The sequence below is a fragment of the Ixodes scapularis genome, unplaced genomic scaffold, assembly GCF_016920785.2.
Source record: "Ixodes scapularis isolate PalLabHiFi unplaced genomic scaffold, ASM1692078v2 PGA_scaffold12__126_contigs__length_90152505, whole genome shotgun sequence".
Classification (NCBI taxonomy): Eukaryota; Metazoa; Arthropoda; class Arachnida; order Ixodida; family Ixodidae; genus Ixodes; species Ixodes scapularis.
The window spans coordinates 7,282,962-7,355,050 of NW_024609838.1; the positions used below are offsets into that span (position 1 = coordinate 7,282,962).

Sequence of the window (72,089 nt, forward strand, 5' to 3'; positions counted from 1 at the left end):
TTCTATTTTTTAGCTGCTTGCTCGACTGGCAAGCTTGCCTCCCACTGACGTCACGGCACTGAAAAGTGCGCGTATATTTGAATGTTGGTTTTTGCATCATTTTCATTTGCCGATTTCACAATACCTATTATGAATTTCGCGATTCTAAATAGCATACCGGAGAGAGTAAAGGCCGGGGAGTCAGAATATATAGTTAGTTGAGGTAGCTCAAAAAAGCGGTGGAGTACCCCTTTAAGCGAGCTGACGTCATCAGGTTGAAGCCCGAAAACGGCACCTAGTTTCCTTCGGTTCCATTGGCTGGCGCGCGTCGACGGGGCTCTCATTGGCCGCTGCGCTCGCCAGTTTCCACGACCGCTCACCCCATGGCGCTGCGTGTCCATCAGCGCCAGAGCCCCAAGGTCACCGTGCCTAGGGGTGCACACGCGCTGACAGACGACAAAAAGTACGCAGCAGACGACAAAGGGAGCGCGGACGAGCGGCTTGCATGCTTTCGCATTCACAACTCATAGGGAATGCTTAGGTGTACCTCGACCTTGTTTTTTCGTGTGTGTGTGTGGGGGGGGGGGGGGGGGGGGGGGGGGTTGAAGTGGCTGTGATGTTTATGATTTGGGGTGCGAAGGGGGGTAGGTGGGTCAAAATGCATGTCTTGGGCCACCATCACCTTGTGCAGTTGGGGCGCGCTTGGGCGTGTCGTAACCCGATTATGACTTGCTAAAGCGTCGTAATCGGCTTATGACGCGCACAAGCGCACCCAATGAGTAAAAGGCGGCGCCCTGAGACTTTGGGGTCGGGGGAGGGAAAGAGGACATTTACAGAATGCAGGACATTTATTAGAATGTCCTGTATTCCTATAAAAAACGCCATTACTCCAGACTATTCACTACTAAACCTCATGTTCAAGGTGTCCCGCTTCCTCTCTACATCTGCCCGTTAGTCCCTGTAACGTATCCTGAATATCTGCCATAAGTACTAGGTCGTCTGCATACATTAGTACTGGTATTACCTGTGTTACCTTTCTCCCTCCTTCCATATAACTCACATCAAAACCTGAGTTGCTCTGCTCTAATTTCTTTTCCATTTCACTGAGATATATCACGAAGCAAAGAAGGAGAAACGACAGCCAGATTGAGTTAAAAGCATTTGGTATGTCTAGGGATATCAAAATACATTTTTTAGTTTCTCGTTGGTAGCAAAGTATTTTTTTCTTTGGGATTATATAAAGCTGTAATTGAAAACTTTTTCATGTGCGAAACTGTAATTGTAGTGAATGGTGTAAATTAGTGCGCTATAAAAATTGATAGACTATTTTTTACCAGTTTTTCGAGAATTTTCCCAAATATAGATGAAATACATATAGGCCTCATTTTTTGTGTATTAATATGACTCTTGATGTTTTCCAAATATCTGGATAATAGCTAAATCTTAAACATGCATTGAGTATATTTAAAACTAGTATCATGATTATTATCTATTGCTTTGGCAACATTTGTAGTGAGTTTATCTGCACCTGATGAAGTTCGGGAAGCGAACTGTGTTCTTGTAATGTTAAGTTCTGTTTCAGTAAAAGGTAGGTCATCTTCTGTGTTATTTCTCACATTTAATTGAGACAAGGTAGTTTTCTGATGTTCTGAAGATGTTTCTGTCTTATACTCTGGGAAGTGAGAGTTTAAGATGAATTGGCTGGATGCTTCTAGTGTTTGTGTTTCAATTCCGTTAGAGTCAGTGATAGGAGGAAATAATATTGGATGTTTTATTTTCGTAGTATCGATCTTGTATAGTATACTAAATATATTTATATTTGAGACCTCTTTGCAGAAATTATGCCAAGATGCTTTTGCTTCATTTATGTTTTTTTTTATAATCATCTAATGCAGTGTTGTATCTTTTCTCTTGCATATGTCGTGTATTACTTGTACATCTTTGATCTTTTCCGCTCTATTTCTAAATCGGCATTCCACCATAGTAATCTCTTGAAAAATTGTTTCACTATTTTGGAGAGTTTATTTACGTATATGTGATTCTTTACATTTCATTGATCTAATATATATATTTATATATATTTGTTTTTGTTTTTTAGTTGTAATACTCTGCTATTTTAGTCCTAACATCCATCTATCGTTTTTGATGTCTTCTAGTATTGTTTTTTCGCTTTTTTTTTGTAAGCCGTTTTGCTAACATCATGTGTTTGGCGAAATATGTTGTGAGAATGTATTTATGATCACTTTAACTATGAATGTTCATCATGATCATTAGCTAAGGTTAGTAAATCATTAGCTAAGCTTAGATAAATATAACTATTGCCAGTGGTTGAAGTATAAGTTGGACCTTGATCACTGTTATTTAAAATGAAAAGTGAATGATTTATTGCAAATGGGGCAAGGACATCTCCTGAACTGTCTGAAAATCTTCCCCCCATGCCTGGTGTTTAGCATTAAAACCCCCCAAAATGGCTGTTGGTAGATTCTCACGTGTTGTGAGGATCTCTTCCATTGTGTGTATTATGTTTGCAATATCTTCTCTTGGAGATTTATATGCACTAATGACTCTTGTTTTTGTTGTTTTTGTTGTTATTGCGAGCGAAATTTCATCTCGGGTTATTGTTTCGGAAAAAAGATCCAATCCATTGTCCCGTACAATCATTGCCGCGCGTAGTTGTTCAGTATATTGTATAATAGGATCGGTTAAAGAAAATACAATTATTTTATTTTTAAAACAATATTGGTCTTGAATTGCAATTACGTCAAATCGAATTATGTCTATGGTAATTTTTAGATGTTCTGTAGCTGAAGTTGTATGATTAGTGTTGATTTGTAAACTGTTTAACGGTTGCAGCAACATTTGTATAGTAAACATGTCTCCTCCTTTTTTTTTGTTTTTTTAGTGGTATGTGATTTTTGTTTGCAACCTCTCCACTTGAGCAAGGTATCTTGTACGCTGTTGTCAGAGTGCCGATGTGTGAGGTTTCCTTTTGCAAAAGCGGCATGATTTGTACAACTTATGCACCTTTCTATTTGTTCTTGACAGTTTTCCCCCTCTGCTACAATTGTGGCATCGAGGAGATGCCGTGCATCATGCCATCAAGTGCCCGAACCGGCAGCACGTTCTGCAAAATGTGATATAGAGGTTTTCCTCAAAACGACACCAGGTCCGGTCCAGGAAGACCCTCCCTTTCTCCTGCAGCTCTCTAAACATCCTCGGGCTGAGCTCGAAGATGACTGTGGCCAGCCCGTTACGGTTCGCAAAGGTCCGCACAGTCTGTATCTCCTCAGTGGTTCCTGCCAGTTTATTTTGATTTATTCCTTTTTCCATTAGTTGTTCAGGATCAGTTGTCATGATCCCCTTAACCCTAACTTGCAAATTTTTCATCTGAAAGTTTTTTTTTTTTAAATTTTTTTTATATACTTTTAGTTCTTCTTGTAGTTGTGGTATTTTGTTAATTGCTTTTTCCAGGTTGGAGAGTCCTTCATTGGAAGTACTCAAAATCAGCCCGAAACTCGGGTGTGGTAAGGGCCAACTCTTTGGAAAGGATCGCCAATCTCAGAGATAGTATTACTCGCATTTGCTCCTTCCCCTTTTGCGGTGTTTTTGGGAATACCAGAAGTGCTGCCATTTCTGGCTCGCACCTCTTGTTTTCAGGTGTTGTTGGTGTCGTCTGTCTTGTTTGATTGTCAGTTTGTCCTTTGTTGGTGTTTTTGGTCACATCAGCATAGCTGCGAGGCGGCTGGAGTGCCCGCTCCATCCAGCCTCCCCTGCAAGTTTGCATGACGCTCGGTTAGATCGATAGCGATATTAGTTAAGTTTTGAACACTCAGTGCCAGAGCATCGATCTGTTCTTTAGTCATTAGCGCTGCAAGTGGGGTAACTCCCTTTATGTACTCCTTCTGTGCCGTCCCCAGTCTGTCTCGGAACGACCCCGAAAGGTCGCCCGCGGGTGCACCCCCGAGGGCACCCTCAGCGCCCCCCCCCCCCCCCCCCCACTTCCCCCCAAGCATCTTAGATGGGGACGGCTCAGGTTGTGTTGTTCATCTGTTTCATTTGTTGTGTCATTATTGTTTTTCTTTTCCAGCTCATCTTCTTGCACTTTTTTTTTTTTTTTTTTTGGGGGGGGGGGGGGGGGGGCATTTGCCTTCGCCGTTTTCTTCTTCTCCTGTTTCGTTTTCCGTTGCTGACTCTCCATGGAGTCTGCTGTGTGTTCGGAAGAGCTGATTTCTTCTTTTTTGTCTGGTCGTCTTATTGGGGATCTCGAGTTAGGTCTGAAGTTTGTCATTTCGAAGGTCAAGCGGTTAGCGCATCGACTAATTTCGAAAGGAATTCAAATGCTTGCGCCTAAATACAATCACTGCAACGTATTTGTATGCCCCCCCCCCCCCCCCCCCCCCCCGGATCTTATGGGTGTTTTTACCCCTTGTTAGTAGTTTGCGAGTCGATCAATACAATTTCGTCGGTGTCTACCCGCGCGTGGTTTGAAGCGTCCAAGCTCTTCTAGTAGCCAGAAGAACACTCGCTGTCAATTTCCGGTTAGTCAGTAAGGAATCTAATAAATGGGCAAGTAACCCACTATACGCTATGAGCGATAGTGGGTTAGATAGTTCAAATTATAATACTGCTAACCCATTAGAGTTTGATGTTATAGATTTCTAAAAGTGGTGATTGGAGCGAGCGACCAAATCGTGTTCAAAGCTAGCTTCGAACCAGGAGTATAGTTAGTTCCGCGCCACCGCGGGGGGCGCTGCGGTATGAGGTCCTTCCTCGGCGGTAACGGTGTCGGCGGCGTAGCGAGCTCGCCTTTTACGCGGTGTGGTGGTGGTATGCGGCCAGTGGCTGGCTTCTTGTTTTGCTTTGGTACTGTGTCGATCACAAGTGCCACCATCGTTCACGAAGGTGAGCCTTAACCCGAAGAAGAAGGAAGAAAACACAGATTTACGGACTCTGGCGACTTGGAGGTGGTGGTGAGGTACAACTAGAAGGCGGTGAGCGAGGGAGTACGGGACCACCACTGGGAGAAACAACCGGAGCGGTCGGTTGGTAGGTACCCTATACTTGGGCGCCATCTATGCCCGTGCGAGTGAAGCGCTCGGTGCACCGAACATAATGTAGCCGCAGCGTAAGACAGAGAGTCATGACCTAAATCTGTTTCTTCCACCGTGCATGCTCATACGCGGATGGCCGTATTTTTGGAGAAAAAAAAGACGCGATCAAGCGAGGACTCTGACGTCACGATCCTCCTGAAACAGTTTAAAATGAGAGGAAGCGGCCTCGCTTCTCTCCTCCTCGCTTCGGTTCAGCAGCTTGATGGGAAGAGGCAAGGAGGAGAGGGAATGAGAATCGTGACGTCATATGTCTCGTCGACAGGGCTGTCAACATGGAAAGTCAAAATTTCCCTAGCGAACGCCTGAAATTTCCCTTGCTTGCCCAAAAATTACATAATACTAAATATTCGTGTTTTTTTTGTTTACTTTTGCATCACTTCCGTTTTTACGATGAGAGATATATTATGTAGCCGTTACGGCTCGCGTACGTTTCACAAAGGTATCGGGCCAAAACTTGCGGCCAAAGCAAATCTGGCGAGAGGAAGCGTTACCGCGGGAGATTCGAACTGACGAATGAAACCCTTTCTTCGCCTCAGATGTTATGCACCCCATCAGAACATGGTACTGCTTAATAACTTGAGCAACTTTTTTTTCTATAAACGTCAGTTCAATACAAAAGGTGTAAACAAGCGCGAGTTCTCAAACTCAAGCACACGGAACAGGACACACAGTAACTAACATTTCGTGCTCGGCCCTTCACAAAATGTTATTATAACATTTCGTGAAGTGCCGATGTTCAGACTTACCATGACATATAGTCATGGCAAGCCTGTACCTCCAGACATCGTTGTATTTCTTATTGTACTCAAACCTTCTTTTTCGAAAAGGCGCAGTAGCGCTCTCGGAAGCTTCCACTTGGCTAATATCTTCCTCCATAGTTTTCACGGGGGCGACGAAAACGTATGAAAACTGATTTTGCCTAAAACAAAGTTGTTCGAGTGCTCCTCAGTGTTTCCAGATGGTCGCACAACAAGCCGCCAAACGGCTGGAGGGAATACCCTAAATGTTGACAAAGCCGCTAAAATTCGATGTTATCTCGACATGCAATCATACTTGGCCAATGAAATTCCAGATGTATATGGCGCCCAAAACTTCTTTCAAACTAGCAAGATTTTTCTTATTACCTCAAAGACCTGAAAATCACCTTAACCTGGGAAATTTACCTTGCGTTGGCAGCCCTGCTCGCGTCCTCCCTTTACCACTGTTGATAGATACCCCCGCAACTTACGGGAGACTTGAAAGGGGCACTGAAGTCGATTTTGAGATGGTCCTTTTGTGCTGAAAACTCAATCTAGACGCCATCCCAACAAACCCGAAACCACAAGTTTATTTTCCTCGTTAAAAGCGTGTTCTAAGATCGGGACACGCCCTTTTCGGGAAGGATTTTCTTCCGAGTGAAGTGGTCGACGAAGGGCGCTTGTTGGCGAGTTGCAAGCGATGGCTTCGTCCGCGGTGAAAAAGATGAGTCTTATCCGAATGTGTACCTATCAGACTTTCTTCGGAACAAGTTATAATAAAATCATTCGGAATCTCCGCGCATTGTGGGACGTTCATTGGTTCACACAATGTAGTCTGCGAAAAAAAAGAGTCCACATGTTGTTTTTATTTTAAGTTTTTTTATTGCCTTTAGATGAATAGGCGGTTTTGTAATATAGGACTTGGTACGTTGGGCGCGTTCGTTTTGCCGCTAGGCTTTCTAGTTGTTCGCCTGAGTGTCAAGTTTCGTTATTTTTATACGCAACACACGACGATGCGGCTGTTTTCTATATATAATAATAAAACAAAACAAAAAAAAACATAAAAAACTAGGTGCCGACCTTAGAAGAAATGCTTTGCTGCTTCTTTTGCGTTTCTTCCAGCCTCGCCAGCATTCTGAGGTGACCGGCACCAGCGATGTCTGCCTCATTGTCCCGCAGTCCCCAAGATGGCAGACTGTTCCCTCTAGAGTTCTATATGAGCTCTATGCTTAGTACAAACTGCGAGAACTCCACGGCTCGGCCTAACAAGCTGGGCGACTTCGCCCTCCAGGGTTGCTACACCTTACACACCGCTGCAAGACGGCGTGGCTACCTTTGGAGGAGACCGGCTCGTAGCTGCGAGCACGACGCCCCGACTGGTGCCCCATGCCTGCAGGCAGGTGCAGCGTGCACCAGGGCGTAGCTTTGGCAGGCTTGTCATTGCACGTGCTTGCCCACCCAAGCAGAGCCTTAGCCAACAGTACCCTTGGCGGAATTTTTTTTTTTCTGAGAAAAAAAAAAAAAAAAAAAAAAGGAAAGAAGGGGTGGGGGGGGGGGGGGGGGCGCCATGTTGAATTTTGATGTAATTGCGTTGGGGAAAAATACGAAATCACTTTATTTGCCGGTTGGAATTTGGGTAGAATTCAAGTGGTTTGTGGCACTGGTTCTATTTTGTTCCCGGCTATACTTCTAATGCTTTAGCGTTAGCGCCTCGGTACGTGCGCTGACCTTCGAGTGGTCTGGAGCACACGTATTCAAAGTTCACAACGTTGGGCGCCACAGCGCCCTTTCTGGTTGCGGAAACTGGCTAGGAAACACCTTCTGCATGTGCCGACAGGTAGCGGCGGGGTTCATAATTAGCGTGTGGGTATGTTTATACAGCCTGAGCTTAGCGTGCCTCAACGGGCGATTTGTATTTCAGCTGTAAATGAGAAATTTAGCCAATGCAGCACAACCGCTAGGCTAAGGGGCTCTTTAAAGTGCACCACGAAGTAGTGATACACGACCGCACGCCGGCTCTCAGGGGCGGATATAGAGGGGGGGTCCGGATGTCCTGACCCCCCTCTTGATTTCTGCATGTGTAAAATTTAGGGCGTGAAACGAGGGTGAAAGGGAGGGGTTTCCTGAACATACGGTACGCTGACCAACGCCTGACCCCCCCCCCCCCCCCCCCCTCCCCCCTCAGGAAATTCCTGCATCCGCCCCTGCCGGCACCATGCTCATCTAGATTGAAACGGGTAGGGGGGCATTGAAGCCAGGATTTCTGGGTTCTGCAGCGCGGGCAATCACTCCACGTGTTGTGAGTTGGTGTTCAATAGCCCACTCGGCCACCGATTCCTCCTATATTTGAATACGCTATGTGATAGGATTCATAGCAACGGAGGTTGCACTGGATTTTCTGGTTATAGGGAGCGACGCTGCGACGTAACACCTAGCAACCGAAGATCCTCCGGCGATGACCCCTTCGCCATTTTCGGCGCCGCAGTCTACGGGTGACTTATTAGAAAATATTAACCTACCGTGGGCCAGAGCTCTGCCATGGCCTCGCAGTGCCACGCTGGCGGCCCAAGCATGCCCCAGCTTCGCTGTCCACCGCTGCGCCTCGGCTGCTATAAGGAGTATTCACTGGGCGCAATATTTGTGGGTGCTGTTTAGAGCGCATGCGCAGAATGAGCCCACATTAATAGGCTGCTAAGACCGGCAAAGTAGAGGGTGCGAAATGCACGTTACAAAAGAACTGTGAAAGCTAGCCATCAGCACGCGCTCAGCAGTCGCGCACACAGCTATGGCCGTCAGTGAATACGTCCTATAGGGAGTATTCACTAGACGCCATATTTGTGGGTGCTGTTTAGAGCGCATGCTCATACCGATCTCACATCAATAGGCTGCTAAGACCGGCACTTTTGATGGTGCAGAATGCACGTTGGAAAAAGACTGTGGAAGCTCGCCATCAGCACGCGCTCAGCATTCGCGCACACAGATATGGCCGCCAGTGAATACCCCCTATAGGTGATACATTACGCGGCCGACTTGCGGGTGCGCGCTTTGGACCTAAAACGCTGGATGTACGTACCAGCGCTTTATTTGGACGCCCTCGGAAGCTCCTGCCGGCAGCTTTGGAGACCTGCGGACGCACACAAACTGCGGTTCCGTTCTTTAGCCTGCCACGCAGTTCTTGAAGCGCAGTCGTTCTTGCTATGTCACCGGGGCCCTACGGGCGCGGAGTATGCACAACGTGTATGCACAACAACGAAATGGCTCTGTCGTTTTTCGCGCATCGCGCGCAGGTCTTTTTGTACACACGCTAATGCCCGAGTCACACTAGAGCGACAATCAGAAACAAATGACAGCGACAGGCCTCCAACACACGCAGAATGCTGGCGATGGTACCTTTGGCAGGCGTCTTGTCGTTCGGTGCTCGTGAAGTAAGCACGAGTGATTGAAAGCTTGCCAATGTTACCCTCGCGTGCATGATGCTCGTGTTTGAGCATAGCCGCCTTTATTTTACGGAGCCTGTCGAATTGGAAAAAATTCTTTCTGGTTTGAGGCTTGTGGCTGTCGTTTGTTTCTGTTTGTCGCACTAGTGGCACTCGGGCATAAGTGACCTGATGTGCTTGCACGAGGTACAGGGGGTTTCGGGAATGTTCACCTCGCGGAAAGGGGCTGAGAGGCTGCATTTACCGTGCTTTATTGTATATAACAGGTGCGTGATATGCTAACGCATTTCTTCAGGAATCAGCATAGCGACAGCGGCGATTTTTAAAGCTTTATGGGCGACACTTTGCAGAGATTTCGAGCTTGTGGGCTATCGCCGCGGCTATATAAAAAAAAAAAAAAAGAAACACGCACAGACAAAAAACCTTTTTCTATCTTCTCTTAGCGCGAGAAGAGGGAAGTTGGAACTTCCCTTTTGCCGTGGCGCGCAAAGAGAGCGATGGGACAGCGTCCCGGCCAAGAATGGCGAGACGAAGCGAGAATCTTCGTGTCGTCTGCTTCACACACTTGTTTCCAAACATTCCTCGCGTTATGCGAAATGCCTCTTTGACAGCGTCCAGTTGCTACGCGTAATGCTGAATGGTTTTAGAGACTTCTATCGCGCTTTGTTACTTCAGGGATTACTGGTGGAAGTCGTGAGTGGCATCCACGACGCCACCACGACGGCTATCAGAATTAACTCCCCTCCGTCCTCGACGTGACGGCACTCGTGACGGCACCACAGCTGTCGCTTTCGTTCCTTTGCACATTGTGGGCGATAAGTACGACTTATTATGGTAGTTATGCTTATACAATTTATTTTTTGTCGCCCAACCGAGCTCTGCATGAAAACCGTCACACGATAACGGTCTACTATATTCCACGTATTGAAAGGAACGTGATGGTACAATCGTGACCTGCTGAGAGAAAATATCTACCCCAGGAAGGCCATCTTTTGATTCAGCTTTTATTGGCATTAACTTAACAGGCATGTACATCAATAAATTACTCTCGTAAGCGGCTCTTTAGCAAAATCTCGAAACGCGTGCTGGAAGGAAGGGTTCCCGGCGGGGTTGCTTCGGTCGTCGGACTAGTGTTTCCGCGATTGCCGCAGCCCACCAGCGCAACGGGTGGTCGGTGTCGGCGCGAGGTGGTGGCGCTGCGGTCAGTCGATGATCTCCTCGGCCATGTTCATCGGCTGTACAGGTAGTCCACTTTGCCCTTCAGACTTTCCATCTCGTCGTGCAGCAACAACGCCTCGGCGCACTTTAAGAAGTTCTCGTTCTTGAAGCAGTTTTCCCTGCGCACAGAAGAAAAAGAGATACACACAGCCGATTAGTCCGAAATTCTCGCGTAAATTACGCGGGTAGCGGCGGAAGTCCCGCCGAAACGACGAGGGAAGCCGCGAAAACCCGTAATTATTTTCCGTTTCGTTCTTTTTTCAGGCCCATCCTCTTTTTGTGTCCCGCGGACGGCCTCCTGTCGTCGGCTAATTGAGTCGTATTTGCCGTTGACCTCTGCGTAATTGAGCTTTAGGCAGCGCGCGAGTTTTGTCTGTATAATTTGCGCGTGCTCTCGCGTTGTTAGTGCCCTTCCCGCCCGCGCGGAGCGCGTTCGTCGGCAGTCCGTTCTCGCGCCGGTTGTTGCTCCTGTGTCGCTCGCCACCGCAATAATTTCATGCGCTAATTTGGCCGTCTGTTTTCCTTAGCGGGGCGGCGGAGGTCCCAAAGGATTGCGCTAACCTACTGCTGCGCGGTCGCTTCTTTCCTTCGTGCAGTTCTCGTGTGGCGAGAGGGCTTAGTGTCGCTGAATTGCGGTCTTTAGATACTCGCTTTTTCTTCTATTTTGTTTGTGTGTTACAAACGATGGTTCGTGGTGATGGTGTCGCCGGTATTTTTTAACCACAGGCTTTATAGAATGCACTTCCATCCCTGTTGGTCGTTCGATAGAAATGCAGTGGTAGGACATCGTCTTTTGAACCGAATTAATTACGCCGAAGTAGCGACGCCGGCTCTGACGCAGCACGCTAAGCAGTCGGATCGCTCAAGCTGAATGAACTGAAATGATGGCTACGATTTGGTGCTTAGATTGGCGCCCCTCTCTCTTTTTTTTACTCCGCCTACCAAAATCGAAGTACATTCGTACGCCGTACTTTGTGCTCCTACACAAAAAAAAAAGAAACACTTTTATACATTTTTTGTTTTACCATTTAGTTATAATAGGTTAACCCGGATGGAGATACAACCATAAACGTAAGTTTAAAACGTTAAAAGCGCGAGCTGAAGCACAAAGAAAATCAAAGACACATAAAAACAGGCGCTATTTACAATTGATTTTATTGAAGAAACATTCACTCAGCGAGTCTGTCGTTCACCATACCGATAAGCAAACCACAAACCGAGAACACATCGACGGTCTTATATGAAGCCATGTATTTTCCCTTCTTTTTTTTTTTCCACACTTCGTCGAATCTTAGAGCAGTTCGCAACCGCTTTTAGGTTGCGAGCAGCTGATTGATTGCAAATGTCACAAATGAAGGTGACGAGAGGATGATCCGTGAACTGAAAATAAAGGTTGAATCGGCGAACTTGTGCCAAACAAAAATAAGGAACGAGCGTCGACGCAGCAGAAAAGCGGGCGGCGATTTGGCGGCGTAACAGCAAGCGAGAGCGTGACTGACCGGGGGGGGGGGGGGGGTGGCGGCATCTCGCGGAGCATTTTAAGAGTTGCGGTTGCGAACCTATTTTAGATTCGAGGAAGTTTCTAAAACGAGCGAATAAAAAGACGACTCGAAAAACACGAAAGAATAAAACATGGGGACGAAGACAAACAATACAGTTCTTTCAAGTAGCACCGGACATATAATGATGCCACCCTCAACGTGTTAACCCTTCCCTTCCCTGCCCCCCAAAATCTCTCGGAAAATGAATTTTGCATTGAGGGTGGCATCATAAATGTCGGTTGCTAGTAAAACAAGTTGTCTTCGCATCAACATGTCATTCTTGTTTTTGAAATCATCTTTGGCAACCCGCTCTAAGTTCATTTTCGCGAAAAGACGGAGGCAGAAATCGTTTAGGCTTTTTTTCTCAAGAACGCGCGAGAAAAGTGTATGAGCATGCTATCTATTTTTCCGATAGTGAACGAAATATATTCTTAAATGGCTTCATATAAGACTTCCGATATGTTATCGGTCAATGGCTTGTTTTTCGGTATGGTGAACTACAGACTGACTCAATTAATGTTTCGTCCATAAAATCACTTGTAAGTAGCGCCTGTCCCTGTCGTTCGTGCTCCTTATTTCGTCCGTGTTTCGGTTCGTGCTTTTAACCTTTCAAATGATATGAACCACCCAAGCACACCCAAAGTTTTATTGCACAAAAATAAACTCTTCACCGCGCCTAAAAAAAAAAAAAAAGTTTGCGTTGTAAAAAAGACAGGCCAACAAGTATACTCAAATCTGTACAAAGAAACAGCGCAGAGTCGCTACCACCATCCCTTTGTGCGTCCAGGCAATATCGAGCGAGAGACTTTCACGGCGCCATTATTGAGGGACACCAATACGGCATGATACGCTGCAAGAAAGGAGAATGACTTCAGTGGTTTCGAAGCAGACGACAGGAAATGGACGACCCATCATTGTCTGAAGAGAGAAGAAGAAAGGCGCGACCACTCGCTGCTCGTTTTGATGCTCCAATTCAATTCAAATTCTTTCTCCGTTTAAAAAGGGAAGGCAGAAAAGAAATAGAAACTCTGTCGTTCCTTGACAGGGCGCTGCTCTGTCCCCTCCAACCGCAACAGAGAAAACTACCCGGTGTTTGGCAGAAAAAAAAAAAAAAAAACCCTGTTTTTTTTTTTTTTTTCGCCGCAAAAATGAACTGAACTTCGCAGAACGCTCAGTCTCCGTCCAAATGTAGTCCACAGGATGCCAAAGTTTCAGGACTTAGCGCTATCTGATTCAAAATTTATAAGCGATTTTCAAAACTTTTCACTGACAAAATAGAACCCTTTATCGGCAGCAGAAGCCATTAATCTCGCATCTATTCGCGGGGTTTGTTGACCGCCATTTTGCCAAAAAAGTTTGCGAACATCGCTTTTAACATTTGAGTCAGAGGACGGTAGGTTTTGAAATTTTGAAATTTAGATTCCAACCGCTGGCGCTACATTTGAGAGGAGACGACGCGGTCCCGCGGCGCGTTGTCTATTTTTGTGGAGAGAAAAGCATTCGTTTTTCCCAAACATGTGGTACATGAGCAAGCACGATGTTTCTTACGCTGACACACCGAAGTAGGATGCTTTGCGGCAGCTGTGCATTGGCGTAGCCATAACTGACCTGGTAATTTTGTTTCCTCTTATTCTTTTACTGCAACCGTAGCCTCCTATTTACTGGCAAAGCCTTGTAGATCGCCACGAGAAGCGGCCGCCGAAATGGAAAAGGTAGAGCGGCAGGCAACGGATGAGAAAAGAGTCACGTGACTGGCGCCCCACTGCGGCGAGACGCCGAAACACATTTGTCCCGAGCGAGCAAGTGTGTTTCGGGTCCTGGCCGCTGCAAAACCTGCGCGCTGACGTCCAGGTTTCCCGAGAAATGGCTCTTTGATGCTCTGTGCTACCAGATCTTCGCGCTCCAAATCTGCGACCGGGCCTCTTTGACTCCGCTGTCGAGCTACCGGGCTTTGTAAGTATAGAGGAGGCTAGGCTTCAACCAACGTTACTAAACCACTCAGTTCGAAAACTGCTACAGAAACTGCTCTGAAAAAGTGTCCCCGATCTGTCCTCGAGCACCGAGCTAATGGCGAACACAACGCCGCCACTTCTCCCGCAGCGGCCAATCGAGGAACTGTACGTGACGTCTCTTTTGGCTTTAATCGGCCATCTTGGAGCCGAGACAGATACAGCGGAAGAGGTTACAGGGGCGCCACCCCCATCTCCCCGGCGGACGCGCCGCGTCTTACTACCGAAGTTAAAATGCACCTAGGTCGGGACGCGCTACCTGAAAGCACCGCTGAGGCATGCCTGTATAAAAAACAATGTTAATTGTGCCGCAAAACCTTGCAAACTAAAAATGTTAGAAAACATCACGTGCCCCTCATTTTGTACTAAAGTCCACTAAAAGTTACGACAAAAAGGTTTTTTTTTTCGTTGGTTTTTACGTTTCTAGTAACGTTGAAACGTACGTTTCAACGTTACTAATAAATGAAACAGTCAATATTTCTTCATTCAAGCTTATTTGATGGGATGCGGAACTTGATCTCAAATATATAGAGAACGGGCATTTCGAAACATTTGTGGAGTGAAGGATGGCATTTTCGAGGCAAGGCATAACAAACTCTCCTAAATTAAATACATAGTTAAATCAAACTAAAGTGGCCATAATAAAACGCACACATGGTGATAATATAAAAACAATGTCAATGATGTAAGGAATATTAAAGGAATTGCAAAAACAATTGGGGCAGTGTAAGCAACGGGTAGCGATGCGCTCACGCAGACATTGTGCACTGATCAGAATTACGTGCTTTCAACTAGAAATTAAAGCGAATAAAAAAGTAACAGTGACTAGTTATTTCAGAAAGCAATTTACGGGCCCTCTTGATCATATCATTTATACCAAGCGCCTACACATAAGGATGCAGCAGCCGCCTGCGTTCACGGCGAAGAATATCCAGGACGTCCTCTGATTGAACTTCAATGTCGCTGTGAACATTGAAAAGCGCTAGACCGAGCAGTCGCTCATTCGAAGTGGACGCTCTCAGGTATGTTTTCAGCCGTCGTAGTGAAGAGAACAAGCGGTCAGCTTCCGCCGTTGTTACGTGTAGAGTCGCTAGGATCTTGAGACGTTTGGGAATAGGGCCTCGCGGACAGAAGGCGACCGCCAGTAGCACATATTCGGGCGTTTCACATTTCTCCCTCTTTCATTGGACGCCTAAAATTTCTTTTTTTTTTTTGGCGAAGTTTACGAAATTTCCCTCCATCGAGACGCCCGTCTCGAGGGTCGCTTACAGATGCGATGAAGTCCGCCTCGCTTTCTGCTTTGCAGGCCGAGGTAGCATCCGATGCAATTCATTATTAGATTAATCTTCTCGTTGCACCGAACATCAGAAACTCCGAAGAGCCTTCATATTTTCACTACGCAAAGGTGCAAGGGTGTTCAAGTTTGTTTCCACGTTTGGAGTGTGGTTTGCCTGTTTGTGTGTGGTGTGTCATGTCATTTCTCCGAATGACGGAACGACGAGTTCGGACTGACGACTTCTCATAGCCCCGAGGGTATGCCGCTGCTGCCTTTGGACCACGCTGCAAGATAAAGCGGCCTAGCGAAAATAAGACTCTCTTTACTTCGGCATCTTGTTCTGTAACACGAATTTGTTAAACCTCTAATCGATAATAGATATCGGTCTTGAGATTGTTCAGAATTTCCCTCGCCTTATATATGGGCCCCTAGTGTTTGTGCGAGGACGGTTGCTCTAATTTTTCAGCGTCGAATTTTTTATTTTTTTTGCTGTTTAATTTTGTTTTGTTACAGTATAGCCTGCCGGTAACAGCCAGGCGGCGCCAGTAAAGTGAGATCCCAAGGTTATACCCTGTCACGGTGTAACTTGGCAAATGGTGAACGATAAGCCCCACATTGCGTGCCGACGGCTTCGATATCCGCTACGTATACGAGCGCAACGCACACATATTGGAGCATGACAGAGCGAAAAGCCCGATACCTCGCAGTTAAAGCGCACTCAGAGGATACATAGTCACGTTCCGATTGGCCCGCCAGGCCGCAGCTCTCGCCATACTTGCGTGCTACGCGATCACCTCTTTTTGGCCTACCCAGCGTTTCTTGCTTCCGACACTAGGCTGTAGCGGCGCCACCAGAGTAATAGCTGACGTTTGAACAATGCAGCTGCCACTCCCGGGCATACCCAATGTTACTTGCTTCAGTCGCCAGATAGCGCCAAACCAAACAGCAGTGCAGGTATACCCCATAGACCACTGTCCGAAATCCTAGCCCCCAGCGATAAAAATGTGAAGTAATAATCTCAACCGCAGGCTCTTGTGAAGACAAGAACTGCGCATAAAACAAGGTTTTTGCTATTTAAAGCCCTCTTGGCATTGATGTTGTTATTGAAGCATCGTGACTATGCCTTTCCGACGTTCTTGCACTACAACATGTGCAAACGTTTCCTAAAAAAAAAAAAAAAAAGAAATAAACGCATTTTCTCGTGGTGAATGATGTTGATTGGGACGAAGCTCTGGTGGTGCTGATGATACTGATTTTGTTCATAGCTATTGCTGATGGTGCAGATTTTTTTTTGTTGCCCATAGGTAGTGCTCAGTTCCGGGTTGCGTTGATATGAAATGTGTGGTATGGAACGTGGTTATATACGCATTTGAGCATTTGACCTCAGCGCCCTCTCGTCTATGAACGTTGAGCCAATGCATGCAAAGTTTAACGCGATTATATACGCATTTGACCGCAGCGCCCTCTCCTGTACAGACGTTGAGCTGGTACATGCAACGTTTCATCCATGACAGAAACCCCAGCTCTTGAATTACTTCCACATCTTAGAGCCCCCTATTTGTCTCGCAGTCGTGGCCGAGTGGTTAAGGCGATGGACTAGAAATCCATTGGTGGAAGTCGCTTTAAGAAACTATATGGTAAAAAGAAGAACATTTAAGCGCTAGACATTGTATAATGTTCAAACCTCTATAGGTTATGCGTATGTAATAACGTCTAATTTTTTGCGAGTGCTCTTTGGCTAAGGTGGCCCTCTGTAATGCTTTTAATATGTAAATAAACACATTTTACAAAAAAAAAAAGGACTAGAAAAAAAAGACTGGTCTCTCCCCGCACAGGTTCGAATCCTGTCGACTGCGCAAACCTTTTTTCTCTTTTTAAGAAGACAGATGGGATGGCAATCGGTGTGAGCTCGGACGCCCGACAAGGCTAGACCCTAAAAAACTTCGCACCTAAAAAAAAAAAAAAAAAAAAAAAAAAAAAACGAGACGGAGTCTTGCGAAACGTGCAGCTTGTTTTTACTGTGTCATTGCGTCCGCCGAAACGAACATGGCGGCGCTGAGCAGAACAGACACTGGTCTATAGCTATCCTCGTGTTTTGTCTGGCCTTCTCGCTTTGATAATGCAGTGCTACATCAAAAAGCGGGGAGACTTGTGTGCTGTGAGGAAGCTTTTTAAAGTTGGTGGGGGCCGCAACTACGACGACAGTTAGAACAGTGAGCCACCACGCCCGTATTCTTGTAAACGAAGCCTGCTCTGTTACAAGAATGACAATGCAGCTTTACCTGTTTTATCTTAACTGCGCCTCGCTAATCTTTGCATGAGGGGCCGTACCGACATCCGAAAACCATGAAGTCCTACCAATTTGTTACGAAAAGGCGGAGCCCACACTGCTTCTAGTTTGTGAAATGCTGAACATAGCGTGGACGGCATTGGCTCCAAATTTGCGTCCAATTTACCTCCTTTTTTTTCGGTTATAAATTGGCACACTGGGCAAGACATTGCAAGTCAATTCGCTAGAAATCAGCTGGAAAGCTAGGTGATTATACGTAAAGTAACAAACTCAGCGCAAAAAAAAAAAAAAAATAACTGATAAAGTACGCACAGGGCTTGCCACTCAAACGGCGAAGGTCACGGCCCCAGTGAGCCAATCAGTGCGTCGGAAAGAAACACGTGAGTATTAGGGCTGGGCATTTGATCGATTAACCTACCGATTAATCGATTCATGCTTTAATCGAGATTATTTTTTAACCGGTTAATTTGGTAAATATCGAGAAACAACAAAAAGGTAAAAATTCAGCGTGTTTACCACGCAGACGTGGACGAGTACACCTGTGGGAAGGCAAACTTTGTGGGTAAATTTTGACCACCTAAAGAAAACTGTAAGGGCGATACTTGTAACTCTAAACAAGAGGAGAAGGTAATACGTGTCATAGCCACTTCAAACACCGAGCAAGTGTCCCTTTAGCGCGGCAGAGACGATTGCGATTCATCCATGGAGTTCACTATTGCCGGGGAATATCAATAAACCTCTTTGCCTCTGCGGCTGAAGTAATAATTTGTGAGTGTTGGTGTCTTTGGACACTTCTCAACCACACGTCAAGGTTGATTTAAAAAACGAAATTGTGCTGCGCAGTTTGTCATATATTCGGCAGAAACAAAACATTTAATTTTGACTTTTTTTTTAAATACTATTATGCGTCGGAATGAGCATGACTGATTAGTCGATTAATTAATCGATGAACGGGTGGCGATTAATCGGGTTAAACTTTTTAATCGACGCCCAACTCTAGTGACTATACTCTGTCTCGCTAGTTTCGCGCAGTGCTGTGGAAGTCACGGGCGGGAGAGAGAGGAACGCAGCTTTTGCGCGAATTTCGATTGGCGGGATTATCTTCGTCAGTTGTAACTCAAGAATGTAGGGCGAGGGGAAGAAAAGCTGGGGAGATAAGAAGCAGACAAAACGCTAAAGAGAAGAGGAAGTATCCTCCTCTCCTCTATAGCGTTCCGTCTGCTTCTTCCTCCCCGGCCTTCCTTTCTCTCGCCCTGCCTTCTTGAGTTGACAAAAGAGGGCGAGAAGGAAGTTTCTCCTTCCCGTCTTCTTCAACAGCTTGTGTCTTCTGTTAAAGGTTGTCAAGTGGTACGCCTCCGTGCTTTCATTACCTCGAAGGGGCGTTCGCTCTTTGCCAAGTTACAATGTTTATTTATGTGCTGCGTGTGTTTCTGATCTGCTCGGCGTTTTCTAGCCTGCACAAGTCAATCGTGCTTCACATTGGCCAGAAAAGCTGCGCTTTTCCGGCGTAACTTTCAGACTCCGTCTAAAGACCGGCTGGACAAAACATATACAGAATCACGTCTAACAAACCTCCGAGGAAGATGCGAAGAAATCAGACCAAAGGCACGTGTCGTTGCTTGCGTCTTTAATGGCACGATTCCTTCGACCCACAAAGTTATGACCAGAGGGTCCCAGCGAATGCGTCTCCAAAAAGTGTAAATAGTTGATCTCTCGCATTTTTTTTATGTTTTCTTCTTCGTCGTACTTTGAAAAGTTGTAAATTACCCGCACAAGGACCAGGCAGTGTATAAATTACGAGAACGACGTTGTGTATAATAATAATTATAATAATAATAATTATTATAATACAAATAATTACAATACCCGCTAAAATAACGCTACCAAGAAACTATAAAATTTCGCGCGTCAAAATAAACTCGCAAAATATTTCACCCAAAAAGTGCGTCCCTAAGACACGACCGAGTTGCATAAATCATCCAGACGTAACAACCAACAATCCAATGAGCACGTAGGGCGAAGATACCCAATCGCGAGTATCTTCGGCAAACGAACGAACACAGGGTAAATAAGGTGTGAACATAAGTTAAAAGGTATCCGTTAAATTAGGGAAAAACGATGCAGCTGGACGGTTTGCTGGCATGGGCGGCGTCGTGGCGGGCAGCCTCGTCATCCGTACACGTAGTTGATCATCCGTCGCAGGTCGGACATCTCGTCCTTGAGCAGAAGCGCGTCGGCACACAGGTCAAAGTTCTCGTTCTTGAAGCAGTTGGCCCTGCGGGGAGGAAGCAACACTCGCACGGTCAGGGCGCGTCCAGGGCTGCTGGGAGACCTACGTTGACTTGGCCGCTCTACGGCCCGAGGGCCCACCGGGGAATCACCGTGGTGGACCGTCGTGTCGAGCTATCAAAGATCCACGCTAGAGCACGAGTTAGCGACGCAAGCCGCGGTTAACCAACCTGAATCTGCAATATAATATGAGGATGATGAGACCGCCTGGGATGCAAACCCTGCCTTAGCTTTCCGGAGGCCAATATGGAACCTCGACGCCATGGAGGTTGCCGCTTCTATACTCCGTTAGCCCCGTGCTTTGATCACAGCTGGCATGCATTCGAACAGTGTAAGCACCCCTCGAAACGACAGCCTCGCGGTTAGAACTCCAGCTTCGTTTTCGCTTCAGAAGTAGCATAGTCCACGGGCCGTGACTGCTGCTGAAAGTTCGTTAGGGCCAAAGGCTGCAAAACCTCTACAGGCGCGGGTTAATAAAACATAATAGAAAGCTGTTGAAATGTTCGAAAAGCACTAATCGAAGCTATCGAAGACGCACGAAGTTATACAGTGTGAAAAATTATATAGAACGTAGAGAGCGAGGCGTCCTTAATCTAAAATAATTACTTTAATGTAGACTTTACAAAATTATGGCTGTGTTGGAAAGTAAGGAGCCCAAGTTCCTTCTTCAGATTCCTTCTCAACTCCACCGACTTCGGTGCAGCGGGAGCACCTTCCCGGAGCATCCATTTAAGGTTTTTGCCTTTCCTGGAGTAGTTGAGGTAAGTACCAATGCAATCCGCGCTTACGTTAAAGGAATCGGCTGCCTGTCTAGACTGCATTCAGTCTTGACAGCACGGCGCCGGTTAGCCCAGCGACGTCATCCAGCGACATCCAGCGGGCTAGTGCACACCAGCTCGGAGAACATGGAGCGAAAGCTCACGCTAGAGAACCTCCTGGATTCAATCCTTACCCTTGCCCGTTTCGATCTGGATGACCATCGCACCTGCGTGCGGTCGTGTATCACTACTGCGTGGTGCACGTTAAAGAGCCCAGACTAGCGGTTGTATACTGGACTAGCTCTCATCTACAGCTGAGACACCAGACGCCCATCGAAGCACTCCCAGCTGTCAAAACCCACACCATTTCTCCAGCGTAGCAAGCTGAACAAATCTCCCTCTTCGAAAACTCTGCCGCAATGAGAGCCCGTTTGATGATGGCGAAAATTACCTGCAGATGTTGTAGACCTGGGGTTCCCTGTAGAGGCCGAAGCACTCCTCGCACACTCTCTCCAGCCGGGCGAGGTAGGACTGCTCGAAGTTTCCCCTGCAGCCCAGCTCGAGGAAGCTCCTCTTGTGCAGGTTCCTGGCCTGGGCTCCCTGGTGCGACACCAGCGTGCCGGACACCAGCAACAGCGCTGCCAGCCACCGCCGGTGCACGGGACAGCTCGGGCTCATCTGGAGGGGGCACACGCGACGCTGCAGGGACGCTGCTGTGCCAAAGGAGCTCGCTCACGCTCATGCTACGATGATCCGCAATGGACACGGGAGTGAATACATTGGGGCCTGAGTGTCACGTCACTTAGGGTCACGTGATGCATTGATTGATTGGCTGGGATGGCTCCTACAGTGTTCTCTGCGGTGCAAGTAGGGATGCTGATTCTATGTTAGTGGGCCACTTGTAAACACTGGTCCCTATAACGATGCTCGTGGGATATGAGGTTCTGCTGCTCAAGATTTTAGGGATATCGGGAGGGCCATCGTTGGAGCCCCTCCTCTTTTCGTGTGAAGGTTGATTTATTGTTTCATTTTGAGCAACGATGCTTCCGGTAAGTTAATTTCTGAGTGAACGATGATTTGTTTTACGAAGAGGACAAAGGGGGCTCATTAGTTCCGTAATATAATCACTCCGTATACGCTGGTAGTCGCGTAAGCTTATCCTTCATGTTACGGTTAAGTGTTCGAAGTAGACTCCAACGTAGACGGTTTTGTACTGTACAGAACAGATCTGTGAACTTGGTCGTAGTTTCTTGAGCGTGCGCGATCCAGCAAATGAAAACGAGGCTCACGACATTTCTAATTTCACTCAATTTAATTTATTCTTAAACGAAGACCCTGTAGCAAAGACAACTTAATGAGGTTTCAGCTAGAGAGGTCTAGGAATACGTCTGCTGGAAGTAAGGCAATCTACGAACGAAACAGCCAATGGTCGGGACTATATGCTCCACGCAACTCTCGGCGCAACATGTCTCCCCTGTCCCTGAAATCTTCCCAATCTACAATCGCTCTACACCAATCTATGGAATATCCCTGAGCGAGGATTCTGCCCACGGCGGCTTGTGACCACAGACCGGAAACGAAAGTCCCGGTAAAGACGTCCCGCATTTTCATGCATTCTTATGCATGAAAAGAGGGGCGGCCGTCCGGGTCGGGAGCACCCACGGCACGGCACGCACACGCCCGTCGCTGCATTTCCAATTTGAAACAAATTGCCGCGTCGACTCCTCTCCCCGAGGGACAGGGCGGTCCAGCTGGGAGTCGAAGCGCGTCATCCTGTCCTGAGTGTCCCCATACTCAGGATACGGAGGCGTTTCATGACACGTACTCAGCCTCCTCGTGGGAAAACATAATGTAACGATTGCACGGCGCCCGCGAACACCTCAACACACTTCCGTGATACGCGACGGTCAGAATTCGAGGCAACGCTCACGATCCCGGCTTTTGTGCGTGGACTACGTCAATCTTGAAGTGAGGCAGGGCTGCCAGAAACGTTTTTAAGTTCCTGAATGGGACACGCAGGTCATAAAATAAACATCCCCGAAAAAAAAAAAATGCCGCGATACTTACTTTGTGAGACAGATTTTGAGTTATGAAGGATTCCGAAACATGCTTCTCTTTCGAGATATGGGCCCCAAGATGGAACTCCTTGCCAGAATCCATCCTAACTCGACATACGTATCGCGACATAAATGTTGCGCTATTCTTTTTTCTTTTCCTTTTTTGTTAAATGTATTTGTCGAATACAGACATTTACAAAAATTTTGTTTTGTTTCTTGGTGAAGCGGGAAGTTCAGAGTGTTATCTGAGAACAACGTGACGGTAACCCATTTGCGCAAGTCCGTTTCCAAAGCCGGGGATCGCACCGTTCCGACGCAGCATTCCAACACGGAACACGTTGGGACCTGTCCGGCCGCCCGGCCCATCCGCGGGAAGGTTCGAGTTGAGTTCGTCCGTACGTTTGGGGGCACGCGCAGCGATTACCTAAACTCGATTTCCGCACCAAGTATACGCTAAAGGCTAGCCACCGCTAAATCCTTCCGTGTAGTTCAGGTATCGTTCCCCGATCGATTGTTTTTTCGGCGTATACGCTTGGCGCGCCCCCGCGTGGACGTCACATGCGCTTGTCTGGGTCGAACGGTGGCGGTGCCGAGTGGCGAAGAGAGTTTCTCCCGAGATTGCGTCCATTGAGTTTCGTCGATTGACAAGGGCTGACCGATCCCACTCATCGTACTACGGGCAACCGCGACGCTTCGAGTCGGGAGGCACGCGAGGAGGGGTGGGCGAGGGTCCTCTTGAGTGTTTCTACAGCCGTGTCGAGCCGTCAAGGACATACCTGTTGAGCTTGTCCGGTGTTTGTCGTGGGCGAGTCTTGGATGCGCGAGCTGGGGGGATGGGCGTGATCCGAGCGACGAGGAATTGTTTCTTTTCCTGGATATCGGGGTGGAATACGACGTTTCCGCTTTCCACTTGGTCCGCCACAGAGTTCCTCTCTCTCCGGTCCGTGTGTGTCCACCTTTCCCGTTCAAGCACACGGCGGCTTTTATACGTCCGTGGAGGGCGTGGTCTACGCGTCCCTCGAGGGGGCTTGGGGTCATCAGCGGGGTCGCCCCAAGAGGGGGCTCGGCGCTCACCGCGTCCCGCCATTGGTCCTGCCGGCGGCGTGGCCGTGACGTCGGGGTCACGCGGCTGGCGGAGAGGCGACTCTCCCCCAAACTCACGCGTTCTTCCCGGGCGTTCTTTGCCGTGTTTTGTCGTGCGGTTTTTTTTTGTCCGTTTGTTTTGTCGCCACCGTCCCCGTGTTCGGCGGTCGGCTGGTTGGTCGGCGAAGAATCGTCGCGGGTGGCAAGAATGCTTACGCACCTTTCCCTCAAAAGCTCTCTTCCGCTCTTTTCCTTTGTATTCGCACCTTACCGCCCAATGTTCATATTCACACGCTTCTTCTTACCATTTTCTCGCGAATAGTAGCCGTCTGTCTTTAACCGTTTCGGTGTCTTCGAGTAGCCGGAAATGTCCCCATTCTTCCGGGGCCCCGACGTGGCGCGAACGAAGCACCACTTTTGGCGCCCAACCTGGGTCCGGCCGCGTGAACCGAAATCGGTCCGCGAATCAACCATCGCAGAAAAAGTCTCGTGAAACTTGGTCAAAGCCGCAGACGCGATTATCTTCAATGTCGACCACCGACGGACCGAGCGGTACCCGAGGTCGTCCGCTCGCAGCTTGTTAGGCTTTGTCAGACCGTTCTCATTTGAAGTCTCTCTTTTAATTCCCTGGTCATTGTCCTTCCTTCCCGCGAAAGTCCGTTATTCGTCGTCTGGTATATTTACTTGGCGTATTTCTCGCTCCGTCATTTCGCTCTTGTTCGAAGGGCAAGCCGCCTTTCTATTTTTAGCCAGGACGGACGTGACGTTTAGCCGTCCCCCTCTTGCCCCCGCGGCTCGGGAGGGACTGGCGTGATCACGAGATCGGCGAAGAGGAGCGCGTGAGGGGGTTTTCACCCGGCCGAGCCGAGCGCGCGGCGGAGCGGACGGCATACGTGATTGACCACACGCCCTGACCGCCTTTTGATTGGCCCCTGGCTACCAAGTGGGCTTCGCCAGACATCTCGCGTCTCTCGTACGCTCGGGTGGCGGAAGTAATGGCGGTTTCTTGCCACTGCAGTCTCCGGGGTTCTGGGGAAAAAAGACGTCGGGGGAATTCCCTCGGATCCCGCCCCGAGACGAGTTAATTGACGCCCGTTCCACAGAAATAGACCTGGCGCCCCTACGTCAGCCCGGTTCTCTCTCTCGCTTGCTCCCTTTCCGACAAATTGGTCTTTCTTTATTTCTCGGGGTGTTTCAGTTTTCCTCTGGGTCCATATTCCATTCGTGGGAGCGAAGGAAAAGTTTGGCAGTCATCATCGGTGCTTTCGAACTAATACGATATCGCTTCTACGAAGGACGTCTCCTCCGCGATCCTAGTTCGGTTAAAGTTGTAGCTGCGTTGGTGTAACGATTGATGCACTCCGGATAAAATAGGCGTCGGCAGTTTGATGTGAATGTTTGGCGAATTTCTGACAAAAGCAAGCTGCTGTGAAAAACGTTTATCTTGCGAGAACAGCAACACAGCTCAATCTGTTGCCGTGCCGTGTTTGATATAAATAAAATACGCGCGCCGTGGTGGAAAAAAAATGATGATGCAACATTTTTGCCGAGATTGCATCATCCTGATGTTAGTGACCATCTGGCTCAGGGCGCTTTGGAGTGCCGCCGTAAGACTGAAAATTCGCATCGACTCGAAGGAAACATCTCTGAAAATTTAGTGACAGAAAGTTTTGAGCGGCGAACGATCTTTGGCAGAATCTAACGATGCCAGTGTTGTGATTCCATGTCAGTACGTGGAATGATAGACCGGGTCATAATTTTGATATTTTTGTTAAAAATATATACGAAAACCATGTTCTTGGGAGGAACATTCAGCTATAAATAAACGCCGCAACAATTATTATTATTATTATTTTTTTTTTTTTTTTTGCTGAGATATAAAATAGAGAAGCTCGAGGCTTGGAAATTGAGATTTCACGATGCTACTTTGCACAGTCGTCGATTTCTCATCGAAAATTTCACGTCACCATACCTTTTTAATACATTTCCCAAAATATATAAAACGCATACACAAAAAATTAAAAATATCAATAAAATATTTTTATGCAAACGAAAAAATCAAACATGGCATAAATACGCGTTTCAGAGACATACTCACAATTTTTTTTTGCAAATAAACCGTTTTTTATTACACTTTACAAAACATATCAAAATGCGCGTCTTTAAATATTCTTTACAGATATATGAAGATAATTTTCCCACCATTAATTGTCTTCTTGTTATAAATGCGGAAATGCAGCTGATTTCTCGAACTGTAACAAAATTGTACGTCGATATTTCAAAAAAAAAAAAAAAAAAGCTATATTTTTTTAAACTTTTTTTTGCACTTTGCAGTGACTTGAACTAACTTGTGGTGGCTAAACATTGAGTAACGTATGACCTCCAAACAGGAAAAGCTACGACAAACCTTCACTCGGAGCGAGCCGACGTCTTCGTGATAGCGGCTTTGGCGCACAACACCAAACATTTTGAGCGTTAGTTATATTATATTTTTCAAATTCTTTTTTTTTTTAGGAGGGGTGAGTATAACTGACGCAAAATGGAACTTTGAGCTAGAATACCTTTACTTAACTTAAAATTCACAAAAACAAAACGGCACCACTCTGCAAATTCGCTAACTATTTATACATAAGCTCAAAAGTCTCAGTCGCGCAATTAGCCATGTACACATCCGGCCTCTCAGCATATGATGACTTTCACAGATGAGGTACCTGAATTCCTCTCACAGGTTTTACGGTCTGCTTGCTTTACCGCACGAAACTCTCGAAAACGTTACGCAGACAGGTGGAACATGCAGGCAGTTGTTACTTTTTCACACAGCATTTCCACAAAGCCTTTAGCGGTGACAATAGTTGAGTTGAGCGAAAATCTCAAGTTGGTGAGCGTTGCGTGGTGTTTAAGAACACCACCTACTCCATCACAAGCACTTTGTCTGTGTCGAGTGGCCGAAAATATCCATCTTGCCGAAGAGTATACAGCTTCCGAGGCCATTCGTGCAATTAAAAGCGACTCTTAAAATGTGAAATACTTTTCGTACCAGACACTGATACAAAAATTATTTCAGAAAAGACTGGGTAATCTTCATTAACATATTCTTCTATGGCCTCTGTGGCTAGAAGAGCGTGAGCTGTGTCATGTGTCATGTCATCGCTGACAACGGCATAACGTTGCGTGCCTTGCGTAACCACACATGTGAAAAGAGACGCTTGTTTTTTTTCCAATGAAAACTCTGCACTTTAGTTGGGGAGGTTACTGTCCAAATTTTTGCAAAATCCAAGTGGAACATTACTGCCTTGGATGGTAAGGTGGTTCTTATGTCACGTATCAGGCTTCGTTAAAGGTTACGGATGTAAGAATGCCTCATATACTTTCGCTCCGTGACTCCAGTTCCCGCAGGAAGGCGGAAGTGTCCATAACCTTCTGGACGAGCTCGCCGGCGTCCCATAACGCGAAACAGATCTCTTCGTCTTCGTCGAGATGGAGTGACTGCAGTGGGATGGTATGCACTTTTGGGCACTTTTCGCAACGGTGCAGCAACCGTTCTGTGGAGCGCTGCAGAGGTAGATGCGTTTGAGGTCGTCTTCAGTAAATGTCTCTTTTGCCTCGAAGTTGTCGTTTATCATGGCTTTGACGACGTCTTTTTTGTTGGGGCTTCGAACAGAGCATGCAAGATTGTCGCGTGAGTAGTTCTCAAGTGCAACGCTTACGTCTTCGGCATTTGCCCTTTTCCCAATGTAGGGATCAGGGGTTGCCCATACACCACCTTTAGGCTTCAGTTTTCTTGTTTGAGCAATCATGTAGGAAGTCGCTTCAGGCACCAGACGGAATATTTCTTTCTTCGAGATGCTTGGTGGCAGATGCGTGTACAGTCGCTTGCGTTTCTGGTGGGAACTGCATGCCTACAGCGCTTCACGAAACGCGTCAAACCACTTCGCGCAGTGCTCGCAGCTGTCTTCGACGGTTTTCACGCCTTAAACGCTTGATAGCCTTCTTCCAATTGAGCAACTCAATTCAGCTTGTTTTTTCTTCAAATACGGGTCGCGCGTTTTTTTTTTTTTTTGTTTAATGGATTTACGTGGTTTTAATGGAGTTACCGACGGACTAGCAGCACACAAGTCTTGACTCACTTCAGTAAAAATTTCATCAGAGTCCCGGAAAGAAGAGTTTGATGTACTCACGCTCTAAAGAAAAAGCAAGCTCATTCTGGAGGTATTTCGAGCAGTGTTGGCATAAAAGGGCACATTCATTCACTGTCCGTGGATACAGTAGCTTTTCCAACCGCACTTTGTTGAGTGTCCGTACCGATACGAGGCGCTTAACGCTATACACTTTCTTATTTTGCCTCCGTAGATAGTCCACACAGAACAATCGCACAATGCTGAATCGTTGGGCCATATGGCTGTTCGGTCTGACACTAAACTCCTATTCGCTTCGTAAATGACAGGACTTGAAACATCATTGCAAACACCTATCTGAGAGTTCGAATGCGAGAGTTAAACGCCACACGCCGGCGTTCCACATTCAAACGCGCTCGATTTGTGTAACGTCACTTAATTAATTAATTATTTTGAATATCGCCTATATCGCCTAAATAAGAATTATAGTAAGGGGGCACAGACAGACAATTATATTCTGAAAACAGAAAGTAAGACAAGAACACAATAGGTAATACACAACGATAACTAAAAGTATCCTCGAATCCTTTGCAAAAAACAAAAACAAAAAACAAAAACAAAAAAAAAACAGTTACGACAACATTGCTTCAGAAGTGTCATGTGGCAGGTTATTTCCATCGCCAATGGACCGCGGGAAAAGAGAACATTCGAAAACATTAATTCTGCAATGAATTGGGCGAATTTTTTATTAAATTATCTCTCCTTTCTGACACGTAGGCTGCATGGCTAAAACATACACTTGGACCTAGATTCCTAGAAATAGCGGTATCGTTGTAAAACACTTTATGTAAAAGTATGAGACGGAGAAATTTCCGTCTAGCGATTTTTCATCTTTTCAACTTGATCTACCAACTTCGGCCTGAACGGCTCCCAAATCTCGCTGGCGTAGTCAAGGACAGACCGTACATGAGAAAAATATAGTGTCTCCTTCAGAGATGGGGTAGTAAACCTAAAATTACGTTTAATAAATCCCAATAAACCCTTCCAAATATACAAAAAACTGTGGTGCTTTTTTGTTAAAGGCTTTTGAAAAAAGAAGACACAAGAGGATATAAAATGTGAACAGCTTTTCGTCTGACCTTGTCTAGCTTTTTTGTTGAATTTCTTTTGAATATTGGCCTACGTTTAAATAATAAAAAAAAAACTACAAACTTTCTGTCGCCTCCAAAATGCTCTTTCCGTAGCTTTTGAATTGAAAAGCTGTAGTAGTTTAAGAAGAAAAAAAGAGCTTTATACCTTAGCTATTCATTCAACAAAGTTTTGAAGGATTACTACAACTTTCCAAGCTGCTCCAAATTTGCTGCCGCAAAATAATGTAGAAAAAAAGGACACGCGATTTGTTTTCGTTGTTTATTCTGGATTTGTAGGAAATAGCGTCCTTGTAATATCTAAACGCATTACATAATCCCTCAAATAAACATTAGAAACGAAACACCCCACACCCGAACCACAGTCCCGTTGATTGGTCCAGACCTTTAGATAGCCTAGATTTTAAAGGTAATCTTCTGGCCGGTGACCACCTCAGCACTTATTAAGGTTACAAGTATCCAATCTTCTTCTCGGAAATCTATCAAAGGGAAAAGAGTGTTTCGAAGTCCGTGGACTTTATCTCTTACTGAAAAGCATTGGTACAACTAATAATAATTCGGCGCCGTCGCTAAACAACATCCACAAGAACGGCTCCTTGAAGAAATGTTATCGCTTCTCTGCAAAGCACCACTCAGGACGAAGCGAGTCAACACAGTTGCTCCACTTTAAATAGTTTTCACGCTTTTCTTTACTAGTTGGCTAGTTTAATAGGGTCAATAAAGTCACTATAGTCACAAAGTGAAAACGGCAGGGCGCGTCTTTCGAACGCCTGGTCTCCAGCACGTGCCCCATGCCTTCCATCGTGCTTTGACTGCGCGAGCGCGCTCTAGGTGCGCGAGACGCTGAAGCACTGTCAAGGGTAAAAGGCTCGCTCTGGAGGTGGGACAACTGAAGCTCTTCCCTACCGTTCTCATCTTTTCAGAGACTATTGAGGAACTTAGTGACTTTCGACATCTAACCAAGATGTACTATGTTCAGTAAAAAACGTCAGGATAAAGTCCGTAGCTTTTCTATCGACACTGGCTACAGAGAGTTAACTGAACATTTTCAACACGAAGTAGACTGAACGTCTGCAGTCTTTCTGATTACACTGTCAACAGAAAGTCAGCAGAAAAAATTCAACGTGAAGTTAATAGAAAGTCAACTGTCTTTCTTTTGACTCGGAGTGAAGAAATTTACCAGAAATGTTTCAACACAAAATCAACAAACTTTCTGTTGACCATGTCAACAGGAAGTCAGAGTCCAAAGAAAGTAATCAGAGTCAACAAGAAGTCAACACGTTTACGATAAATAGGTCAAAAATAATATTTATAGGGGGACGACTAGCTTTCGTATAAAATAGGCAATATAGTCGACATGTTTATTCCATCTTAAATCAGACGAGAAATGACTCCCAAATATTTAACCTTTAACTCGTGTTCAAGCGAAACACCACCGATACTGTAGCACGAAGGAACAATGTTAGTTTTTCTACTGATATAACGCTAAAAGATTTAGACGGATTTAGAGGCGTGCACCATTTGATGCACCAGGTATCAATGTTATCCAAATCACTTTGAAGAGTAAACACATCAGCATTGCAATTCATTGCAATTTGCAGTTTGCAGCATTGCAGTTTGTTCCTTTATATGTTTCTTCAGCAGTTACACCCACCTTGTGTAATGCCAGCAATGGCCTTCAAGGTTTTAATAAATGATGATGATGATGATGATATCACTGTACAAAATGCAATCATCTGCATATAATTAAATATGGGAAGAGATGCTATCACCAATATCTTTAATAAATATTAAAAACAGAAGAGGGCCAGGTATCGACCCCTGCGGGACTCCGGATGGTATTTCTATAAGAGAGGACTGTTTACCGTTAATTAAATTCTCTATAGCACTATCTATTTTCTTCTTATTTTTCACCATTAATTAACACGGACCGTTTTCTTGAAGTTAGGTAATCGCCAATTCAATTAAAACTTCCCGAATCTATATTTAGCTTAGGAAGTTTCTGCATAAGGAAAGCACGAGGAACGATATCGAAAGCTTTTTTGAAGTCCTGGAAGATACAGTCGACTTGTCGGCTTTTATCAGACGACTGTGAAGTGTCATGATAGAACTCGAGCAATTGCGTGGTACAAGAAAGTCCAGTGCAAAAACAGTGTTGATATGGACTAAAGAAATGTGTGAGACTAAGGAGCTCTATGAGGTTAGCGTAAATGATGTGCTCCATAGCTTTGCAGCACACACATGTCATTGAGAGGGGTCTGTAGCTCTGGACGAGATTCTCAGGGCAAGATTTGTGGACGGGGACAACATTCGCACATTTTCAGTCCAGTGGGGAAAAAGAAATGCATTTCAAAAATACCGTAAACAAAATAACAAAGAACCTGATAACAACTTCAGCACAGGACTTCGAGACAGCATTGGGAATTCCATCGGGACCTTGCCTTATTTTCGTCGCTTCAATCTTCAGCGATAAAAAGAGAAGTACGAGGCCAAGCAGATGACATAGGTACCTGCAAATTCGTTGAAGCTGTATTATACAGAATGTGCTTTCTTAATCGATTCAGAATTTTAAAAAAAATCTAGCTTTAAGGTCTTTGTTTTATGAGTCTAGAGTGGTGGCCATGGTGGCCAATAGAAAGGAGGCGAAATTGACTAATTAGTTGATTAATCAACTAACAATCATTCGCTTTCACATTTTTATTTTTAGGTGCATAACGTAATTGAAGAGTTGACGCTCGACCTCATTATGGGGTAGCCATGACGTGAGAAATTTAATAAAACATTTGTAGTGCGTTCTACGCCGCGAGAAATATCACCCCTGTACAGGACTTAAAACTGAAACCACGCGGGTGAAATGCCTCTCCGCCTGTTCCACAAGATATGGTGCCGACTGTGCCGCGCTAAGTGAACTAAGGGCCGCGACGGTACGAGAACACAAAAATGATCCCGACTATCACGCACGAGAGGCAGCGCACCTTTCACGCATCTCCCAAAGCACATCTCTCACAACTCACGAAAAGAGCAAAGCTCCGAAAGCAATCCCCCCGAAGCACACCTTTCAACGGCGCAACAACTGCCGCTGTCAATATCGGTACCCTTTTTGTAATTGTTTACGATGTTTTGTTTCTTTTTGTTTTTTCAGGACCTTTTAAGCTTTTCTTTATTATAAAACAGGCGCGGCATGCCAAAATGACTACGATTTGCGCGCGAAACGTTGGAACAATGCAATCACCGCGAAGTGACGTCAGAATTACGAATTCTTGCATGTCGTCACTTCTGTAAACGGGACGCGAGAATGGGAATAATGAGTGGGTGATTGTGACGTTACAATGAGCAGCGCTCTTCGCAACTGCCCGCTGCGTGGACGATTTGCCCTGGCATCCGACGGACGCGGTCGCAGGTAGAGGGGCCGCGCTCTGGGGGAGGGGTCCTTCCCAGTAATCGCTCATCGCGCACGCCATTGTTCGGACAGTCGGGGCTCACCGAGGTTTTCCTCTACAGGGAAACTCGGAGCGTGCTTTTCGAGCGGATGGTCAGGCAGCGGAGAAGGAGAAAACTTTGCTCGATGTCGTCATTCGTCATCTGACGCAACGTGGGATTCGCGTGGCTCGCAGGTGAACCCGCGGGTGCGAATGAAACGTTCGTCTAAGTTACTCAGGGAAGTCATACAGTTGTGACGAGCAGCCATACACCAACCATACGCGTGAAATTATTTGAACAGCGAAGGCGATTCTTCAACATTTCCATTGCATCAAAAATCGAAACTTGAATAAATAAATAAAAAAAAACACACTAAAACCGAAACGATAATTTTTTTGTTTCCGACGTTTTTGGTCTTCATTATAGAACACTGTACAACATCGCGCAGCTCCAGAGAAAGAAAAAGAAAGTAAAAAGATGAGCCGCACACAAACTACAACAGGAAAAACAAATTTTTTTCATAAGTCATTGCTGTTCTGAAATATTGTTCCTTTAATGTTCCCGATTTCAAGTGCAGCCCCACTTACGAGAGAGTGATGCCAATCAAACGGTACAAAAACCGCCATGTCACTGCGTTCGTCCCCGCGGAAAGCAAAACAAGGTAGTGAATGCACTTTGCGGTTCGAAAAAACGATTACATTGTGCCTGTTTGCGTCATCGCGTCTGGCCGACATTTTCGACGGTCGATGCCGCGCCAAGTTTCGCCATGGAACGCGCAAGTGGGTCAGACACACACAAAAAAAGGACCACGCACGCGCACCATACTCAGGTAATAATTCAATTAAATAATTCACACCGTAACTGAATCACGTTTTCGAGAAATTTGTAATTGAAATCTCATATGTTTTTACTAAGTGGGATTGTAGCTGTAAAAACGTATTACATTTTAGCCGCAATTTCAGAAATTCAATGCCATCTAGTGGTTTAAATATTAATCTAATTGTGTGTATGCTAATGGCGGTTAAAATCTAGGACCTATTCGGTCAGCGGCAGGCGTACGAAAGTTGCGATGTTCTTCACTGTACAGTTATTTCTCATTTCTTTCAGTTTTGATTGTGTTCTTTTTAATTGGCTTTAAGAACTAAAGAAACTTTTGGCCAATTACCGGACCTCTTTTTTATTTTAAATTTGATTACACCTGTTACACAGGTGGTGCAGGTCGAAGGAAACTGTTTACTTCCTTTATTTTTAACACTCACTTAGAAATTGAGTTTTGATAGTGTCAAGAAACCACCACTTGGTATACGAGGTACTTCGTTGAGTAAAACTCATTATAAAATTAACTCCATTTAATTGTCACGAGCTGTCTGGGGCGCACCAAAGCCAGACATTTCAAGGATTCGCTTGTGTCTCTCGAATGTTTAGCGCAAAGAAGCTTACAAGACTCGTAACCCTGGCTTTAAACAAGGGTGCAGCGAACTAATGACTGGAATGCTCAGGCTCCGCATCGGTGCCAGTCTTCAAACTCTTCCTTCACCAGCCATCAAAGGACCGGCATTAGCGTGTATATATTATGCACATTTAGACTATGATACTTCCTGAAGTGGCCAGACTAAATTTCGGAAAGAGTCTGTTATTGTTCCGTTTGATTCAAAACAACCACTACTTTTTTTTAAAATAATAAACGTACTTAAATAAAACGTAACTCGCGCCCTCTAAACGACAAGGAGCCGCTAAAAAATTAATTAATTGCCTGGTTTGGAATTTGTTTTGGGAACCCCTGCATGACAAGAGGAGCACTACTGAGCTGACCAGAGTGAACCGGACGTTAACAGTTTCCTCCACTCTTTGTTTTGATTTGTTGATTTGCGTCAGGTCAAAGTACACGGTACCGGAGGCGTGTAAAAACAGCTGTCACAAAGGGAGTAATTTCCACACGCTCAAGCTGTCCCAAGGACAACTTGATCGTAACATCCGCAAGTGTGAGATCAGATCGAAGATAGATTATTTTTTTAAGATTGCGACGCTTGTTTTTTTCTGCTCGCATTCACACTTGGAATGAATGGCTATTTTCGACGACAGCTTCACGAACAGCACAAGCCAGCAGTTCGCCGTATGATGCGAAGTGAGTCAGGCTTATACTGCATATACGTCGCCAATAGGCCTCTTGCACCTGACGTCATTTCTGGTTCGGCTCGAAATCGAAATCAACATTGGCGTCTGCTATCAGTGCCTGGGCGCCATGTTGGAGGCATTCGGCGTCCTATTGCGGGCAGCAGCATAGTGACGTAGAGTCATACAGCCGCTTTGGTATAACCACATTTCAGAATATTTTCCTGTCTTAGTCAATCGCAAATAGGTTCCTCACCTGACTTGAAGTGCAGTCCACGAACCCTTAGTTGGGTACAAATCTTTTTTGTCAAGATGATAGAGTTGAAATAATAATCTAGAGCGAAAGGTTCCATGATTTTGCCGCGACGGAACGCGGGGTACAGAAGTGGACATTGCCGGCCCCAGTTGGCGTTGCCGATGAGCCCATATCGCTGGCGACGCTTTATTATGCAGAAAGGAGCAGCAAAACATCAACTGCAAGGTCTGAACCTTGTTCGTTTTTCTTGCTTTGCAGAAAAACACCGAAATCGAGGATTGCTAAAATTAAATAAGAGCTCGAGTAACTTCAACTTGTCGCGTCAAAACAAACAGGCCTAACCATCGTCTGCTTCCTTTCTCGTTCTTTCTATCGCGATCGGAGATGTTAGCTCCCAGGTTTTGAGATTCTGCCGGCGTATCAGTCCGAGCCATTCATGACACCGGCGAAGCGATTTCTCGAGCGTCGCCTTGTCCTGGTTCCTAATGATTGCCGGAATTCTAGAAAAAATAACAATGCTGCTGGACGTAGCTCCGTTTTTGTCGACGGCTTTTACGGCTGTAACAATTAATTACGGCGCAACTAACCATTTGAAACGTCGAGTGAGCGGACAAACTACAGTGTGAACACGACCCCAAGGCACACAGAACATAGCATAACAGCGACGACTGCCTCCAACATGGATTCCGGCGGGTTCCGGTGAGATTTACGAACCGGGGTTTTATGGAAGAACCCTATCGCGGGTAACATGACACACCACAACCAATTACGTCAGATCTCCCTGAATAACTGACGTGACGGATTATTATGCAATAATAAAACAAACTTTTTCGTTTGCTGTATTATTGCAGCTAAGACTCAGAGTACGTTCACTCTTCATCGTCGAAAAGAAAAAGCAAACCTCTGCTATAAAAACAATATCAGTATTTTTTATTAAAAATGTGGTGAGTGCTTGGTGGGTGTCGATTACTTACTGTTCTTTAATTTCCCGTTGAAATGGTCAACATAAAGTTTGTAGACTGTTTGTTGGCTTCGCGTTGAGGTCCTTGCGGTGATTTGTTGTAGCCCGTGTGAATAGAAACGCTGAAGACTTTCCGTTTGCTCCGTGTTGTGAATTTTCTGCTGACTTTCTTTCGACAGGGCATAGGAAAGTTCACATGCCCTAATTCTATAAAATAACCAGTAGCTACCACTAGTCAAAATAACTATGCTGGTAGCCAGTGTCAATAGAAAACCTGCAGACTTTCTGATGTCTCTGTATTTATCATTTTCTGCCGTCTCTGTCAACAGCGCACACTGGGTTTCTTTAATGTTTTTATTAACTCCGCTAAACCAGCGAATTAGTGAACGAATCGTCTATCTTGGACATTTCGTCAAATGCAATAAAGGCCCTCGATAGCGCTTAATTGATTTTTCAGCGAGCAGCGCTTTCTATCGAAAGGATAGGCAATGTGACATGGGGCGAGTGGAGGAATTGGGAATGCATGGAAGACTTCCTTTTCAGTCCTGTACCTTTCTTGCATCATCTTCCCTGAAATGCAGCGACGCACACAATTCGACAGTGAAATGCCTCCGGGCCTCTATACTAGCCCTTTCCATGCTCAGAATAGCGGAACAGGCATGCCTCCCATAAAGTTTTCACTATAATCGGTGGTTTTCTGTCCTTCTCGGCATTCGCTTTTGCTAAGGAGGGCTTCGTGATAGGCGCTATTCCTAACCTGCAACAGAGTAGCTTATTTTACAAATACGCAGTTCTTAGCCTACACTATACGCAGCGGAAGCGGGAGGAAGGAGAAAAGTGTTAGCCCTCCCCCATACACAAACACTCAGACACACACACGCGCACGCACACACATATACACACACAAACAGACGTCCCTCCAAAAAAGGTTTGTGCGTCTACTTTCACGCACAGCACTCGGAGAGCCAATCACCGCAACTTACGGAGGCAGCTCAGCGAATGACACTGCTGAAACATATGTTTAGACCAAAAAAAAAAAAAAAAACGCAGTCTGAGTTGCGACATTAAGCAATGCAAAATGTTACGCTTAATGTCACAACTCAGACTGCGTTCTTTTGGTCCAAACATATGTTTCGGCATTGTCATTCGCTGAGCTGCCTCCGTAAGTTGCGGTGATTGGCTCTCCGAGTGCTGTGCGTGAAAGTAGACGCACGGACATTTTTTTAGAGTGCATTTCGCGCGGAGCGACTTCATTGGTCGCACGCGCTATGACGTTCAACCAATAGCTGCGCTCCGTTGCTAACACTCTTTTCCGTGCACCTGCGACGGTGACTGTGATCGTTTCGCTCGATTTTGTCATTAAATTTAATCCTAAAAGTGTTTTAAAAGCCGGGAGTCATCATGATAAAGCAAACTACACCGACTTGAAGCAACAACATTAACGATTTAATCGGTCGATTATATTGTTAATATTGCTATGTCGAGTCGATGTTTTTGCTTCGTCGTTTAAAATTAGTCGTCGTTTTCGTCGCAGGGATCCGCCCCATCACGATATGTCACGTCACTTCTCTTTTGGGAAATATTGTTCCGTATAATGCGGCGCACAAATAATTGAGCGTGAGAGTGCGAGTAGTATAGGCTAAGCGTCGAGAAAAAAATCTTTCAGTTAATCTTCCATCAAGGCCAAATAATTACATAATGCCCTTTCAAACATATCGCCGCACACAACGTTGCGGGCCTATAAAATTTTGAGCTACATTACTCTGTCCCATGAAACCACGCTGATAAAGCACACTGGCCTTTGTGTACCGATGTTTTTTCACAGAATCTTCTAGCTTATTTACGACTATGCTTAACAACTGTATAGCACTGACGACCGAACAAATATATTAAATAACGCGCGCAATTTTTTTTTTGCCTTTCTTTGTTAAACGTTTGTATTAGGGTTTTCTACCTTAGGTATATTTGCGCGTCGCCGACACTTTTCTACGTAAGTTAGATTTCTCCGACATGTCAACGCTAACCGACTCACCTTGGCTTGCCGAGAAGGATAGCAATAAGACAATAAGAGCACAGCGATATCGCAGTATATAGAATAGAGCAGCTTGCATATATCCTCTTGTATAAACGCAGTCTTTCGACGAACGTATCGAAAAGGTGCCAATGATTAAACGCATAAACGGTCATTGTTCTACCAGTAGCATCCTTATTCCTTAAGAAGCGTTTTCTAATTGGGAATAACTCGTCGCGCCAAGATCGAAATGGCAGATGGCTCCAACGCAATGTGTGAAAGGAGACAAAAGCGGAATTGAGTTTGAGGGGTACGCGTTTGGAGAAAGCGATCGTCCATGCGGGAAAGTTTCACGACTTTCCGCTGGCTCAAGTGCTTCGAGTTACAAATAATATTCCCCAAATGAAGACAGAAAGCAACATCCCGGCTGCGTGATTCCCCGGGATTGCAGCCGGTAACCCATGGGTGATCAGCGGATTACCAGCGGATTACCAGCGGATTACCAGCGGATTACCATGATTCTCTCTAGTCGCTTATTCTTTAATACCCGAATGATGTACTTGTTATTTCTGGTGATTTTAACTAGCCTGAAATTAAGTGGCCTATTTTCTCTGATAAAACACCATTTTTAACTTGGCAGAACCCTCCAAAAAAAAAAAAAATCTCGGGATTTTGTTGACATTAGATACTCTTTTTCACTTGCTCAAATTGTTGATAAACCTTAATAAACCAAGTCATGGTGCAGCAATGCTTGGCCTTTTCTTTATTTCAAAACCCGGTTGCGACTACTGTTTATATGGAACCATTAAGTGATCACATATCTATTAATGCTGAACTTTTCTATTCATCACGTGAGCAAGCCCTTTGGGCAAAAACAATTTTTAGTTACTCTGGGGCAAACCTCGACGCTATTAACCAACACTTTTCGGTATTTTCAGCGTGGTGTTTAGAGGAATTTGACTCTAGGTCTCTGAATGAAAACTGGATTTTGTGTAAGTGTAACTTGCTTGAGTTGCGTAACAAAATTTATGCCGAAACTAACCATTCACGCGTGGTTTTCAAACCGGTGATTTTCAACAGGTTTGAAGAGGTTGCTCAATAAAAAGAATAGGCTTTTTTGCGCCGCAAAGGTATCTCAGACTGCTATTTCGTGGTTAAAATACAAGGAGTGTTATTTAACTTGCAAATATGAAATTTAAACAAGCGAAATATAAGTTTTTTTTCTTAATTATGACCTTTGTAATATACTGAAAACAAAACTCTAAAAGTTTTGTTCCGATGTAAATCCAAAGCAGGTAAAAGACACGTTCAGCTTGACGGACGCTTCTGGAAAAAAATGTATTGACAGCCGAGGTTGTTTTGTACTTTCTTTAGTAAAATGTTTACTGATAAATTATTTTCACTAGCCTTGTCCAGAACATCTTATAACCGCCCAAATGGGTCAGATCATTATAACACAAGACGGAATTTCAAACTTAATATCAAATCTGCGATCTAACTCGGCTCCCGGTTCTGACCTCTTACCTACAAAGTTGCTCAAGATTACAAGTGACATATCTAGTGTGCTATTATTCCGCATATTAAAGAAAAAAAAAAAAAACTCTTGAATTTGGTGTTGTTCCGGCTGGCTGAAAATTTGCAATGATTGTCCCGATTAAAAAAAAATGGCGCAAAACATGTCCCTACGAATTTCAGACCCATATCTTCAACCTCTGTTGTAAGTAAATTGATAAAACATGTAATTTATTTTGATGTAATAAATTATTTATGTGCAAACAATATACTCTTTACAAACCAGCACGAATTCCGGCGACCATAATCCTGTGAATTTCAACTTTTTTTAAATTTTTAACGGACATCCACCATAACCTGTATAAAAAAACATGAAACGCATGCTACCTTCATTGATAAAAAAAATGCTTTCGCTAAAGTCCCACATTGCCGTCTTATTAAATAATTAAACGCCCTTAAAGTAGAAACGTCCGTTATAAACTGAGTTGAAAACTTATTTTCAAACAGACCACATTGTTTGTCACAAAAACTTGTTAAATCGGGTGTACTGCAGGGAACGGTGCTGGGACCATTGTTGTTTTTAATGTACATAAGTGACCTGCCGGATCTTCGTAATTCCACTATTAGATTATACGCGGACGACTACGTGATTTATCGAAAAATAATGAGTGTAACCGACTGCACGTACCCTTTTGCAAAAGGACTTGCCACTTATTCCAGCATGGTGTTGAGAATGGCAAATGGAGAGCAATGTTGACAAAAGTAAATTTCTTAACGTCACTACAACGAAAAAAAAAAAAACATTACTCAGATTTACTATTCACTTTCTACCATACCAGTTGAAGCCGTAACATATCCTACAAGTATTTTGGCATCAACTTAAACTATAACTTATTGTCACGGGAGCCTCATATAAACTAGATCTGCGAAAGCAAACAGAAGTTTCAGATTTTCAAAGCGCCATTTCTATAAAGCCACGCAAGAAACAAAACTCATCGCATATAATTATTTCATCCGTCCTCAACTCGAGTATGCATCCATGGTCTGGAACCCCCATCAGTTGTATCTGGAGGAAAAATTGGAAGCTGTACAAAACCGGGCTACACGTTTCATTCTCTACAATTATCTACACACAAGTGTTACCGCAATGAAAGCTAAATTAAACCTCCCTCTTTTAAAGTACAGAAAAAAAAGTTCACGTCTTATTCACCTGCCCAAATTCTATTCTAATTTTCTTTAAAAAAAAAAGAAAAAGATGAATACTGCCCACCGGCTACCCACATCTCCCTTTGCACCGATCATCCACTCAAAATTCAACTGACAACACCCAGGACTAATTTATTGAGACTTTTTCCCTTACAATTGACTATTACTGATTAGAACAACCTCCCGGAACCTATTGTAAGTATCTCAGAATGCGATAACTTCAGATCTGCCATTTCCTCTCTCGTCACCATCTAGCTTCCTGTTTGCACGTGTTCACAAACATCCTTGTTTTTTTTATTTTTGTTTGTTGTGTTACTTTGAGTGTTAAAATTTGTCTCCCCTCCAGTTCCCCCCATTATGTAAAGCCCCCTGCGGGCACTCAAAGGCCTGTTCACACATGCAGCGGAGCGCTACAAGCATAGCGCTCCCCTCGCGCTAAGCGCGTGCTGACGGCAGCGTTCACCAGCTTTGTATTGCACCGCCAAAACTGTTGCTCATGGCAGACGATAAGTAGCAGACGACACGTGAGGAGCGCTACATCAGCGCTTCGCTGCATGTGAGAACCGGCCTTAAGGGTGAAATAAATGAAATGAAATGAAATGATTACTCTCGGAAATCCGCTGTCAACTGGTGTATGCGGATAAAAATGAATACCATTTTGCGGATTTTGGATCGGATTCGGATTCCAGTGGCTGTGGACGCAGATCGAATGCGGATACCGGCGGGGTCGGGTCTGCATTTTTACCAAGACCTGTGCGATCGCGGAGCGTAGAGGGAATAGCTGAGTGATACTACACATAAAGTGAATCATCCATTTTTTTTTGCGAGATAAAATTACTTTTTTAGGGAAAAGGTGCCGATTGGGGAGAAACTTCTTGTGCCAAGAAAGACCTGATCCTCATCAAGGATCACTTCATAGCAGTGTTGAAGGCGTTACCGAAAAGAAGTAACGAAATACTTTAGTCGTTACTTGGAAATAAAAGGAACGCATTAAAGACCTACGTTATCTCAAAATAATAGGAACGCGTTACCGTTACCGTTGCCGATGAAAAATAACGAACGTTACTTTTGCGTAAATTATGAATTGACACAATTTACTGTTTTGACGGTACCTGGTATCCATAAACGCCATATTTCAAGAAACGTGTTCATGCACAAACTGTACATATTTATTTGATCTATTTTACGGTTTCACCCCAAATCCTAACAAGAAAAAACGCAAAGAAAAACGCGAAAAAAACTCGAAAATTCGCGTGGCTTGCCGTCTAAAAACACGAGAAAAATTTAAGTCTAATTTGTTTAAGTCTTGGAAAGGAGGAGTCACGAGGAACGTAACCATACGTTACCCGTTACTACAAATAGAAAGTTTTAGGAGAACCGTTTCTGCACATCCGATACGGAATACGATGGGACCTCCGGTGAGAACTGTGCACACGCGAGTTTTCCGCTGTAGCGCGTGCGCAGTTCGTACCGAGGGCCCACCGTACACCGTATCGGATGCACGAAAACTGCTCCCTTAAACTCTTTAATAAGTGACGTAAGTAGGTTACCCGTTACTGTTTTCAAGAACAGTAACGAGTACGTTACTACGTTACGGAAAAATGTAACGCGTTTATGGTAACGCCATAACTTGTAACGCGTTGCAGCCAACACTGCTGTATAGACCCTTCCATATCTGCAATAATGCCTTTCCCTAAAAAAATGTAAAAAAATGCAATGGCGTAAATCGTTCCGGAAAAGCGTGTTCTTGTTTGGCAGGAAAAAAAACAACAAAACAAAATCGGCACGGCGTTTTTCCGGAAACGAAATCCCAAAGCGTTCAAGCTATAAGAAAGTAGAAGCCTCCTCGACAAGTGAAACGTGCCGTGTGTAATCTTGTGTGTGTGTGTGTGCGCGCGCGCGCGCGTGTGTGTGTGCGTGTGCGTGTGTGCGTGCGTGCGCGTGCGTGTGCGTGTGAGTGCGTGTGTGTGTGCGTCTGTGTGTGTGTGTTTTTGTTTACAGTTTGCAAAGTTTGTGGTTCGAAACACTCAGATGCGGGTCCGCGCTTAATGCTGAAACCGATAGGACGTGTTGCTTTTATTGAATATTGCGATATTTTACCCAGTGGTGTTCTTGCGTCTTTTCACGTATATATATACGAATATTTCGCTGAGGTGAGTGACCGCCTTTCCTCTCCCACTTTTTTATTGCTTGACCTAACTAAAATTACACAATGCTATTATTCACTCCTTCATTCATTTTCATTTTTAGAAAATACGCGTTCTCACATAATCCGTGTTACAAAAAAAAAAAAAAAAAAGGAGGAAAAAAAAAGGGGGGGGGGGAAGTCCTTCCTATAAAGTCTACCTTCTTGGCAAAATGTCGCAGACTCCCAAAGTGTGTTTCGAAGGATGGTTTCTTATAATATAGATAGATAAGACAGAATACCATAAAATGACTTTTACCGCGTGTTGTGACTCGAAAAGTTCTTTGTACAACCATAACCAAGCAACTTAAAAAAAGACCATCCAGAGTTTTGTTCTTTATTTGCGTTTAATTTTATGGTGTAACACAAATACGCGGATTGCGGATCCGATAAGGTTCTGATTTTCGCAGATGCGGTTATAATGCGGACTCAAAGTATACGGATGCAGATCGGATCCGGATGACCGAACTCTTGTCTGCTCGAGGCTCTAACCGATATGAGTTTTCATTTTTTTATTTAAGGGATCTCACGAAGGCTCATATGTTAACCGGGGAGGGCAGGTGTCTTATTGGGGGCGAGTCTCCGTGGCACTGTTGACATAAAACCCTAATCTAAACACTTCATAAAAAAAGTAACGGCGATACATTTTACGACCGTGATTGGCCAACGGCGCCTTTGACCAATCGGCGCCGGCCAATCATAGCTGTCGGATTTCTCGCTGAATTTTTCGCCATGTGTCCGGATTAGGACCCTTGTAGCATGATACAATTTATGCACGTCAGCTTGTTGTCATCTAATCGATTTATTTAATTATTTAATCTCATAAATAAAGGGGTTACGAAATACCTATACAAGACTATAATAAATGTGTCATTTCGAAAAAAAGAAAAAAACATGACAAGAGGTATGTATTTCAAAAGCCAAATACTTTTCTTTTTCTGCTCAACACTAGAACTTTCGCGTTGTTTTATTAATTTTTGTTAATTACAACCAAAAAATAAAAAAAAAAAGTACAAAAACAAACCCTTCTGATTGCTTTATCGTATTCCGTTGTTGAGTAGGAGTCCTAACTGTCATTCTGGTAAGTGTCGCCATTCTTTTTTTGGTACGTATATAATCCAGACGTGTAAATTGCGGTTCAGAAAGTTCCTTTCTTTCTTTTTTTTCTTGATCCCGCGGTTTGAAAATTGATCTAAGGTTTTTGAAAGGTTCTCAATACTATAGGTAGCCATTGCGTTTTAGAAAGTTCATGAATTTTGAGCTTTCCCAGCTCTTTTGTTTAGAAATTTCGCGATGATCAACCGATGGTTTTACTACAGCTTTGACAGAGTCCAAATGTTCGCACCTGTGCTGTTCAAAATATAAGATTTTCTATTTAAAGATGAATTGAAAGGTATTAGGTTTAGTCTCCAGGGATGGGCACAGATACTCCAGAAAGTATTCGAGAATGCAAAATACTGAGATACATGTATTTTAAGGCCCAAAATACAGATATTGAGAGGAATTTGTCTTTTATGCAACGGAATATCCCCGAGATACTTTTGCAAAAAAACGGCAAAAAAGTATTCCGTAATAAAGATACAAATACTTATAGGAATACGTCTGTTCCCGAACGGTACTACGTTGAGAAGGCATGGCGAACGCGGATGGTACTTTAGGCTTTCGCTCCTCTTTTTATGTCATTTTAGGCGCTCACCCTTGCATCGAACTTTTTATTTATAAAAACTTGCGCTAAAAAACATGTCACCCCCGGTGAACCACATAGTTACTGAACGTTAAAGACTGCGTGCCATCCTTGACGAAAGACGTCTGCGCGAAACGAACCCTGTTTTGCAGAGAGCGCGCACCTCTAACTGCCGTTAATGTGCTCCTGAGTTACCTATAGTATGGGGACATTGGAAAACAGTGCCGAACTTTTCTACACTCAACTCCTTCACAGCGTTCGCTCTGCTAAATTGGAAAGAGTGGAGGGTTTTTGTAAGAAGAGCTTATTCTTGTATTCTTGCAAGTAACCTTCTTTAAACCGAAGTTCTTTTTTTTTAATTTTAACTTTGGTGACTGTGATGGATCATAGGGCGTGTTCATACCATAAATTCTGAAGCACCTTGCACCAAGCAGATGTTTTTATCTTTTATGCTCATTGTTAAAACTGCCACACATGTTAACAAGTTAACTAAGTCTGGCAGAGTGTTGCGATACTAGCGATGCACTGTAAATGTATTTCACTATTGAGATACAAATACATGTTTCAAATTTATTGCAATACAGACACTCGAAAGCACCTCTAAAATACTATCGCGATACACTTGTATCGCAATACTACCCAGCCCTGAATTTAGCTGGTTTTACCTCCAAAATAGGTTTCAATTAGAACGCGCTTGACGTGTTTCGAACACATAAGGGCTGCAAACTATTGACAACCACAGTCGAACCGCGCCCCAAACAGCACACTTCCCCGGCTCATACTCGGGCCAGATTGATGCAAGCTCGGGACAGGCTTGAGCCAAGTTGGCTCCAGCTCGCGTTAATCTGGTCCAAGCCTGGGCCGAGCAAGTGGGCTACTTGGACGTGTTACCAAGACGCGCACGTTAAAATTCTCCATAACAATCGGACTGACTCTAAGCTCCAAAAGGCAGACCATGTCACTCGGCAAGACAGCAAGCGAGCTGGTGGTCACGATGGCTTTGCCGGCTTTGCCTTATGCGTTAAACTAGATATTAAAAAGCGGGGAAAAAAAAAAAAAGAAAAGACAAGAAGGAAAGACGCAAGCAGCGCGGATGGACCTTAATCTGTTTAGTATTTTTTGAAATTATTAACCAACTAGCTCAATGTAAAGTTTAGTTTAGAATATTCTACACCTTTTAATTCAATGATTTCAAATTCAAAGCTTAAAAGGTTTTTAAGGCTGAACTCCATGGGGCGAATATGCTGCGAAAAAAAATACGAATTTTGTTCAGCGGCTTTTGCTCTGCGCGTGGCATCAGCACAGTGGCTGCTACGTGACGTGCGAAGCGAGCGTAAAGGTATTGAATTTCTTTCATGTCCAGGTATTTTTCTAACGGAGAAGTGAATTTATTTATAATGTTTTATTTATGAAGGCCGTCCTGTCTTCCCTTAAAATATAAATTCTTGGTCGATAATTTATCGTTTTCTTTTACTAAAAATTTAAGTTCGCTTTAAAAAAATGTTGTGTTTAGATAACGTAAGATCGGACTTTTTTTTTTTGACAAGACGACACTGTTTTACGCTACAGATGAGAAATATTGATTTAGAAAATTAAACGAGGAAATGGCTGTTACTAAAGATACTGGCTAGGTGGCGCAAGCCGCCATTAAATTTAAAACTTCGAGCCACGTGCATCCATCTACCCATAATTTTTCGGAGCCGTGTTTCACCTGTCTGCACACTGGAAACCTTCCTAAACAAGCGGTTGGCCGCCGGAGCCCCCGTGACTCAACACAATTTTTTAAGACAAGGCTTGCTCGTGACGTCATCCTTAGTGGATCCAGGCAGCGCCGCCTAGCTGCCGTCAGCATCGGCGCCAGTGCGTGTGGCAGCGTCTCACAACCAGTGCGACGCAAGTACGCGGCGTCGCCAAGACGAACGCGCGTCGGGAGATCCACGAATGATGACGTCACGAGCAGGCCTTGCCTTCTAGATGGTATTGGTCGGCCACAATGAGCGCGACGCCTTTGTGCCGCCCTGGGTGACTCATCCCCAAATGGAGGAAGGGGCGGCTGTCCTCACCTGCGCGTTGCTGATTGCCCCACGCGCTCAGAAAGAATGTCGCCCGTGAATTCTCTCCCGCATTGCTCCGCTCGGTGAAAGCGCACGGCGGAAAAGTTTGGGCCGGACCGGTTTCACATGGAGGTTTTTTGGGGGCCTTCCGTGACCACTTCTAAATCGCGTGATAATTCTACGTTTGTTTTTCTTTTTACTGAGGTGAATTTGAATGGATTCCTATCTATCTTCTTCGTCTAGTCCCGTGCCGAACTTCGGTCATTTACCACGTGATAACTCGAAGATTTTTTTTATTTTAAAATTTAGCAACTCATCTGGTCTATATTGGCTATAATGCAATGAAATCCAAAGGTGCAAGCGAGCTGGACAGGACGTCTAACTCCGGGTTGGCTCAGTTGGTAGAGCGCTTCACTGGACATGGAGAGGACCCGGGTTCGATACCCGGACCAGGCGGATTTTGTTGGTCGCGCATCAGTCACCTAGCTGTGTTTGGAGATTTGTGTTTGTCCCTTGTCCTTCTCCGGGGGATTATTTTCGCTACATTGACGACGAGCTACAAATCTTCAATCGAAATATGACAACTAAGAAATAGCTAAAAAGTGAATTAGAGAATTTTAGTCACTAAAGACGGTAATCGTTTTCCATTCGTGGAAATGGAGCGTGCTGGTGAAGCTACGGTGTTACGGTGTCATTTATGTAATTCTCCTCTATCACCAGTTTCTCATAATCGTGCCCATAGGTCCTCCGTAGTTGATAATGTTAGTCTGCAGGGAAAAAAAATTGTATAACCAGTGGCCTTCTCGTTTAGAAGACTTGCCGTAGTCATAATAATAAAACAATCACCCTTATGTCTTGCGTAAAGGAGCATTACACAGGTGCGCGAAATGAAATGAAAGCACAACAGGAAAGAGCCTCGAGACCACCTCGTGATGTGAAGAGAGCAACGTATGAGAAGGGCGGTGCAACGATATTCAATTGGAATGTTTTTCACTTTACACGAGCTTGCTGGCACTAGTGGGACTCAAGGATACTCGCACGCAATGCGCACTGGCCAAGAAACTCCTTTGTTGCGGTGCAATAGACCCTTTTCAAAAGTCAGAGTCCTCTTGTGGCAGTATAAAAAGCTCCATTATTGCCGCTCTAATGGCGGTGATAGGAGATCATGCGCGGCTAAATCAAACACCCTCGATTCCGTGCATCGAAGGTGACGTGAAAGGACCAACATCTTTTCCTTTTTCTGCTCTATGCTTTCGAAGACGTTCGATTTTTCTGGTGTGGAGAAACAATGAAGTTCCACCATTAGAGCGTCGGGTCTGGCTCTGCACAAGGTGGGTAGACTGACTTTCGTAAAGGGTCTATTTCAAGGACAAAAACGAGCGTTTTCATTCAATCTCTCGTTCGCAAATCTTGATGATGTAGCTGGGCGGTCGCAGTACCGCCCAAGGATAATATTTGAATGCGGCTCATAGATTGGACCCGAGCATTGCATGGGCACTCGATTTGGGTTCGTGATAATCGATAGCCCGACAAGAATTCGGGTAGTGGCCCGTTTTCAATCGCTGCAACGACAACAATAACCGAACCATAGCAATGTCTGGAACTCAGCGCGTGTCCTGTGTCATTTCAACCCCCAGCGCGTGGCTACGATCAATATTAGCGGCATATAATCGGCTCCAGATCACGTGGTCGCTGCGAGTTGAGGGGGTGAACGCTGCTCGTTTTTCTTTAATTTTTTTCTGCGACTTCGATTCCGTGTGGTGAAAAACGAACGGGTGTTTTACACGTCATTAACGTCAGGAATACGTTCTAACTGGTCTTTAGGCAAAGTACAAAAATCGTTGCATCGCCCCTTTAAAGGGGGCACTCCGGCGTTTTCTTAATAGTTCGCGATTTGCCTGAAAATTTGATAATCACAGCAACAAACATCGTTGAAGTAGTAACCCAAATATTGGGCCTAAATAATTTTTTTCGCGAAGTTATTGAATTTACAATTTTGGTCCTCACCGTGTTTTTCAAATTAAAATTGACTACTGGCAATTATGAATTAGCGATTTCAACGGAAGGCAGGGATCCACTTTTTGGATAGTATATTTTGTTCCCAACTGACTACAAGGGTTTTCATGTTGTCAAATGAATACTTTAGATGCTCGCTCCGGCACCCGTGCATGCAGAACCAAACAAATGCTTGGCACAGTCAATTTTCAGAATGCATGCTCGGCCTGCAAGCCTGCCTTTTTCCTGACGTCACAGCACTGAAAAGCGCGGGTACATTTGGATGGTGGATTTGGCACCATTTTCAATTGCCGATTTTAGAATAACTATTCTGAATTTCGCGATACTAACTAGCATACCGGAAAGGGTAAAGGCCGATAGTTTTTTTAGGGTAACTCAGAAAATTGCCAGAGTATCACTTTATTAACGCGTTTCTACGTTAGTTTTTGTATTGTAGACAAAACGAATTATATAAAAATAAACACAGAACAGTCGGCCGCATTTTGATTTCTTTATAGTTATCTATGACGTTCGTTCTTGGGTGTTTTTTGTTTAACGCTAAAATGGGGAAGCCTGCCGACTAAGCAAGTGTCGTGAGGAAAAATGGGGAAACTCTCGACCCGGATTCAAGTAGGGGAAGTCTGGACTCGAATACAAAATGAAGGGTAAAGGCCACTGCAGAAAAGGGTAAAGAAAAACAAAAAATAAAGTGGATTCGCTTGGGATGGTTGCGAAAACTTGGAAACATAAAAAAAAAAAGATATATTAAAAAACTAGATATTTTGATATTTGGGGAACGTTTAAAATTGAAGAAAATTTTAGGATAAAGCTATACAGTCACTCCCTTTTTAAGAGCCCGAGACTGGAAAGAGATGAAAAAAGCGGACTAGCACCGGTCTCAAAACACGGCTGCTGATTTTATTTCACATCATCACTTCTATACAATCGTGTTTCCTTTCCGAAGGACCTTTTCGCAACAAGATAACGAGGAACAGACAAACAACAAAATCGTGCCAGTGTATTACGTTCCTTGTGTTCCTCGTATGTTCACATCGTCCTTTATATTCCCATTTGTTTTAACTATCCTCGTAAATATCTGTCGCAATTACCTCCAGCTGAGCATTACAAACTTTTATTACACGTGCGCTACATAAATGAATAAATAAATAAATAAATAAATAAATAAATAAATATTGAACGATTGATCGAAATGGAACTTGACACCGTGTGGGAACCTACTGAACAATGGTGTTCTGTTCATTACAGTCTCTGATGATCGACATACCCTGGCGGTCTTTAAATGTGTGTTTTAGGATTTTTCCACAATTTTTTTTCCCGGCCACTGCACCGAAGCACTGCATGCTTGGAAAAACTTGACCACAATTCCCGTGGACCATCGAGGCGATACGAAACGGAGCAGACGGCCATAATTCTCCGATGGCATTCCCGGAGCGCGTTGAGCGGCGTTGAGCATCTAAGTACTCTACAATCGCCGAGAACATACAAAAACGCTTGTTCCTCCGGTGTTCTGATTCCTCATTGGCTGCGCCTTGCCTTTCCTCAGCAGTCGGCGACTGGCAGGGCCGCCTCGAAACGGGACCGCGTCCACGCGTACCTGAACGAGTCGATCGGGCCCATTGATCGCCTCCCGTTGACGGGGGCGAGTAGAGCGGCCACCTTAAAGGGCTTTTCGCTCCCTTCACCAGTGTTTCGCCACACTCGAACGACGCATCTTTCGAGGAACGTCTCCCCTGCTCCCTAAGTGGGTCACGCGGCGTTCCTAGTGGCCACTGACGTCACGGAGCCCAAAGCCAAGCCAAGCAAAGCAAAGCCAAAGCCAAGCCAAAGCCAAGGTTTCCCCTCACCCTCGCGATTTCTCCCCTCGCCGGCGGGAAGATGACGGAACCGGAGGAAGTCGGGAGTCAAGTTGTCGAACTCGTCTTAGTCTTCCAGCACGAGGAGAAGAGAAGATAATCGACGGAATGCGGGAGCATTGCTGGACAAGTCTTCAGTCTCGGGAAAGCTTAATTTGAATGTCTATTTTTTATTTCTTATTATTATTATTATTTTTTTTTTGCTGGAGTCGGCTTAGACAGGTTATGAATAGGATTTCTTTTCACGGGAGTCTGATTTTATTGCGATTGGTTGATATGAGGTGCGTGGTGTTATCGGTCTCAAGTGTTTTCTCGCTTCGCGGTAGAAAGCGTTCAAGGCGAAGTAGAAAGCCGGAAAGCTAAAAGGTAGTCTGTTGGTCCATGTCTGAGTTCTTAAGATATGAACGAGCTCCCTGATCGGATGGTACAAATTTGTAAAGTTTTATTTCTTCGTTTCCGATCCGCGGAGAGTATCTTTTTGATTTTGTGATAGTGTTTTTATATCGAAGGGCACTACCGTAACATGTGTTTGTGTTTGCCCGGTATAAGGCATGTTTTACTTGAAAAGAACTCGGTGGCAGCCTGAGCTTGAGTGTCCAGTGAGGGAGATTTTAGGTGTTAGGTAGAGGGTTGTGAACAGTCTCGTTTCGTCTGGCGGATCGGGAGAGTCGCCAGTACGGCGTGAGCGTTTGTTTTAGAGTCGTGTTCTCGGTGATTAGACAGGACTCCTCGCCGAACGCTGACGCCGTAGTCGTGTCCAATCTGTGGCCTAGGGTGTCCTCCTTTAGCGACGCAGAAAAATTGGCCATTTGGGCTTTCTTATCTATCTAGGAGGTGTTGACAGAACGCGTTCTTCAGCTCAGTTACGCTGAAGCCCATTGCCGCTGCCCCGGCAATGGGCTCCGAAACGTCCCCTGCCCTTCGCAGTCTTTTCCCGACTTGATCCGACAGAGCTGTCAAGGAGAGCCTTGTATGAGGGTCACGGTGGTCATACAAAAGTTGCTATAAAAAAAAAGGGGGGGGGCTGTAGAATTTGATAAAAAATGAAAGCCGCTTACCCCTGTAACGCCGAATTGGAACGCAGCTCTTGAGAAGGAGAAGGGAAGGGTACTGAGGGGAGGGTATACGCCTCCTCCCTCCGTGACCCCCTAGGTCACGTGACGTGGGGGGGTCACGCGTCCTGTGGGGTCACGTGACCTTACAGTTACGCCAACGGCGACGCCGCTCAAGCCGGAAACGGGCGCCTAAGAGCTGTGCTCTAAAAACAAAATTAACGGAACGCGAATAAAATTAGTACACACGAACCAAAAATTGAAGTGCGTACACTTCAGGATGTATTCATATATTAAATCATGAGCCGTTCCACTCTGTGAAGGTGGGTGACCAGCGAAGCTGTTCAGCAGACGGCATACACTTGACACAGAATTTTGAACAAAGGTACGGGCAGATTTATTGTCCATTCTGATGTTAGCCTGAGACTGAGGCAGGAAAAGAGGAAGTTTCAAGGAGACTAACATCAGAATGGTTAATTTCCACCAGCTCGCCTGCGCACTCACTACAATATCATAGATTTATTGTCTTGATCGGTGGTCATTGTGACGAAAGGTACGCACACACACGTCGAGGACTTTCGCCGCCCCGTGGAGCCGGAGGGAACGAGACACGCGCGACGGGACCGCCACCCGGCGGAAGGAAAGGAAACTAGGCACGCAAGCGGCTTGGAACGACGACAAAGAAAGGGTGGTGCGAGCCCTCTGTGAGGTTTTGTTGACGCACACCAAAGATCCACGAAACCCTAGCCATAAACAGCTTCGCGCTAAAATTATAGTACATATTACTTACATTCGAGATTTTAACAAGAGTAAATATAACACGAGCACATAAACATAACATAAATTGAACTCTCAGATATTTTATATGACGAAAGAAAATGTTTCGTCTATTAGAATGCTTGGTTGTTAAAGAAGTAAGGAAAATCGTTGCAAATTCTGAACGCAAGTTTATTGGATCTGGAATGAAAACAACGGCATTGGGAACATCGCTCCAGAGATTGATGGCGCGCGGAAAAGTTATTGAATGCTAATGTTTACCCGAAAATACGCTTAAATCTCTTAGTGTTAAGATTATTTGATTTATTAATAACGAGTTCAAGGAGCGAGATAGATGTGCGAAGGAAGTTGTTAGATAATCTGGGAATCGAGCGTATGAACGGAATCGTACGCCGTGTTTTCAGCAAAGAAATTGATTAATTTTGTTTTATTAATGATATGCTGTGGAAACGTCTATATGATAACGGAATAAAACGGGCAGCCCGAATTCGACCATATTTAGTTGAGTTAATCAGGTAGGTTTGATTATAGGAAACCAGATAACGCATGCGTATTCTAAAATCGGGCGGACATATGTTTCGTATGATATTTTGCGGAGGCGAGGGTGCACGTTTTAGCAGGTATGGTGTTAATCTGGAACACCCAAGATTAAAGGTTCGCTCGACAACGACATACTGGTATGCGGAAACAGCCATGATGGGTGAATTGCTGAGCAAATGAGCAAATTCTTAGTTGGTGCCTTTACGAGTGAAAGCGGTACTTTACATGTTGCAGTGTTCAAAAATTAAGGGTCATTTGCCATTTGTGGCATCAATGCATTACCTTGTCAATATTGGTTTGAAGTTGCGAATGATTGTCAGGATAGTTAATATTTCTTTTATATATTACGCAATCATCGCCGAAAAGCAGCATATTTCTTATTGCACGAGCCTTTCTTTAGAACCGTTCGTTCACGGAATAAAAAAATATACTTCTAATATAAAAAAAATATGATGCCTGAGGTGTATTTTTGCCCCCCCCCCCCCCCATAGCCCATATTATTTATCATCCATCATCCACCATCTTCATTTATTTTCAGTTTTGACCTTGAAGGCAACGGTGCTGCAATCATCAAAAGCTGCCAAGGGCAGCATGACGTGGGTCCCGTCCTAAGTTGGACAATAGGACTTCCAATACAGGATAAAATCTAAACGAGAACATGGAATGCAAAAGGAATAATACGCTGGGCTCCAACGGCGCATTTACGAAATACCGGATGGCCGCAAATTTTAGAGGCGACAGCGTCTACGTGCTGAGTCTAGTGAAATCAGTGTTGTGCGGAACGGCGTTCCTCTTAGAAGGAACGCCGCCGTTCCATCTTGCGTCAGTGGAACTGGAGTGGGAACTCGTCACAGTTTTACTGGAACGGAAAGAGGAACGGCGTTTCTTTGTTTTCGTCTAGTGGGACAATCTTTATTTTATTTAAGAGGGAAGTTCTAAAAGTACTATACAAAGAATATTTTTACGAAGAGCAGGCTCTCGTTAACATTTTGGTTACTTATCTTTGGGTTTATTTTTTGTGTGGTTCTCGCTTGGTAACAGTAGGGTGCAGTAGAGATAGTGGACATGGATTCTTTTTACGGTGTGCGAGACTGTGGTTAAGAAAGCAAAACTTTTAGTCGAAGGAAAAGACAATGAAAAAGTAAAATTTCAAACTCAGATTTTTTTTTTTTTTTTGCTTCCACGAATCCTCATACACCCAGAAATCTAAGGCCGACTACAGCCATCACTAAACTTCCACGAAGATACCTACATTTACAACAAAAGAACACGCTACGAGACATCGAACACACCCTTATATCCCGAACATTGATCACTTAAAAGACATACAAAAAATTGACCTTTATTAATTCTCCCCTTCAAACTGAACAACCTGCAAACCTTCAAACTGAACAACGAATTCAACCTTCACGAAGGAAGACTTGTAGTTTTCAAGACTGACCTCCCAAAAGCTCTACCCTCTTCTTCACTTGCTCGACTTGCGGACAGCAACATCGAGAAGCGGCTGTTGTTAAGTTCGAACAAGGGACTTTTTTAGATTGAAACGAGTAAGGTTGTCGTAAAACGCTCGTTCGATGAGGGGTAACAATACATTTGACTCGTCTGAATCGCCTACCACAAAACATGAATATGGTTAAAAGGTGAGATTTTTAAAGGTGAATATATTAACAAACGAAACCCTGCTTCCGCTTGTTTTATTCTTCTGGTGCCCTTCCATCACTGCATTCAAATTCGTATGTTGCCATTTGATGGGATAGGTAAAACAAAAAAGCAAACTTTCCTTGATCTAAATAAATATGATAATCAGCAAAATACAAATGTAACGTATATTTAAAGATACGTTCCATTTTTTTTAACTGTAACGGGAACGAGCTCCCTTTTCCCATATAGAACTTGTAACGGGAACGCGTTCCGGAAATCAGAAGGAACGAGGAACGATCTTTCGTTCCTTTTCTTTTAAGGAACGTGTACAACACCGAGTGAAATGAAATGCATGTATCGAATTTCACATATTTATTTTGATGTAACGGTATCAATGGTATGAAACACAAGTATGAAATGGAACGAAATTATCAGTTAGTCACAAAATCACTGGGAGAAAACAAATATTGATACGTGAGGTAAACTTATACTACTGAACGATACTCAAGAAAACAAACGAAACAAATTCCAAGACACAACACAAGCTTTTTCAATCAGAAGTCACACAGGTAGTCGAAACAAGTGCACATCGAAACGCGAGTTTTTATCTTCGCCGAAAATCTCATTGATGGGCACACGCGATTGATTATAGGACGATCGTAGCAAAACTACAAAACTTCATCGTAGCGTTTTAGCGGTGATGTGTCCTCGTGGACCTCGCACCTCCCCGAGTGCCGACCGACGGGTATTGCACTGCCTCCGGGATCGGCTCTACAGTTTACGACTTTGCAAAAAAAGACCGCCTCCTGCCCCGAACGCCGAGGGCATTGTCCCATACATTTGTTGCGCTTCGGCACGCCAAGGCACAGACGCGGACATCGGGTTCATATTGCTGACGACGTCTTAAACGCAAAAAAAGCAGCAAAAAAAAAAAAAAAAAACACGGGCCCAAGCGTTTGAGCAACTTCAACTCGCTACGGGAAAGCGAACACGCCTAATTTTTTGTCTGATTTCTTTTTCTGCTCTAAGGTCGCTTTCGTTATTGTTCTTTGTCTCCTGCGTCTGGACCATCGACGTCAGCAGTGACAGGACCGCAGGTAAAACCATAATGGCCTAATGGTTTGGTGCTCCATGCATTGATTGTTATGTTAATGTAGGGCGAATAGTTGTCCTAGTGACTCTGTCGTTACTGTTGTATCAGCGTGTTGCCTAATCGCCCGGAACATAACCGCGTAAATCAAACGTCGTGCATTTATAAACATTAATCAGCGCGATCGAAGCACCGTGTCAGAGTAGGTAATCCTTTCATCAGTCTCGAAAGGGCCAAGCCTGTGAAGTTCGCTTACGCCGCAGGTTCGGATTGTGTAGTGGATACAAGTCAAGGAAAACCATTTTGAGGCCGATGCTTTCCTGCTGAAATCCGGGCGTTATGGGCTGAGCTGGCACATGGCGCGGCACGATCTGTTTTTGACCGCCATATTTGCTCGCGAGTGGCGAACCCCTTCAGAGCGGGAGATAGCTTTCGAAACCTAGCTTAGAAATCAAAAGTAAGATTCATCTTCTTGCTTTTCCAAGACCAATTCGCTTCCCCTCTACATATTTTTGACTATCACCAGGCAGCGTACAGAATATCACCACAATGACCTTTGTGGGATCGGTCAAAAAGAAACATCCCCCACTTCCTCCCCCCGTCGAGGGAGTCTTTAAATTTCGTCCGATCAAAGCTAGTCGGCGTCGCCCCAGCACCGGGCCCACTGGGAGACAGGGTTGAGACTTTGGGCCGGAGCCACGCGGGAGGGAGTTCAAAAATTTTCCTCTCTTCCGCCTGTCCCCAGCAGTTCTCTACCTAATATATTTTTTTCAATGAGCCAAGAAGGACTTGGTGTCCTGATATCATCATTGCAACCTCTGTGCAAGGAGCAGATGAACTTCTGCTCCGAATTTAGTTGGCTGCCCTCCCTAGTTCCTTGTTTCATCTCCTTATCTCGAACGCACATTAAATTGTAACGTTATCCACTACGAAACAGCACGTCGTTGCAATAAGAACAGAAATAGAAGCGTGTGCTTAAGGTGCCCAACTACTAGAATGGTGATTGTGATATGCGTATGAGTCCGGTGTTAGTGCCTTTCGTCTGAGCAAAGCTCCACTATCCTCCCATTATTTGCAAAACCCACGGGCTGTCGGGACGCGTAACGACCACTCCCGCTCTAATTACAATCGGACGTAGTCCGGCCGTCGATCTTCTCTTTGCCCGTATACGCGTTGGCCTCTCCGGAGACGGAATCCTCGCATGACAATGAGCGTCTCGAACAGAAGGAGCCCCTCTTCCCCTCGCCGCTCGCGCCAACTTTTTCGTGTCGTCTGCCCGGGGCGGCAGACGGTGCAGTTTCGGTTTCGGCGACCGTTCATCGCTGGAACTCCAAGGCCGTGCGCGGCGCCCAGTTTCTCATTCCGGCACTGTTCGCGATTTCTCATCAATCGTTAGAAAAAGAAGCTCGAATTTGAGGCACGTCGGATTGGGAAAGACTCGTCCCCGAACCGCTCCCCGCCATAAAGAACGAACAGCCCCCAGTTGCCAGCCATGCAGGCTTCGTTGTTCTCTTTTTTGTTTATTATTAGTTCAGCGTTTTGTAAATTACGGACAAACGGAAGCCAGCTATCCTTCATTAATCATTCCGATCCCCCGCGTCCGCCTCCATCGAAATACATAGTTTAACGAAAATTACTATCGACTTGTGACGCCTAAAAACAGCTTCGTAAGGGTACACGTCGTTTGTATTCAATAACGCGTTCTGTCGTTTGTTGTGCCGTGACTGGCTGGCTAACAAAAACGACGAAATTAAGTCGAGTGAAATTGACATCTCGGGGCGAGCAAAAACCAGCCACAATGCTCACCGCATATACTAAATAAAAAATTGCTCCCCAAAGCGTTCTTAGAAAAAGCAGAAATTTGATTATAGAGTCCTGGAGTAAAGCTTTTGTGAATCGCCGACTTTTGAACTTAAAGTCGTTAGAGGTTCGTATACATAATAGATATATATATACGTTTAAATTACGCATCCTGCAGGCTTCTTAGATGAGCGATGATGGATTACTTCGGGTCACTTAGGTCAAAGTGTTGCTCTAAGGCTAAAATTAGTTGCGGCGTACCATTCTTGCAAGAATGCGAGGTCACACGTCACATAAAAACCGGGCCGCCCTCAAATTGCTTTTTTTTTTGCCGCCGTCGCCTAATGCGAGCTTTTTCTCTCGACGAAAAGATCATTTTTCATTTTTGAAGAACTAAAAATGACGGAGAACACACTTAGTCGCAGCCGGCATTTCAATTTCGTCAAATAATGTGCAACGTAAGATGTGAGGAAAAGAAAATAATACCGCTTCCGTCGGAGTAAACACGGTTCGGCCTTGAAGTTCGAGGCGCCACCTGGAGCCCGTAATTGCGTTTTACGCAGATCACGGACGAAGGCGCCGTGAGTGAGAGTGGAGCGGGTGTGCGCACAAAGGGGCCGGAGGGCGAGGAAGTTAAAATTCCAAGTTATACAGAACGCGAAAGCAAAATATGTCGAGACTGCTCCTGGAGAGTTGTCTTCTCCACTAAGTGAGCTTTGTAGAGGGAAAGCCACCGTTGCCCAGCCAGGGACCTCGCTTTACGGTGCTCTTTTCATTTTCGTCTGCTATTCTCGAGGGACACTTTCATTTTGTTTGTCCCTGACACCATCTCTCCGAGCTTAGTAGACACATTTATAGTTTACTGCATCTTGTGACAATTGCAGGGTTGCTTGAAGATGTAAAAAACATTGCCCGTATTGTTGCGAACAGTTTGCATTACCACGCATTGCTGCGTGAGAGTGTCGGTGCCTACTCGATCTTGAGTAAGTTATACATAAAATTGTGTTTTAGTTCATGCAGCGCCTCCTGTACACAAATATCTGTCAGATGGCTCGCTTTCCCATTGTGGGCGCGCCTGTGTTTGAGTTGTAGACAAACGGTGGTGCCCGTTTCTGACACTGCTTAGAGAGCCTAGATTGTAGAGAGGGTCCAACTCAAACCACGGCGGAGCGTTCGCAATTGAAAGTCAGACGCCTCGAATGGAGATTGGTCGCAAAGTGCGCATGCGCTGAGTGTGACAAGGAGGAAAGCAGGTCGAAAGGTAGAGACGCTCGCAGACGACCGATGCGTTCGCCACCTCCTCGAGGCTCGTATTGCTACATCGTCACGTCATTACATCGTTACATCATCACATATCCTTACTTTATCACATAACCACCATCACTAGACGCGGCACCGCGGGCCTCCGTGGTACGGGTGGTTGCCTTTCTGCGGTGCCGTGGCTCTCCTGGGCCATTAAATATTATTATTATCATCATCACCATTATTATTATTATTGCTGCAAACGCGGCTCATAAACCACGTGACCCCGGTCGTGCAGTTGGACACTCTCTTTAATACAGGATCTCTAACTGTAGCATGCTATCCGCAAGCTGCTTTTCGGCCCTCGATGTGGGTCTTCGCTAGTACTCGAGCGTGGTGGGCTGTTTTACTTTACAGATATTATGCACGAAAGTTTGTTGATTGCAGACTTGATAGTGCTGCTGCAACTAGTCGCCTCTTAAAGGCACTGTAAACGATGTAATGTTTGCGAGGATGTAATCTTCGCGACTTGAAAAAGCGCATGTCTCTCTTAATTGCGAAATTTTGTACCCGCAAAATATTTCCGAAACCGACCTCTGCCAAAATATTGACCCCACAAAAACATTATATGCGCCAATATGAGAGAGTCGTTTTGAAAAACGAGTTTTAAGAGTGCTGCCGCTACTACGGAAATTGTGATTTAGGAACTACCGCTCACACGGGGTTTTCATCTCCGACATACATTTCACATTAAAAGACATGTCAGAGATGCAAATTCATGTACATGGCATACATTTATCTGGGCATTTCTTGTGTCAAGTTGTAGGCGCCAGATGCTTCCACAACTTCAACATTTTGCGGGATAAGAGGTTTACCTCTCGAAAATATTCACGGCAGCATTCCTCCTGTCCGTAGCTCCCAAACCTTAATTGCTGAAGAGGGGCTTCATAAATTCCCTAATGATGAGTTCAAGATGTGACCGGTGATTTTTCTTCTGGTTCACACAAAAATTCGTCGTCGTCGCGTGGTTAGAGGTCAGTGCCTCTCGCGGCCGTTTCGGCCGTTTGGCAGAGGGTTAGAGGAGAGGGCACGGCATGACGCGCGGTGCTCGTATGACAGGAGTCTAGCTAGAGGAGGCGTTGGTTCCTGAGTTCGCGTTCATCTTGACACTTGTCAAAAGTGTTCTTGGATCAAGAATAAAATTTTTGTTTGCACAATAGAAACCGGATATAAGGCAGCAGGATAAATAACGATAAAGCAAATGCTTCTACGTGCGTTTTGAAGTTCTAGTTGGTGCTTATCTATGTTCTATTTCGAGCTTTCTTACAGTACCGCCAACCATTCTTTTATTTAATTTTTAGAATGTCAGTTACGCAAAAAGAGTAATAATAAAAAAAAATAGTTCAATCGGCTCTAGGGGGGAGTTTTCAGTCGAATCGATGGCTTATTCGAACCGGCTCCTGGTAGAAGAGACGACGAAGGGCGATCTAAAATGGCTCACCTTCGGATGGTGTTGTTTGCGGCGGTGTCGGGAGGCGGCTCAAGTTTCCCGCGTTGCACACTCACTTTCTGGACAAAGTGCACTTTCACTCGGACCCACAGAAACGTTCTTCGGGACTGCGTCAGAATCTACGAGAAGTTCCGCCCTCTTGTACCGGGAAGGGAATGGAAAAAAAAAATCGGTGTCTTGGTTCCGTAGAACTAAAGATGCGTGGTGGGAGAGGGGTTTGGTAAGAAAGACAAAGAGGACGATCTCGCTCGGAAGCCCGACTAGCAGGACGGTCCCCCGGGTTCCCGCTTTTGTAGTCTGTCTCCGAGGGGGTCACGTGGTCTTGTGGACACCCTCTACCGCATCCCTCGAGCCTTTCTTACGTAGCTTTGCAGAAGCGCACACTGTGGGTGGGCTCTGAAAGGAAGCGGCGGAGCGAGAGTCGGGAGAAAGGGTCCCTGGAAAGGGGAAAAAAAGGAAGAAGCGTTGTTAAGCGCTCGGCGAGGGTGAGTGCGCGGAAGAAACGGGAAAACGAGGGAGAAAGGCGCGTGCCACTGCAAGGTTCGGTTGAATGGGAAGGGCGCATTTCGGGAAGTTAGAAGATTAAAAATAAAGGAAGAGACAGAAAGAGGGAAAAAGGGGAAGTCAGCTGTCCCTGCAAGACTCGCAAAAATGCGAACGGTGTTTTCTATTATTTTTTATTTGGGGCTAAAAAAAAGAAAGGGGGGGGGGGGCGGGTTTAGCAGTGGTAGTGACAGCGTTGCGGCATTTTTGTTTTCTTGTCTCGTTGTTGTTGTTGACTGTGGCGTTATTGAAGCATTTAGAGTAAGTGCTCTTTTGTATCGCTCGATTGAAGATTCTGCTTGTTCTTTCGTAGATTAGGGGCCTTAGCGTAGCTTCCTTTCATTCGCTGACAATTTTTTTTTTTTTTGTATCAAAGATTTGGTTTTGTTCAGATCGTTCGTGGGGGGAGTAACTGCGCCCGACCGTGTCGGTCAACAAACGCCGTAGAATCTAGCGCTTTTTCGGTGTTTCTCTTGTTCCCCTCCGATAAATGAGCAAACCATCCCGTTTGAGGATGAGTTTTCGGGAAGACAGCGGAACAGAATTGAAAGCGGTGGCGAATAATGTTTTTTTTGTTTTGTTTTTTTCCTGGAAGGACACGAATCTAAGTCGCTGCCTCTGGTTCTAGAATGTAACAAACAAAAGAAACATTAATGAGCGTCACAAAAACCCCAAGAAGGAAGGATGCCGTGTTGCGAACGTATTGGTACCCGTCACGGTACCCAGACGCGTGGCGAGATGGCGCAATCTCATTGACAATGGGGCGATCATAAGATGCCCGCGTTTATTAAGTTTTCAGTGCCAATAGCCTCGTTGATTTGGAAAGATTCTGACGCAGTCTCGCCTTCTGACGCACGCCTCCAGTTGGCAGTGTTTGAAGGCATACTCGTACATCGTCGCCTGGTGGCTATAGACTGCGTCGCGATGGATTTACTGGATTCAATTTTGGTAGAGGAGAATTCCGCGCGGCAAAGGAGGAACACGAGAAGAACGTTTACACTGTCTGGTGAGGCACCCCGGTTGGCACATCGGAGCATCGGGCAATATCTGCGGTGAGGCAACAACTTTTTCTCAGAAGCCCTTTCTTCTTTTCTCCCGGTTTCTTTTTCTCCCACGTTGTTGTTTTTCGAAAGGGGCGTCTTGCGCTTTCGGGAGGTTGAAGCAGCGGTGTTCTGGTTCCAGTTTCCGACCGAAGAGCACGGGGGGGGGGGGGGGGGGGGGGGGGAGAGGGGGAGGGCGGGGAACTGTCTTGGCCAACGCTATACGTATACCCGGACGTCATATTGGGGGCGTCTGGGCTCGTCTTTGTCTTTCTCTTTCGACGCAATTATGCCGAGATGTTTAGAGAAATGAGGCTAAATGACGTGCGAGTTTAATGGTTCGTCCGCGCTGCAGACGCTGGCCTTTGTAGCTCCCCGAATATCTGCTGTTTTTCGGAGGGGCTTTCGAGTGTCTCGCCCGCGGACCGTCGTCGCTTCGTGTGGAAAAGAGGCAAATTGAAGAATTATGCCGGGCAAGAATGCGCAGAATTGAAAAGATCTGCTCGTCTTCGTCGTTCGTTTCGCGATACGTTCCCATAAGCAATCTGTTTCCAGCTTTGCAGCGTAGAGCTTTCCAAAAATAGCGAACGCAACTCAGCGCGTATATTGCAACTTGTCGTATGTGCTCAGTGTGTCGAGTGAACTGCGTAACCCTCATTAAAAATCTACACGCAAAGTGTTTACTCCCCATTTTGTGCTTTCCTAAAACAAAATAAAGTACACCGAAAGTACATTTTAGTACTTTTACTGTACTTTTGTGTACTTCGTATTTTAGTTAGCATGGAAACTATGTTGTGCGTACTAAAAGGATATGCTAATGATACTATTACTAAAGAAATGAATAGTACATGCATTGTTTGTGCGAAGTATTTCATAGAAGTACAAAATTAGTATACTTCTTGCGAATTGCTTTTTACAAAAAAGCGCAATGACAAAAAAAAAAAATCACGCAGTCGTTTTATCGGCACGTGTGTGTATTCGTAGCGTCTGTTTTTAGACCGAGAAGCGATTATGGGTTCTTGTGCACGCGCCACAAAAGATTTTCTTGAAAGCCCACAAAATGGTGATTCCTCTCAGGCTAGGGCAGCGACTTTAGAGGCATGGGGAAGTTTAAAAAGAGCACCGGTTGGTTCGTGGTCACAATGCGCCTGTAACGATGTCTTGCAGTGACGTAGCGCCCAACAAAGAGGTCCTGCTCGAATCCACAGGCTCATCACGCTCGATTCAGGACTCCGCGCGTTCCATTGGTGCGCCCACGCGACAGCTAGGCCTAACATAAAAACGGCCGCGCACGCGCCGTTAAAAAAAAAAAAAAAAAATTATACGGGGGCTAAAGCCGACCTCGTAAAGCACCGCGCTACTTTTAAAGAAAGACACGAACGTGTAAATAAACGGTCACTTTTTTTACGAGCGATCCCGCGCTCGCAGTTCTCGCGAACCGAATGCCGGAAATGAAGTTCGTCTGGTATATACAACGAACGCCATTGTGCCCGCCATTGCGAACGAGCCCTTCTTGTCTTTCGGTGGCGCACTATTTCTAATCACGGAGCGCCGTGTTTATGGCCCATCTCCGCGTTGCAGCGGAGCAATCAGTGGCCCGTTAGAAGGGTGACGATTGCGCCCGGTTGCTCGGTTTGATCTCCGCTATCATCGACGTACACGAGAACTCGGTGACTTCCGTCCGGGTTTGTCTTTTGCCGCGACGCCTTTAGTGGTGTATACAATTGCCGTTGGTGTGAACTTGACATTAAAGGCCCGTTCGCAAACTCGCGTTTGTTCACGACCGAGTTCTTGTGATCTCTTACACGACGAGAAAGCAGACTGGCACGCTGGTGCCACCTAATAAGCGACCCTGGAACTGCATCTCACTGGAGCGAATGTTTTGCAGAATTTGAGAGATCAAATGCAGGTACTGTTTAGAAAAATTTGTCATTTATGACAATTCAAAAAAGTTTTTCAAGCAAAAAAAAAGTAATGCTGCACGAAAAAAAAAAAAAACACGAAAAAAACACGCAGACGCTTGTGTTCGACGGATACCCGATAGATGACGCCGATGTCGTCGTAAGAGGTTTTAAGGCGCACAGTCATGAACAGTCGCGAGTGTGTGAACCCGCTTTTTAAGTCTTGGCTCGATGGAGGTGACGTACGCTGCAAACAGACGACCAACTTCTCCCGGAGGCGCGTTCGCCTTGCGCGCGCCGCAACAGCCACTGTTTTCAAGCCGTTTCAAAGTGACTGCCGTCGGCTGAAATCGACAACGTCAATACCTCGATAACGGGCACGTACTATTCGATGACCGCGAGGCCGGTTTGGGTACAACGCCTCAAGAAGTGCTTACTGGGCGGGGGCTTTCCCAAACACGTGCGGATGGCGGAAAGTTAAGATACATTCGAATAAAACAATTCTATTACGGTATTACCAAGAGAAGGTAACCGCAGGAGCATTTAGACCTTCAACATCGCGGACAGTTCCGTTTCTCGAAAACGAAACTATCACTAATCCGAAAAAGAAAAGCGCCAGTGCGTGGGATAACATTATGAGATTTTGTTGTTCTGTAGGTTTTCATTTAAATACTATTATTCCTTTGTCTAAGGTATACAATAGATGTCAATCACCAGCTCTCCTGCGTTTTTTTCCCCTTTCTTGACATGGAATTAGTCTTTTTTTGTTAGAAAACCCACAAATATAGCACGCTTATGTTTGTTTTTTTCATTATATTTATTACGTGCAAATATGTTTTCAAAGCGAACTAGCCCATACCTGCTCGGTGTATATTTTTCCAGGTTCGATAATTCATGCGAAGTCAAACCAAGGAAATCACGAACTAACCTGTTTCTAGAAGTTTTTCCCACTGGCGCTATACATAAAGTTTTGGAATAGACTCCCTGAAAATGCTACCACTCTTTCAGATCCGACATTGTTTAAACTAGGTAACGAAGAGCTTATTTTGTTAATTTGTTATTCCTCCGACGCTTTCTGTATTTCGAATAATTGCTTTTCTTGCGCTCGTTGATGCACTGAGCTGGGGAAAGAGTTTATCTTGAGTGTTTCACATTCCGTATTAATTAAACGTCATTAAATTTGTAGTATATTGACAGTTGCCTCGTTACCGTTTTTGTATAAACGTATATATCGCAACATCTGTCACTACTTATAATTTTGTTTAGATGAATGCATATACTGGGTGTTTCTGTTTAAGCTTGATACATATATTTGAATAAGACGTGAAAGCGACACTGGTACGGTTTGTGCAGGTGAGTTCTGCGACTAATGGACATAATTATAAGGGACGAGTCGTCCCAATAAGCTGAATAATTATCTATAAATAGTTAATTTATGTTTTAATTAGTAAAAATAGACACATGGTTCAATTAAAAACCTGCTGAGCTTCATCAAAAACCACTAAATCAATTATTTTTAGAAGTACTGAGCATGTGGAAATCGCAGTAGTGCGCTAAAGTGACCAACCACTGGTGCAACAAGTAGAAGACTGCAGTGTGAGAAAGGGCTGATGATAAGAGAGGGTGAAACAGGTTATCGCACCTGTAGCCTTGTTTCTGCTGCACGAGCTTTAACTTCAGCGCACTACAGCTCTCTCCAATTGCTCAAAGTCTTTCTAAAAATTATTGAATTAGTGGTTTCTGATAAAACTCAGCATTCTTCTAATTAGAACAAATGTTCGTTTCCAATACATAATTTAGTTAATTAGTTGACAGATCGTTATAATTGGCTCTTTATAAACTTACTATATGTTTCCCTGGCCGTATAAGTCACCTGCACAAACCGTAGTGTAGTTTTCACGGCTTCTTTAAAACAAATTTGCTAAGTTAAAAAAGTAACATCCTATGTATCACGACTTGCCAAACTTTCTTGCTTTCACCTTCATGTAGCGTATTGCTAGATGCATTCGAGTTAAAATAAATTAAATTATACGAGTGCCTTGGTGGAATCCTATCCTAAACTCGTACGTGGTCTCCTCATATATAAAGCATTGTGCCTCGGCATTAAGAAAAACGAGTTTCATTAGAAGAAAGCCGAAGAATTCTCCTACTTCCGTGAACGTAGACACTTTAAACATATTATTAGTTAGGTATAGTTGGAGATTCTATTTACTCAGAAAGGCGTATGGTGGTTGAAAATGTTACAACGGCGAGCTATTCGTTTTATTTATGGCAGACGTGGAAGGCTGGATTCGCAACTAGTGCTAACTAACGGCAGGCCGACTCTGCAGGAGAAAGAAAATTGTTTGACTGAAATTTCTTTCTTCTCTCCAACAAGGTCTGTGTCTTATGTCTGCTGCGTTATATTTCTCTATATCTTTCCCCCTTAGCGTCAAAAACAACGCGGAAGAGTCTTCCATCTTAGCTCGCGCTAACACGTTTAAAGAGAGCTTCTTTCTTCGTACTATTAATGACTGGAACTTCTTCAACGTTTCATTGGCATTAACTTCATACAAGATATTGAACGCCTCGCTGCCCAGCGTAGTAGTATTTTTGTACGTTTATATTTTTGCTCGGATGAAGATTGTATGAGACCATATTGTTTTCATCGCGTTGCTTTTTTATGTGTTTGATGAAGTTGTGCTGATTGATGGTTGATTTTTATTTCACGTGTATTGTGGGAATGGCTCGACGTTTTATTTGTTTAACTGTCTTTTTTTTTTCATTTCCAGCTTTATATCTTTTTTACTTTCCTTTGTGTACTGCAGATTTTCTTCCTGTTAGTTTGTTGTACTTACTCCATGCAGGTAGAAAAACGGAAATACTTTGAATAAAAAAAAAAACACGTGATTTCGGGTTTTAGTTTGATTTATAATCCTTAAATCTTCATAATTTATGTATACAAAAAAAAAAAAAAAAATACCAGGGACGAATAGGGTCGCGAAATCAGTCCAATCCGCATTTGAGGGCCTCATGATGACCCATAAAGGTATAAATAGGAGCCGTGCTCGTATGCGCGGTTTTTCAAATTGTGACTTCGAATGCCATCACGCTTATTTTGTAAAGTAGGTCTAGCCATCTAGTCTCAATCACTATTTTTAGTAGCTTCCATTCCCCACGAAAAATAACAACAAACATATTATTTTTTCCCGCCGCATAGAAGAGTGGCGCCACATATAGATGCATGGTAATGTTCTAATGCTTTTTTTTATGCAATTATGGAGCATTTTCACAGTTTGCGCACAAAAAATCTTAATATTGCAGAGACTGAAACTGATAAATATAACAATTCAGTTACGGCTACCGTTTTCTTTCCTTTATATGGTTTCGTTACGGCTTTTTGGGATTTCGTTTTTGCCATCTCGATTACCGTTAGCCACCCCTAAAAACAGGTCTTCCTTTTTTCTTTTTTGCTTGGATATTTCTTTTCATAAGCCGCCTTGTCTTTGTCATTTCAGTTTGGTCGCTTATCACATCCACGACGGTGCTTTGCAAGCGTTCAACACTGGAAATCGGGCCTGTATTACAGACGCTTTACACACGCGCCCGTTTACAGCCGCCATAGCCGACCTTCTCTTGTTTTACCGAGATGCCGAGCCACTGGAGCGGGCGTCGACGATCCTCCACAAAGGCCTATGCTGGGGAGAAAGAAACAGTCAAATCTAGAATGGAAATGACCTGTTCCACTGTGGCAATAAAACAAGGGTGGCGTGCGGATAAGGTAACAGAGATGAATATCGAAGGAATCGTCGTAAAAAGGAGTTGCTTTGGCAAAAAAGTTTCGTGATCGTTTTGCTACACTTGTCCAGAGTGTACGCACACTCTGTGGATGCCGTTTGGTATGTGCAGAAGGTTTCACATAGCAGGTTTCTGTTTTCAACTTGTTTTTTTATAATGCCCTGTAAGTGCAGGGGCACCAGGCCCAGTCAAGCTACCTCATGGAAGCTTTTTGTCTGGCGCCCTCAGCACAATATTGCTGAAAATAAATATTACTTACTTACTTACTTACTTACTAACTGACGAACATGGAGTATTTTCTCTTTTCCAAAGTTTAAAAAATATAGTAAGAGGTCTGATATATACGATTTTAAAATTAAACCTATTAAGCATGTTTTGCGGTCGATTGTTCCCTGCTTAAAACATATTTTTAATTTAGCCTTTGAAAACGGATCTTTCATCCCGAAAATGCAGGCCGCGAAGGTGTTTGTGCAATATAAAGCTGGAAACAAAAACAACCTCGACAACGATGGACCGATTTATGTTCTAACGATATTTTCAAAAGGTGTAGAAAAGATAATACATCAAAGGCTGTCTAATCTCGGCGAAAAATTTGCTATCTTAACGCTTAGTCAATACGGTTTTAGGTAGGGTTTTTCTACCGAACTTGCCTTGCTAAAACAAAATGAATTAGTTTTAAACAATATTGAAAAAGTTATTAAAGCTCGTAGATTCATAGATTTTTCAAATGCGTTTGACCGGATAAATCATGACACATTACTTCAAAAGCTGCATATTTATGGCATTTGTGGCGTTACTCTAGATATGATTAGAAGTTATCTTCGCTATCGATACCAGTGCGATTAAATAAATTAAAAAAAAAGGATCTTATACAGCAGACTGCCGGCGTACCGCAAGAGAGAATACTGGGGGACCAGTTCTTTTTAATCCATACATCACTGACATCTTAAATATTGATGACAATGTAAGTCTTATTATTGACGCTTGTGATACCAGTATATTCTTTTCAGGTAATGATACTGATCAGATTATAAGAACTCAAACAATTGCTTGGAAAAGTTAAATGCCTGGACAAATTCAAATTTCTTAAAAATAAACGACAGTAAAACAAACGCCGTATTATTTAGATCATGAAATACAAACTGTTTCTATACGCCCATTCTTTACACTGTATAGATATAGTTGAAAGCCGTAAAAGTTCTCGGAATTATATTTAGTCAATAGACGTCTTGGGACCAGACTGTACAACAGACATGCCGAAAACTATCAAGAGTTGTAGGTATTATGTACAAATATCGCCACATCATCCCAATCTCGGTTATGCTTTTATATATAATTCCCTCTTTTACTCAGAATATAATCATTGCTCCTTGGTATGGGGAAATACGACCGCTACAAAACGTAAAACTGATGCATACTTAAAAAAAAAAAGCTGTTCACATTATATGTAATATTACATATAATACTAATACTAGTACATTATTTAGTAGATATTGCACAGATTGTTATTGAGCAGTATTATAAACTTTTTTTTTACATTCAAAGTTCTTTGTGCCAAAAAAGAAAGTATTCATGTCGATTTCCAACGTTAGGGTGAGAGCTAGAGGTTGCCTACGAAACTCGGTCTGCAGACACGCGGTTAGCACCGCACTCCAGAACGGAGAGCGGTAATCAGATGTTAAAATATACAGTACCTCATTTTTAGATCGCCGGACTGAACTGACTGCAGAAGTTTTGAGTAAAACCCTAAAAAATGCGCGTTCCATGTTTGTAAGAGAGTGCCTCTGGAATTTGTAAACTTGGGTAAATCGATTACTTTTTTCCCCCTCCTCTCCCTCCCCCACCTAATGTTGTTTATTTGTCTGTTACAAGTATGCTTGTGAAAAACATTATGTATATGTATGTACATGTCGGTCCTCTTTTGCTGCTGTGGGGAGGTAGAGGCTTCTGAAGCAACAACTGAGTTGCTTTTATCTCTGTCTCCCCTTTCCAAATGAAGAGAAATAAAGAGTTTGACCATTTCGTCGTTTACCCTGAGACTGGGCGGTTTTTAGAAGAGCAGAAGTAACAGAAAAAAAGAGACAGGTTTGAGACCTGTCTGTTTTTTCTGTTACTTCTGCTCTTCTAAAAAAAACCCAGTCTCAGGGTAAACGACGAAATGGTTGACTTCCACCAGCCAGCCTGTACTTTGACTCTTTTCTCGTAAAGAGTTTGAGTTTGAGTTTGAAGTAAACGGGATAAGAGTAAAGAAAAACTGACGGTCTGTCATGGCGGCGCCCACGCACAGCTTGCGAAGCGTCTATTGGCGACGTACGCGCGCCCAGAGGCGTCGCTGTGATTCCACGATTGCCCAAACGCTCACGATGACGTCTCGGATTATTTCTGCTTTCATCGACGGAAATCAGACTCTCAACTCTGACGACGGTGTTGATTTAGGAACGTGAGGACTCTGCGGAGAGAATGTCGTCTGCTTCTAGCACAGGAATCACGGTGACGTCAAAACAACGCCGAGCCCTGATTGGTCCTGATTGAAAGGATAGTGGGTAGACCTCAATGCTAGACGCCTTGAGTTCCACCCATTATTTTTTTCAATCAGCCAATAAGAGCTCCGCGTTCTGACATCATCGCAATCCCTGCAAAGAAGCAGACGAACTTGCGCTCCGCTCTTTTTACGCACCACCGAACTTGTCGCTCGCTACCAGAAGCAGATCCAGAACTCCTTTTTTTTTTTTTTTTCTTGGGGGTGTGGCCGGCCAAATGTGTGCGGATACTATTCTCACATTCTTTCTTGCGAACCGGGGGGTCCACCCATGTCAAATTTCTCTCCGAGTAGGGGGTAGGGGGGGTGGGCGGCTGCCACCGTCGTCCCCCTCCCTTGGATCCGCCCCTGTTCGCTACTAATAATCTTGGTGATGACGTCAGGGATAGGATTCGTATAACGGCGCCACTAAAACATCTCGTCGCCACAAGGGAGTAGAATATGGCGCTCTGCCACTTCAGGCTCGTGATTAACCAAATAATTATGGGAGGAGAGCTACCCAAATGATTGGAAACTAAGTAAAATGAGACTGATATAGTATAAAGGCAAAGGAAACAAAGACAACACTAAATCGCATCGCCCGATAACGGTAACTCCAGTTTTATACAGATTAGTTATGCAGATAGGAAAGCGTAGAATAGAGGAATGGGCAGAAGACGTGCAAATACTGACGGAGCTCCAAAATGGATTCCGAAGATGTTATTTGTCATCACTCAATCTATAGGACAATGGAGAACCAATCTCATTTATGGTTAGCTTATTTGGACATCAAGGGAGGGAGCATACTACATGGGCGTATCAATCGGGGGGGGGGGGGGGGGGGGGCAAGGGAAGCGCTTGCCCCCCCCCCCCCTCCCCCCCGTTTCCAGAGTGGGGAAGGGCAAGGCATGTGTATTGCACCCCCCCCCCTCCTCCCCCCTTTGAAACAACCGCCACTGGGTAGTGCAAACACCGGCCGGCTGCGCCCTAGGGATACCAAGGGCACTGCCCCCCAACCCTGGAGGGGGGGGGGGGGTCTGGTTTGCCCCTCCCCCCTTCACTCAAAAACAAGTTGGTACGTCACTTGCATACGATAATGTGACCCTAGAAAAACTATGGTGTCAGCTGAATGCAAATTTGGTTAGGTTTCTTCAGTAGGTGTGCATAGACAAGAAGGCAGTTTTAATATGGGAAGCCGAAACTACACAACCCGCAGCAATAAAAGGAGGGCTCAGACAGGGCTGTCCGCTGTCACTCACTTCTCCTAATATATATATATCAGTAAAATCTAAAATAAACCAGAGCAAAGCAACTTGGGGATTGACGTGAGTTATATGGAAGGAGGGAGAAGTGTAACACAGGTATACCTGTACTGATGCATGCGGATGACATGGTAATCATAGCAGATAACCAGTATACGTTTAGAAGAACTAGCTTGAATGTGTGGAGAGGAAAGGGACACATGGGGCATGAGTTTTAGTAGTGACAAATCTGTAGTACTGGTATTTAACGACAAAAAGAGGGAAACCCCGAGCATACAAGACATTTTAATAGACCATGTAGAAAAATACAAATATCTGGAAGGTAAATATATAGAGGAACATGAAAAGAGTATAATTGGAAAGGTAACAAAAATGCATCAATTATGAAGCTTAAGGAACTAGAACTATAATACATATGAAGAATGCATGTGTATATCGAAATGAAAGTTGGTGCCAGGACTGTCTTTTGGCAATGGGGTACTCTGCATGAAATCAGAGGTTCAATCATGATTAGAAATTCGACAAAGAAGCGTGTGCAAATTGAAACTGGGAGCACATGGAAAAAGACCACATGAGGGAGTACAGGGGGACATAGGCTGGTCGTCTTTTGAGAGCTGGGAGGCAATTAGTAAGTTGAAATATGAATAAAGGTTAACCGAAACGGATGATACGCGGTGGGCACGGAAGGTATTCAAGTATTTATATATGAAAAGCTTAAACACAAAATGTACAACCCAAACACGAAAGCTTACATTTAAATACCTACAGACTAATGATGAGGCGAGCAGACTACTTCCATGGAAAAGAGAGTGAAAGAGGCAGAAAGAAAAATGTGGGAGTGAAGAGTGCAAGAAAGAAAAAATGTGTTTGACAATTCTCTGGGAAGTTCTTTACTGTTTGAGGTGAGAACGGGAGTTTCCGGGATGAGGACGTACAGTGCTAAATTTCAGGAGATAGGCACGTTATGTGCCGCATACTAATATGAGAGCGAGACACTATAGAACATTTGTTTTTGAAGTGCACGGGGCTTCACCCTGCCATCCCTGAGGGAGGTAACGGATTTCTCCGGGGTTTTGGG

The 72,089-nt window shown here is 44.6% G+C and overlaps 1 protein-coding gene across 2 annotated transcripts; it reads right to left on the reverse strand.

The window, feature by feature from the left end:
* Positions 1-10,248: 10,248 nt before the first annotated feature.
* LOC8041023 (crustacean hyperglycemic hormones) lies at positions 10,249-60,469 on the reverse strand. Of its 2 annotated transcripts, none has more exons than XM_029971418.3 (3): positions 59,962-60,469; positions 21,097-21,323; positions 10,249-10,601 (listed from the first exon to the last, which is right to left on the reverse strand). In XM_029971418.3, exons 2-3 carry the CDS (start codon positions 21,321-21,323, stop codon positions 10,493-10,495), a joined length of 336 nt encoding a protein of 111 aa, XP_029827278.1. In that variant the 5' UTR covers positions 59,962-60,469; the 3' UTR covers positions 10,249-10,492. The 2 variants fall into 2 exon arrangements, with proteins under 2 accessions (XP_029827278.1, XP_029827279.1); XM_029971419.3 differs by lacking the exon at positions 59,962-60,469 and adding an exon at positions 23,479-23,659 and having other exon boundaries at positions 10,288-10,601.
* Between the last annotated feature and the right edge of the window lie 11,620 nt (positions 60,470-72,089).

Coding starts and splice junctions, on each gene's coding strand:
- LOC8041023 (XM_029971418.3), bottom strand. CDS start 21,323: ATGAGCCCGAGCTGTCCCGTGCACCGGCGGTGGCTGGCAGCGCTGTTG. Junction 10,602..21,096: donor CAGGTCTACAACATCTGCAG/GTAATTTTCGCC, acceptor TTCTGTGCGCAG/GGAAAACTGCTTCAAGAACG.